The following is a 72,089-nucleotide window of genomic DNA, read 5'->3' as shown; positions in this document are numbered from 1 at the left end:
CGAGCTGCACTTAGTCTACTAGAGAAGGAGCATATAGAGTATGTCAAGCATGTGAAGTGGATCCCGATTAATACTCCCTTTGTCGAGTCCTTATCCAAAATTCCCGAGCATCAGAAATTACTGCAAGATTTGATAGCCACTCGCAAGAAATTAAAGAGGCAATCTAAGGTGGTTCTAAGTGAACAAAGCTCAAAAGCTGTGTTGGGAGAGATACCAGAGAAGATGGGGGATCCTGGACGCCTCACTCTTCCGTGTGAGTTTGGTAATAAATTGAAGGTTAATGCTTTAGCCGATTCTGGGGCTAGCATTAATTTGATGCCTTTTTCATTTTATCAAAAATTGGAAATTCAGAAGATGAAGGCTACAAAAATGACGATTCACATGGCGAACCGTTCAGTGACACAACCCCGGGGCATAGTGGAGGATATTTTAGTAAAAATTGGAAAATTTGTTTTTCCAATAGATTTTGTAGTGTTGGATATAAAGGAAGACCCCGATGTCCCAATTATCCTTGGTCGTCCATTGCTTAACACTGTTGGAGCTCTTGTTGATATTCGTGAGTCTAAGCTCACTTTGAGGGTTGGAGATGAACAAGAAGTTTTTGGAATACAAGATGACGTCCAAGAGGATTATGTTCAAGAAGAGGTGTTCACAATTAATGAAGACAATGAACTAGAAGAACTGGAAAAGCTTATGGAAGAAGAGATCAAGGCAGTTCATCAAGTCAAAAGAACAAAACCGAGGGCATCTGTTCCATATTTGGTTGAAGTCATAGCTTACAAGAGTCCACCTTCTTGGGTGAGCAAAGAAAATGATGAGATGACAAGTGATGAAGAGGGGATTACTTCAAGGGAGACAAAGTCGGTGGTGAAAGAGGAGGAGGATGCTATAGAGTGCAAGGAAGAAACTAAAGGGACCAAACGCAAGCATGAAGAAGAGGTCAAAGCTAAAAAAGAGAATTCAATCTTATAAGAGGAGATTCAAGGAACAAAAGATCTTAGTGGTAGACTCTTTAGAAGATTCAACATAGAAGGCACGGAGTCCAGCTTAAGAATCCAAGAAAAAGAAGCGCTTCTCGGGAGGCAACCCGAGCTTGGTTTGCATTTTCTTTTCTTTTAATATTTGAGTTTTTAATTAGGAAAGATATCAACTCATCATCTAATAATTGATACTTAGTAAAGAATTAGCTGTGGGGAGCTTTGATTAATAAATAAAATGCAAAATAGTTAGTTAAAATGTGTGATTTTACAAAAAAATTTGCGATCAGGCATATGCCACGTCGTGGTTTAAATGTAATTACGGGATCAGATGAAAAATTCAAAGTCCACGACGTGGCCTTTAAAAAAGTCACGGGGGGGGGACCATTTCTTAAAACCCTTTGACCAACATTCCCCATTCCCCATTTACATTCTGCCTCACGAACGGAAACAAGAAGGTCCCCACAGCCGATTTCTTAACTTGTTTTCCAAATCCCTTGCATTTTCTTGTCTTCTAACTCCATTTGGTACGTATTCTATCCATTAATTGTAGTTATTTCTTACAATTTTTACATTTTCATAGTTAGGGTTCATGTGAATAATGAGATTCACGAAATTGGTTGAAACTAGTTTTTGATTCTAGGTTGCATATCCTTTAAATTCCATAGGAACAAACCCCAAGCATTATTTTTGGTTGAAATTGCATATAGAGTAACCGATCCATACCCGTGTCCCGATTGCGGTCCACGACGTGGCGTGCTTGGCCACGTCGTGACTTCTGGGCGAACAGTTTTATTTTTTTTATTAATGTTTTGGGTGTTTGCTGCTTTGGTTTAATTTTATTTGCAGAATGGGACCACGAAGGGCTGTTCCACAGGAGGAAAATTTGATTGATGTGGCGAGTATTCATCCGCTATATTAGTTTCCACAAAACATTCCCCGACTATTGTTAACTACATATGAAAATCGGTTGGGATGGTTGTACAACAGGGAATTTGCGATAGCTCCAATTATCGATTGGGGATGGCTCAGTGGTGTGGGAATGGTTACGGAATTGGAACGCTATTGGACGAAAACATACGAAGGGGATCAATTTTCTTTCACTTGTCACGGGTGGAGGAATTTGTTTGCAATTCAAGAACCCGTGTACCGGGAGTTATCGGTGGAGTTTTTCTCTACCGTTTGCTTCAAGGAACGCACCATTGATTTTACTTACAACCAGGCACTTGTGTTTCGCTTGGGTGGTGTTTATAGGGAATGTAGTCTTCGGGAATTCGCTTGGCGGATGGGGCTTTATACCGAAGTGGAGACTCAATCTCCGTTTTTCATACCATTCCTACTTGGATGTGTTCGGGATTTTAATCCCGGTATTATGGATGTCCAGTTCTGGCGGGGTATTTCCAACCATGAGTATAATACTCGTGACTCGAGTGAGTCACAAATTCCGAATCCTGTTTTCCGATTTTTACATCGCCTTATCACTTTTTCTATAAATCACAAGCACCATGGCGATAAAGTCCCTATTCAGAATTTGTTTTATCTGTGGACTCTTATTACCGCTGGGGTTTGTTGTGATTTACCATATATGTTGGCGAGGTTCATGGGGAAGAAAACGTCTAATTCTAGGCCCGGGAGTCCGATCACAGGGGGACATTTGGTTACTCGCCTTGCTAGGTCATATCATATTTTGACCCATGACTTTGTGAGGAATCTTACCCGATTCCCAGACACTGATTTGACCATTCAAGTCTTGGGAGTTATGCGGGCAGTGGTGAATATCGGGGGCCATTTTATTATACCGCCGATAGATGAGGAGCAAGAGGAGGCGCAGCCAGGGCAGCAACCACCAGCCAGACCGCGGCGTCGAAATGTGCGAGCTAGAGGAGAGATGGAGAGAGAGCGTGCTACTTCACAGCATGTACAGGGAGTGCCCACCGACCCTTTTCTGAGTCGGGTGGGAACTTATTTGGATAACCTCCGGGGGCATGCCATTTATCATACCCAGCTTACTGAGGGTATTTATTCGCATTTGGGTGTGACCCGGCCACCTTCTATGCCACCACATTATCCTTATTTTCCAACATGGGAGGAGCTTTGGCATCCGCAGAATGATGGGGCAGGACCAAGTGGAGCGCAGGACCAAGGAGATGATGATTGATTTTCTTTTCTATTTATTTTGTTTTGTTTTAAGTAGTGTTTTCTTTTATGTTTGAATTTGGTTTGTAATGTAAGACTTTCTTGAACTATGATGTTACTCTTTTATTTCTTTTGGGTTGTTCCATTTTTTTTCAGATTAGCATTGGAATTCTCAGGAGCATATAAGGTTAAGTCTAGAGTCGTGTTTGTCTAGTCAAGTCAAGGTAGCTTAAATTTGTGAGTTGGAACCCACAATTCAAGATAAAGTGTGGGGTACGTCAGCAGGAGAGAGGTTACAGTTGGGAAGTATATTTACATAGAAGAGTCTTAACCCATTTAGACAGTGGTCAAGATGCTAGGATGAATGAAGCAATAAGGCATTCTTGTTGGTGTTCAGTTTCCACGACGTGGGCTCCTCATGCCACGTCGTGGCGCTCATAGAATTTGAAGAATTAATGCAGCCTGTTGTTCGCGTTTTCATCTAATATCACGACATGGTACTCTTTGCCACGACGTGTATAAGTTTATCCTTTCCCACATTCTTCTACTTACTAGCATCCACTTTGAAGAATTGAAGTTTCGAGTCATGTTCGTGGTTTATTTACATATTCATCCAGTTCTACACCAACCTTTTTTTTTGGAGGTCCATCTTCAGGATGCACGTTTTCCACACTTTTGGAGATGTTTACGCCACTATCCCAGGGGAGTCTGTTCCTTTTTCTCCCTTTTCTTTAATTTTGATTTATTTTATGCATACAATGAGGGCATTGTATGAAATAAGTGTGGGGTAGGGGTAGAACAAGTAAATTGCTAGATAATGATAGAATTTGATAGTAAAAATTGAAATTTTGAAAATTGAAATTTTTAATAATTGAATCTAGTAATAATAATTTGATCTGATAGTTGCTAGTGTTATGTGGGATGATCCGATAAAAGCTCAAATGTTTAGTTGAGCCAATACACGTTATAATGCATTTGTGGCTTCCCTTATTTTAGTGAAATCATGGAACAAAAACATAACCCCGCTTGGTTTGAGGTATGCAATATGTTTAGCAGCCTAAACCTGAAATGTATCCAGGAAAATTATTATCATCGACCAATAAAGGTTGAGGTTGAGTGCCTCTGCTTAAGCATGTAGGTTTTGAGTGGAAAAAAAGTGAGGTACGTGTAATATAAAAAAAAAAAGAGAATTACAAGAAAAGTTTGAAGAATTTTGGAGCAAATAAAGTGAAGATCAAAAGATCAAAATTCCAAGAAATTCAAAAAAGTTGAAGATGCTAGAAATCAAATCAATTAAGGTGGTGAATTCAAAGAAATCAAAGATCAAATTATTAAGGAAGTGAAGAATTCCAAAAGAGCTACATAGTGGTATCATAGATTGTAATTCTAGATTATGTATGCTTCGGTTGCTCAACTAAAAATACCTTGAGGATAAGGAGGTTTTCTGCGGATGGATTCGGAAGGTTGCATAAAACGAGCATTGTTCGGAAAAAGTGGGCGAGTGTTTATGAAGATTGTGAGTATTTAAAGTATGGGGGGTACTTTAGGAAAATTTTAGACACAAATGCATGCGTTGAGGTCTTGGCATAATGGCTGAGCTGGAGTCGGATTGTTCTATGTGATGTTAGTAATTAAGGATTATGTTTAAATTGGCTTGAGGGCAAGCAAAGCCTAAGTGTGGGGTATTTTGATATTGCCATATTTATACCTATTTTTAGGCAATATTTAAGTACCTTTTTATTAATAAGTTGATAATATGTTTAGAATAATGGTACTTATGACTTTAAATTGTTATTTTCAGTCAATTAAAAGTATTTTCGAAGAGAGGGACCAAAAGTGACAATATGTAGAACATGGGAGACTTGGAACACAAGAGATGAATAAATCCACGAAAATTACTAAACCCACGACGTGGAAAAGTTAGCCACGACGTGGCATGAGAATTCTAGAAGATAAAGATCGCGTTATGGAGGAATCCTTGCCCGATACGGATAACTTGGAGCCAACGACGTGGCCTGGATAGCCACGACGTGGCACGAGATTTTGGAGGCTATTTAAGCATTCTTAATCATTACGAATGAGGCAACTTTTGGCTGAAGAAAGGAGTTCCAGAAGGCAATTTTGAGCGGAAGAAAGGTTCTGGAAAAAGGTTTTCAACACCAAAAAGAGTAAATGCCTATATTTTACTTAATTAAGAACATGTTTTATATTACTTCAATTTGTGTTAGTTTGTTAGTTGCTATGATGAGCAGCTAAATCTAGCTACTCTTGTTTAGCTAGATGAAGCTTCTAACTTATGAATAGCTCAATTTTTACGGATTTATTTAGTTGGTAAAATTGCTTGTGTTTGATTTGTATAACCTAGCATGCCTATGTTTGTTTCTCTAATTGCTTGATTGCATATTCTGTGTAGCTTAGTGACCATTAACTTCATGAACTTTTTTACCTAATGATTTAGTGAACATTGAATTGTTAGAGCTAGGATTGACCAATCTTAGTTAGTAATTAGAGTGAATAAGCTTAGCTGTGCTAGAGAACGTGTATTGTGACTATAATTGCGTTTTTATAACAAATCTTACATAGCATATTTACATTCATAATTAGTTATGTGTTTAATTATGTGTGAACATACATGGTTTGACATGAATTAGTTAATTATTGGTAAAGTTAGAACTAAATTACTAATACAATTAAAACCAACTATATAATCCATAATCATTAGCTAGCCATAAGGAAGAAGTGGATTCAAACTAGACAAGAGTGTGTTTTTACTTATTGAATTTGATTTACGTTCGTCTGATCTTGTAAAATCAGATAAAACCCCTTTTAAACTTGTTAATAATTAGGTTAATTTAATAGTAAGTAAATTAATTAATAACACCGTTCCTTGTGATCGACACCCGACTTACCTAAGCTATACTGTAATCTAACTAGGTACATTGCCTATAAGTGCATAGTTAGTCTAAGTTTGTTAGGTTATAAATATTAAAATTAGTGGGTACTTTTGTGCACATCATCCCACTTTGTGATTGGGATGCCGAGGATCACAAAGGAGATGTAAACAACCATGCAAATTAGTTTGGTGCTCTCGATGTCATTTATCATCTGAAATTGACGTGTCGGTTAACCACACGCGCTCCATTAATTCAATGATAATTTACGAGACACCCATTGACAACTGTTAGACTAGGTGTCTAAGTTCATAACTATTTCTGGATTGTACTTGAGCCGATTAGCATGGTCCATTTGGGTTGCATGGAATTGCAACATTTAGATAGACTAAATGAGAGAAAGGACACTTAAGGTTTATTAATATATTAAAAGTTCTAATATATTAATAATATTATTTAATTAGTATTGATCAAAGAATTAATTTGGAATTAATTAAGTGATCAAAAAGAGACTAATTGTATATATGGGGTTGATTGTGTAAATCATCTATTCTTATATAGTGGACTAATGATCCATGGTTTGTATTGATTGGGTTAAAACCCATAAGGTGCTCCATGGATAGTTCATGGAGGTTACAAACCCATGGATCATGGAATGTGGAAAGCCATGATATAAACCCATGGTGTAACCCTACTTGTGTCATAACTATATAAAGACCCCTAGACTAGCAAAATCGGACTTGTACAAGCAAGAAAGAGGGCTAGCCGATTTTGAGGTGTTAGTGAACTTCTCTCAAGGTTATTCCAAGTGTTGTGGTGTTGTGTGAGACATTTGAGGCATCACACCTGAGGTGCTAGGCTCACAAGGTTCTCAAGGAATCCAAACAACAAAAGCTATGTTCTTCTTCTAGCATTTATGTTTAAAAGTTCCCCATGCTATGCTAGATAGGTTAGGAACCTTGGAAAAACAATTTTGCGTGTATCATAGTAAAACATAGATCCAAGGTTTCTAGGGTTGCATGTACACCTTAGGAGTGTTAGAATGCTCAAAACCCATCAGTGGTATCAGAGCTTAGGCTTGTTTATTTGATACTTAATGTAATCTTGTTGAAAAAACTCAGTTTTCTGCATTCTGCAGCATGAACTCGCCGAGTCCATGGGGGGACTCGACGAGTCCATGAGTTAATTCATCCTACTCGTCGAGTAGGTTCTTGCACACAACGAGTAGGAGCCCCAGAATGCATATTTTCGAGTTTTGTTGCTATAAATGGACTAGAAACATTACCCTAAACTATTTTGGTCTAATAAAACTTGTTTTAGATTGTGTAATGGTTATGCTTATCCATTTTCAATGGCTATTGTCAAAATTTCAAGTTTTATATGGTTTATTTATGATTCTTGGAATTGTTGATATGCATGTTCATGAACTTATGAGTTTAAAAGATCATAGGAATTATTTGTAACTTGGTTGCTAGTTTAATTCTTGATCATTATGTGTTATAATGGAATCCATAATTTGTCCTCAAGTTATGGATTACCAAAAGTCCTTCTTTTAAATTACATTATGAAACACATAGGTTACATAAAATGAAAAGTCTCTTATTTTAATAAACCATTAACTCATAAGTTATGAAAGATGAAAAGTTTTGAAAGTTACAAAACTTGCCCTCAAGTTTTGGAACATGTAAAGTCACTTTAAAACTTTAGTTCCAACCCCTAGAATTTTAAAAGTTAAAATTCAACCCTTATACTTTATAATATTATAAGTTTAATAATAATTATATATGTATAAGAACAAGTCGTTTTACCGTTAGTAGGCCTCATTTGCGAAGTCGGTCCATAAGGGGGGTATAAGGTTGCTTCCTATAAAATGGCAGTTTAATGGGTGTCCACTCTCACCCACCGCTTCCTTGATCGGTGGAGGATCGTTAGCCGAACGGGTAAGACAAGGACTTTAAATTTTCATTAAAAGTATGATGAATATAAAGTAACTAAATGTTTTTATACATTCCCAATCTTAGTTACTTTAGGAAAATGTGAATAAGGTGCTAACCCATGAAATTACACTTTGCACTTTGATTAAGTCGTTAGTGGAGCGTGTGTGGTTAACCGGCACACTAACCTGGACTTAACAAGGTAGGAAAAGGGTGGCGTAAGGTTTATCATAGGTCGGTGGAGCACGTGTGGTTAACCTGCACATCGATTGAGTGATAAACATTAAGGGTACCAAGTAATTTGCATGGTTACTTCACACCTTGTTTTGTGATCCTCGACATCCCTGTCACAAAACATGAAGGGCACACTCGAGAAAACATGCCATTGAAAATTTCAACGAATCTCAAAGAATCTAGGAGTTTCAAAACAAATTAAAGCCTTATAATTTATTTCATTTTCCATGGTGGAAATTGGTGAATCTTCATTCACCTACCTTCAAATATTTTATAGCTTGGATTATGGCATCCCTCTTCTAAGTTATAAAATATTGTGTTGGGTCCTACCCTTAATATTACATTTAGGTGTCTTATTAAGGACTATCTTTATATCTAATCTAATCTTGTATTTCTTCTTTTTAGATGTCTTCCAACAATGTTGCTTTTGGCTCAAACCTTATCAGCTCCTTCTCTCTCATGAACCTTTGTGGGAGAGTCATCTTTGATGGATTCAACTTTATGGATTGGATCAGGAACATTAGGATGGTCACTTGATATGAGGACAAGGAATATGTCCTCGACAAGGAGCTCAAGGAACTTGAGTCGTCTACTACTCCTGAGGAGATCGCTGAATACCAGGCACATGAGAGAGATGCTACCAAAGTGGCATGTATCATGTTGGCCACAATGACAGGCGAGCTCCAAAAGTCCTATGAGGACTACCATCCTTTTAAGATGCACCAGGATTTGATGGACCGCTACCATCGGAGTGCTTGTCAAGAGCGATATGAAATTATCTCCTCCATGATAACAACCTGAATGAAGGATGGTGAACCCATCACAGGCCACATGCAGAAAATGCAAAGGTATGTGGACCGTTTGCTGAAGCTAAAGGTGAAATTCCCTGAGGAGTGGGCAATTGACATCATTTTGCACTCCCTACCTTCATGTTATGATCAATTCCGTATGACATACCACATGAACAAGGAGGAAGTTACACTTAGCAAACTTCAAGGACTCTTGAAGACCTTAGAAACTGGTCTTAAGAGTAAATTGGTTGTTACTAGTCCTACTCCTACCACGGCCCCTGTCTTGGCAATCGGGTAAGGCAAAGGAAAAAAGAGGAAGAGCCCTTCGAAGTGTACCAAGGGAAAGTCCCTCGATGGCTCCTCTTCAAGTTGAACCAAGAAAGGTTTCGTCACTCCTTCTACTAACCCTAAAGAGGCTGAATGCTTCTATTGCCATGAAAAGTCGCACTAAAAGCGAAACTACCCAAAGTACCTGCAAGATGTGAAGGACGGGAAAGTGAAACCCAACTGTCACACCCCCAAACCAGAATGGCGGAAACATTCGGGGGTGGATGACTTCATGTAGTATCATAACAATTGAATATCGTAAAGAAAGTAATACAACCATCATATATATAATAAAAACATACATTGTTGCGTTATACATGTTGCCAAAAGAATATTACAATATGATGATTTAAAATGTTTGATAATAAATGCCTTAGCGTCCCTTCTTCAAAAGCTGGTAGTTACCTGTATTACTGATTCCCTGAGAAATACAAGTGGTTTCGAAAAAGTGTCAACAATAAAGTTGGTGAGTTCATAAGCGTTTTTTTACTGAAAAGTATGTCTTTTTGGAAGAAAAATAGATGAACGTAGTTTCCAGAAAATCCAATAGTTTCCACATATAGTTTGAAAAGTTCCCAAAGTTGGAGGGCGTTAGTATCTTTTGTACTTAAATGATAAAGATGAATTTTGTACTCAAAATAATGTAAATACTGAATGCATACATGAGTCTCGTAAATCAAGTTTGTCTTTATACTTTCGTGTGAGTCTTATAACCATACTATTAACACAGACTGCCTGTAACAACATTCTTCAGGTGTTGTAGTGTTATGACATTTGTCACCCCAGACGTGCCGGTCTAACTGTAGCTAACAGTTTAGGTGCGGGGTTTTCAATCCCGTATAGATCTATACACAAGTATCACGCTCTTCATTCAAGAGATTATGGCTTATAATACAGGACTTGAAATGCATACTTAAGAGTACGTTGAAGTTAAATATCTCACATCACTTAGTATAAATAGATTTACGATAAGAAAGTCTTTATTTCACTTTAGGTGAAAGTATTTCGTTTTTCAAGATGTATACATAAGAATGTATGAATAACTCACAAACTATACCCATTATAGTCTTTCAGAAAGTATGTTCCATTTGGTGAAAATAACTTGGTGAAATACTAAACTTTATATGTAAAGTAAGATGTTGGTATCGAATAATAATAAGATAGATGTTGTATTTATATTTATATAAAACGATACGTTTTCTTGTATTGTACTTGTATTCCCTCCCTAAAACATGAAAAGACTTGAAAAGTAGGGGTATAAACTCACTTGTTCGGTTTGAAGAGAGTGAGACTAGAGTCGAGCAGAACTTCAACTGCGGAAAGCTGCGTCTTCGAGCTTCTCGGGGATCTTGGTAGCGTAGAACATTCGTCGGGGGCTCGGGTGTGGAATCGAGGGTGTCAGGATGGCCTTTGGTGCTTGCAAGTGTGTGAAAGTGAGTGAGAGTTTGAGAAAAGTGTGCCAAAATCCAGAGTTCATGCCCTCTATTTATAGGGTTGAAGGCGTGAGTACGCTGGGCGTACCACCGGAGTACGCTAGACGTACACGGTACGTTGGGCGTACTTCGGTTACGATGGGTGTAACTTTGCGTCATGGCTTACGACTCGGGTCTAGCTAGGCGTAGAGCTTGCAGCCGATGGGACTTGACTTTGCACCTGAGTACGCTGGGCGTACTCTTGAATTACGCTGGGCGTAATTCCGGCTTCAATCTTCTAAATTCTGTAAATTTCGTGTACGGGCTCCGTTTTTTGTTTTCTTTATATCCACGCGTAGGTAAGACTATGCTCTACAACTTTCATTTAGACTCCGTCGGCTAGTTTCGAATTTATTTTTAATACTATGTTTTTAATAGTCCGGAACTGCTAAAGTCCGTTAAAAATTTATAACTTCTTTATCCGACGTCTGTTTTCGTTTGTCTTTTTATCATCTTACTCCTATTATGGAGACCTTCAACTCTCGTTTAGGTTGCGTTAGCTAAATATCGTTCGATTTTTAATTCAAGTCTTTAGCTCTCTACTGCTGTTACAAAACTTAGAAAATTTGTAACTTCTTTATACGAGGTCCAATTTGGGCAATCTTTTTATGTACGTTTACGGTTTAACGAACTCTACGACTTTTGTTTAGATACTTAAGGCTAAAATACATTTTATTGGAATTTCACTTTGACGTTAGATAATGTTTTACCGGGTGTGTCGTGAATATTTGAGTGGTCATAATTTCTTTATTGTAACCCGGTTTCGAATGTTCTTTATGTTTTTTGAAACCTTGGCATGATATCTAACATTTGATGCATCCCAATTTAGATTTTTGAACACTTTATTTTTTAGGCTAATTTCGTTGATTCCAAATAGTTTCGTTGTATTTGACTTTTGAGTATTACATTGCTTTGGAAAAACATAGGGTTGTCACACCAACCATGCAGGTATATACACTATATTGTATAATAATTCACCGTATTCTAATTCTTGGGTCCTTGATACATGTTGTGGTATTCACATATGTACTGATTTGCAGGGACTAAGAATAAGTGAGAATGTGAAGCATGGGAAGATAAATTTGATCATCGGGAATAGGAAAACTTCACCTGTCACCAAGATTGGAGTTTATTCTTTGTTGCTAAGTAGTAGATTAGTGTTAGATTTGAATAAGTGTTGTTACTCGTCTGAAATGGCGAGAAATAGTATTTCCTTTCATGGTTTGTACAAACAAGGTTTTACCTTTTCATTTGATAATGAATGTGGTTGTATAATGCTTTCTTTAATAATGTTATTTATTTTAAAGCATTACCTTGTGATGGTGTATATGAAACGGTGTCGCTTGTTGATAACCTAGGAAATAATGTATTGTCTATTGATTCTTCCACTAGCTTGGATAAAGCATCATTATGGCATTATCGTCTTGGACATGTAAGAAAGAAACGCATAGGCCAACTCCAAAAGGATGGAGTATTGGAGTCATTTGACCTAAAGTCAGATGATAGTTGTGAATCTTGTTTGCTTGGGAAAATAACAAAGTCACCCTTCACCGGTTCTTGTGCTACGGGTGGGGGTTTGTTGGACCTCATATATACTGATGTGTGTGGACCCTTCAGAACCACCACAAGAGATGTTAACCGATTCTATGTGATGTTTACTGATGATTACAGTAGATATGGATATGTCTACTTAATGAAGCATAAGTCAGAGACCTTTGAAAGATTCAAAGAGTTCAAACATGAAGTGGAGAATCAGTTGCACATGAACATTAAGATGCTTCGATCCGATCGAGGTGGTGAGTATCTTAGTATAGAGTTCCTTGACTATCTTAAGAAATGTGGGATTATCTCACAATTGACAACTCCCAGGACACCACATACTTTGTTGTGTTCTTGCATTTACCTAATTATTAATCTGTTTTCATTGTCGAAATTACTAACATACTTTGTGGTATCTTGGTACCTTTTTAAGTATCTTACACTTTATTACACAAATTCACTTGTTAAATCACTTTAACATTATTTTTGTCCCAAATACACTTATTTTCATTACGAAATAACACACTTTTATTAACCTGTTTTCTGAACTTCGTTATTTTTTACCCAAAATCTTGGGCACAACCAAGATCTTCGACACATTTCTAGATCTTAAGCACTTTACTTTCACTAACATTATTTAAAACAACACACCACACTAACTAATTTGGTTACGAAATTATTTTTTTAATTTTTGATCAAAACACATATTACTTTAGATTACTATAGTTATTAGCATTGAAATGTAATATATTTCTACTTACGATTTTATACAAAAATACGTTCATATATAAATTCATAAAGAACGTATGCATATAAATATCGTAAGTAAACATATATTACTTTTTAATATGAGTAATTTAAACGAAAGTTGTAGTAAACTCATATACGAATGCGTTGATATAAAGATCGCTAAAATTTGAGATCGTATGAAGAAGTTACGATATTCAAACCTAAATCAAACCACAAGACCTAAGCAACCAACCACTGTGATAAAATTACAAGATGAAGTCACGCCAGCCCCCGGACGTTTCCATCGTACTCTTCGGTTTGAGGGTGTGACAGTAAGAATGGATACCCAATGGCGGTCATTTTATAAGTCGCTTCCTTAAACACCTCTTATAGACTAGATTCGTGAATGAGACTTACTAACAATAAGACTGACTTTTCTTATACATATATAATATTAAACTTTTAATTATATGTAGAGTATAAGGGTGTATTTTAAACATTTATAATATTAAACTTTTCTTATACATATATAATATTAAAATTTTAATTATATGTAGAGTATAAGGGTGTATTTTAAACATTTCAAAATACTATGGTTTTTAATCTAATTTAAAATTTTTGAAATTAGTACTTTTTAATTTAAAATCTTAAAATTAAAACATTGATTTAATAATTATCCAAAATTAAACAATTAATTTAAATTATTAAATCTCATAGGATTATCCATTAAATTAAATGAATGATTTAACCTAATCCCTTTATCCCCTAGATTTCGAAAATTTGGGAAGGGATATTTCAAAATCTTTAATTATCCACTTAAACAATTAATAAGATATTTACCAAAGATATATTATTCTAATCCCTAGAATTTTGAAATCTTATCTTGGGAAGAAAGGCATTTTCAAAATCTAGGGTTAGACAACCCTAAAATCGAAAACTTGATGCTAAAGGAAAGGGTTCAAGAAACCCTAACAAATTTCGAAATCTAGGGTTTTGAAACACTAATTTCAAAAATCCAAGTCCTAGGGTTTATTTGCCATAAACCCTAATTTGTCAAATTCAAACTATTGTATCAAATCTAATTGAAAACAACAACCAATAGCTCTGATACCACTGTTGGTTTTTATACAAAACAATCTTATGTGTGCATGCAACTCTAATTTGGATCTATATTTTCTCTATTAAACATACAACAAATGAACACAAAAGAAAACCCTAGCATGCATCTAAAATTTTCAAAATACAAAAATAAAAGATTAGAATACATACCTTTGTTTCTATAGAGTAATAACAACTACTTTCTTGAATTTTCTTTGCTCTTGAGAACAAGTACCACAATTGTAGTACCTCTAATGGCTCACAAACACACTAGGTGAAAGGATGAATATGAGAGAAAGGAAAGAGGGTGGCTTTCTCTAGAAATCGTCACTCTTAGGGTTTCTTGAAGGGTTCGTCGAAAATCTAATGCCTAGGGGCCTTATTTATACTTGAGGCTAGCTAGGGTTTTAGGGTGGAAACCCTAATTCCTTAGCTTAGGGCCTAAGCAAGTCCATGGACCTCCTACCCTTTAGCCTTAGACGAAAATTCCTAGATCCTTCTAGGGATTTTCGGCCCTTCCTTAATAAGGTGGTCCAATGGTCCAAAGCCTCAACTATCAAATAAGTACAATGCAACCCCTGCACTTTTAATTAGTTCCTTTAATCCTAAAGTTAATTCCAAATTAATTTTTAATTAAATACTAATTAATAATACAATTTCTAATTAATATATTATTCTTATAATATATTAATAAATCACATTTAAGCCCCAATTTATTATTCTTTATAATAAATCAGCCTCTCTCCTCAACAGTCATCTTGTCTAGTTACTAGTGTGAATGCAACTCAAAAGAATCATGCTACTATCAAATCAAGTAAATACCAATTATAGTTTTGAGCTTAGATATCTAATCCAACATTTAGCTCATGTGTTCTGGACGTCATAACTTCTTCGTATGATCTTTATATCCATACACTATTTATGAATGTATATATGGATGTTTTTTTATATAAAATCATAAGTAAAAATATATTACATTTTAACAAGAGTAATCTTAACGAAAGTTGTAGTATACTCAAAAAACGATCACGTAGATATAAACATCGTTAAAATCTAATATCATATAAAGAAGTTACGACGATCAGAACACAAGACCTTAGTCAAACCACAAGACCTATGCAACCAAGCAGTCGAGATCGTGATGGACATAAGCATCAACAGCCCCAAACACTTCATCAATGATTGTCCAACATAAGATGTCATGAGAAAAACCTAAAGAAATCATTCATAAGTACTGAATGTAGACTTGATAATTCGAGACACGAATACACGAATATGTGAGAGACGCGACACGGCATGAATACACGACACAAATACATTTTAAAAATTGAGATAAAGCATATTTCTCATCGTCTAATTGTATTGTGTCAAATTCGAGGCTGACGCGTTTTCATGACAAGAATACACAAATTGTCAGGTTTAACTGAATGAGTACAAAAACAAAAATAACGTATTTTGAAACAAAAAAATATATATATTAAGGACTAAATGTCTACAAAAATAATATGGACTAAATGTGTACAAAATGAGAAATATATTACTCCATTAAGTTGTTTTTCCCGGCTAATCTGAAATAACCGATCATAAAGACTGAATGTATATAGTTTAACAAGTTGAAGTGGTAAATATATATAAAAAAACCTCAAGGACACAAATCAAAAAATATATAACCTTTTAAGTCATTATCCCAAAAAAATTAATAATAATTAAAAAAAATAGATAGCAAACTCGCAATTTTAAAAAACAAGACGTAATTTGTTCCCAAATAATATATGTTTGTTTAAAATTTAAACGTGTAAAACTAATTAAGTATGATGATTCTACCCCGTTTATATCTGCAAGAATGTGTAAGATCTTTTCCTTGCAAGTTTCTAGATTCAAAGGGTGTAACTTGGCGCCCGAAAAAGCATAAGAATTCAATACTTTCCTTCCCTTCCATTAAAGAGCAATGAAGCTGTGGACCCTCAATGAACAATCGAATCGAATCGCTTTTTCTATATTCAATTTTAAACATCATCGCCATATCTCCTCCTCACACCAACAAATTCTAGTCATACACAGTCGACAAAAAAATGGGAAGAGCATTTCGTTATGTGATAATTGGTGGAGGCGTCGCCGCTGGTTATGCAGCTCTCGAATTCACGAAGAAAGGTCTCTCTCATGGTGAACTCTGTATCATCTCCGACGAACCTGTAATTTTCCTTCATTAATTTGCTTCATTCTACTTCATCATTTTATAATTTCAGTTCCTAAAGTAAGCATTCCCGATCATGTCGAGTATGCACACCAGGTGTTTGATCTTTTGCTTATTGTCTATGTCTTTGACATTTTTTTTGCAGGTTGCTCCTTACGAGCGACCTGCACTTAGCAAAGGATTTCTACTTCCAGAAGGTCTTTGAGTTGACTCTATTATAAAATATGATGCTATTTTTGGAAAGTTCTGATTTTGTGTAGTTTTGTGATTCTTTGATGAAGCTCCTGCACGGCTCCCTGGCTTTCATACTTGTGTTGGTGCTAATGAAGAAAGGTTAACACCCAACTGGTACAAAAAACATGGTAATTCTTTCTAATAGAGTAATAGTTACCCTGATTATATACAAATTTAGATCAGTTTTTATTGTAAATTATGTCGAAAATATGGTTATCTTTTTTGAATGTTCATCAGGAATTGAATTAATTCTGGGAACCCGAGTTGAGTCTGCGAATGTGAGGCGTAAAACACTATTGACAACAATGGGAGAAACCATTACATACGAATTTCTCATAATTGCAACCGGTTCTCGGGTAATATAACCTACTCTAACACATAGAGTTGTGATTGATATATTTGTTTGGGAGAATAGTCTAAAAAATTTCAACCCAACCAATGAAAAATAAGAAAGAAATTTAATTCTTTCTTTACTTTATTGTTTTAGAGTGTACAAAGGAGTTGAATCTTTGGAGTTGGTAGGTGTAGTAATATGGGGTTGGTTTAAGAGATTAGTTTATGTGATTGTAACAATTTATCATATAGTGAATTTTATCAGTTGTGGGTTTTCTCCGATTTTAGAGTTTCCACATATATTCTTGTGTATAATTTTCTTTAGGCTGGTTGTGTAGAAATGTTTGAGACTATTTTCGGAATATTATTATTACACATTTAGAAAACAAGCTCAATATCTGAAACCGAGCCTCGATGGGTCATGCTTTTAATGAACTGAGACTCGTAGTTCTATTCGTTTACACTCTTATGTGACCAATTTTACTAATTTTTTTTTTGCATGGATTGAGTGTAGGCTGTGAAACTTGAGGAAATTGGTATAAATGGATCGGAAGCTGAAAACGTATGTTATTTGCGTGATTTAGCCGATGCAACAAAGCTTGTGAACGTGATGCAAAAGTGTAGGAATGGAGATGCAATCGTGATTGGAGGTGGCTACATTGGAATGGAATGTGCTGCTTCTTTAGTGATAAATAAGATCAATGTTTCCATGGTGTTCCCAGGGCCATATTGCAGTAAGTACTTTCAATAATTATAAAAAATTTCTTGAGTTTTGTAAATAAGTAATGTATTAAGTATGATTACAAAAACTATGGTAACACAATAATAATATACTTGTTTGTGTCATCGAAGACAATAAATCGACATATGTTGGTTTCTTGTATTTTTTATTTTTGGTTAATTTAGTATTTTTTTTTTCCTATAGTGAGTAGATTATTTACGCCCAAGATTGCGAGTTATTATGAAGATTTTTACAAGTCGAAGGGGGTCAATTTTATCAAAGGCACATCCGTGTCATCACTTGTGTTCAACTCCGAAGGGAAGGTAACTTATTGGGGAAAATTCAATTGTGTCACACTAATTTCTTTTATCTAATGTGTATTTCAATTCATAAATAATTAATATATACTTGAAAATTCTGATTTTTTTTCTAGTAAAACACTTAGGATTGCCTTTTTTTTAGGCTACTTCACATAATGCTCTTGACCACTTATAGATTGCTAGAAGAAAAACCATTTCGCATAAACATTTTCAATATTCTTTGGATGACTTTTAAATTCTTTAGTTAAATTTTTTTTATCATTATTGTTTTAACATATTTTTCATTTAAACAATTAAAATTGCTCCCAGATCACGGGAGCAAATCTAAAGGACGGGCGCCAGCTTCCTGCCGACTTAATTATTGTAGGAATCGGCGCCCGTCCCAACACAAACCTTTTTACGGGCCAACTCACTTTCGAAAAAGGAGGAATAAAAGTAAACAGTCAGTTACAATCAAGCAACCCCTCAGTCTACGCAGTCGGTGACGTTGCATCTTTTCCGGTCAAATTTTACGGCGACTCCAGAAGGGTTGAACATGTTGATGCCGCCAGGCGAACCGCCAGGCATGCAGTGTCTGCAATAATGGACCCAAAAAACACCCCGGGATTCGACTACTTGCCATTTTTTTATTCTCGAGTGTTCTCGTTGTCTTGGCGGTTTTACGGTGATAATGTTGGGGAAGTGGTTCATTTTGGTGATTTTAATGGGACTAAATTTGGTGCTCTGTGGCGGAGTAATGGTTGTTTAGTTGGATGTTTTCTTGAAGGTGGAGGAGATGATGATTATGTGGCAATAGCTAAGGCTGTTAGAGATAAAGCGACGGTGGCGGATTTGGGTGAGCTTGAGACGGCGGGGTTGGGTTTTGCGGTGGAGGTGAACCGGAAACCGCCACTATCGCCGCCAGTTTGTGGAGGTGGTTTAAAGAAACCGGTGTATGTATTGTGTGCTACTTCTGCTTTTGTTGTTGCTGTGTTTGCATATTGGTATGGAAGTAGGTTGTTGTAGAAGGTATACATGGGTGTGGATTGTGTATATATACGAAATAAAACTGTTGTATTTTAATGAATAAGTTTGGATATTAAACATGTGGGCATTTGGTCTAGTGGTATGATTCTCGCTTTGGGTGCGAGAGGTCCCGAGTTCGATTCTCGGAATGCCCCCTTTTTTTTGTGTTATATCGTATTTGTGTTATATCGTAGTTGCAAACAGTGAATTTCCAAGTGGGGTTAATTTAATTTCGTGACTTAGACAACTCTATTACACATCAATGGATAAATAAATAATTGAATGCCTTTGTTTAGCAATTATATTAAATGTATATATGTTATTATCGTAACGAAATAATGAATTTATATTAAATTAAAAAAAATTGTTTTATATTAAATTAATAAAATTGTTATTAAACAGTGTTAGTATCGTAAATCTTATACTAAAATAGATGTCTAATAGAAGGCATGAAAGAATTGTAATAGTTATTATAATCTCTCCTTATTCTAATCCCCTACTCTAATAATAAAGGAGTATTCAAATACCACGTGTCATTTCGTCGCCCCCTCCCAAATATCCCGCTCAATTTTTGAATTTGAATTTCCTTAAATGTCTTTCATCAATTATATACTTCATGCCCATTTATTTCGAGCTCTGCAATTAAATTACTTTCATAATAAGAGTCCTTGAAATCAACTCCCAAATAATCGGGATTCTCATGATAATTAGCTATATTGGTGTTAATTTGGTATGTTTCCCCATTCATTTTCTTTTTCTGGTTAATCATAACAATCTTCTCTTTCTGAAATTGTTTTTTTATTCGTTGTGTTTTCAATTAAAACTCTATCCTTCTCCTCAATTTGCTACAATTTCTTACAAGATATGTCAATGTAACTCCACATGTATTCTCTTTGGTTTCGTTTTCTAATGTGTAATTTATTGCCAAAGGAAAAATACAATTTCTTATTTAACTTTTTGTGAGTTTTTTTCAATCGATTTTTTGGTTATTTGTTGGAAGAAATCGATTTGTTACATCGTTCTTCAAATAACTCGACATCAACATTAATTTATTGTTATATGTTCTTGATATTCGGAGATTCATTCTTAATGTTAATAATTTGACTAAGGACATAATATGGAATCTTGTTCTTGAAGCCGATTTACACACATAAGGTGTTTGGTCAAATGCTCAACAATAAGAGACCAAGTGAAATCGAAGTTGTTATCGCCACTAGTGTGCATACTTTTTCGAAAAAGTTTCACATGTTGTCATCAGCACCAACCAAGTCGGCCATTGCCAAAAAGTTCTTACAACAATCTATGGATAAGAATTTAATCAAGGTGTTTGCTAAAGGTTTCGAAATTTCAAAGTATAATGAATGAATAAGAAAACATTTCAAAACTGTATTGTTATTTCTTGCATTATTACTTACAATGGGTAATGGTGGAAGTATGATAAAAATTTGCAAGAAGTCCTTGAAAATCAAAATATAATGTTAGTGGTCCATGGTAATTTGTTGGATTGTTGTCTCTTTTCGACCCCCCAAGGCATGACAGTGTTGAGACTATTTAGAGAGCTCTTAATCCTGGTGTAAACATCAAGATGATCACTGGTAATTACTACACACATATCTCCTTATTATTAAAAAATGAAATTTTTTTAACTTTTATATATATATATATATATATATATATATATATATATATATATATATATATATATATATATATAAATCAATTTATTATTATTAACTTACAGTGATCAACTTGCCATTGCTAAAGAACTGGTAGACGTCTTGGAATGGGTACAAACATGTGCTCTTCTTCTTCATTGATTGATGGCCACAAGGATGCAACTATTTCAGCACTCCCCATTGAAGAGTTGATTGAAAAAGCCAATGGATTTGCTCGAGTTTTCCTCAATTTGTTTTTTTTTCTTTTTATTTTGATGGACTTGGAATTCGATATTCCGATTCCTTTCATGTCTTCCCTTCATTTAAAAAACATTATATACGAACCAAACAACCCCTAAGATACAGTTTTTATGTTACCGAATATAAGTATAAAATTGTGAATACGTTACAAGAAAGAAAGCATATATGTGGAATGACCGAAGATTGTGTGAATGATGTCATGGCTTTGAAAAAGGTTGGCATCAGAATTGTTGTTGTCGATTTTATAAATGCTGCAAGAGGTGCTTCTGATATTGTGCTTACCGAGCCCAAACTCAGTATTGTCATCAGTGTAGTGATCACCAGTCAAGCAATTTTCCAAAGAATGAAGAATTACACTGTTAGTCCCTCTATTCCCCTCCAATTATCAATATTAGTCCTTGAAAAAAAAAATGCTAACATATCTTCCTTTTCATTTTCCAAATCTATCATGTGTCTATCATCATTCACATTATGGTAAGTTACTTATTAGTTACATCTGATTGAAACATTACATAACATTACATAATTTTAATACCGAATTTAATTATATATGTATTAAGTTATGACACAATTTTTTTGTAGTTTGGATTCATGTCTATCGCAATGATATGGAAGTTTGATTTTTTTTTCCCTTCACGATTCTGATTATTGCAATCCTTAACAATGATTAAAGAGATTTCACTTCAAGTCTTGTACTATTTATTCTCTTAATAATTTTACTAATTTTGATTTTTTTTAAATTTGTTTTGTTTCATAGGAACAATCATGACAATCTCAAATGATCTTGTGAAACCATCTACATTTTTTTTTTGCAAAGCTTGACCAAATTTACCATTTTTTATTCACATGCCGATGGATTTGTGTTTTTATAAGATATGATAATCATCTCTCTACCTAAGGAGTATTTTCGACATTTGCATCAAGATTATATAAAAGTAGGATGTTATAATAAGCAAATTAATGGAAGTACATTGTTATTTCATGAAGGCTATAGGTTTCATTTAAGAAGTTGAAAAAAGGAAACATCCATGTGTCATGGGTGGATGCAAAAAACGGTCATGTGTGTTATATGTGATCAAATGTGTAACACCGTAAAAATTTAAAACAATTTTTCGCATTTTCAAACACATTTTTACAAACTCATTCATTCATAAAATGTCATAGTATCATGTCTTTGTTTCATAAAACATCTCCTAAGATCGAAATACACAAAATCTCATGTGTGTGTATGAATCAAGCCGGCGCCTTCCCGCGGTCATCACTGGTACCTAAAACACATAACACGTAACACTGTAAGCATAAGCTTAGTGAGTTCCCCAAAATACCACATAAACACATATCAGCCACTCAAGGCTGTAACTCTGTTGACCCTCTGGTCGAATATCTCTGTGGGACCCTCTTGGTCCCATAACTCTGTGAACCCACTGGTCCTAACTCTGTAAACTCTGAATCATGCAATCACATATCACAATAAATCACAGCACGTAGTATCATACAAACAAACTGGCATATAGCTCTAGAATACTCTGTCACACAACTCTGTTACCACACTAGGTAAAGTATAGTGACAAGACTCACCTCAGGCGTCTCGGTAAATCTCTGACTCGGTAGAAATATTGCCTAGCCTCCGCCTAATCACATAAAGTAAATAATCTTATAAATATAACTCTCGAGACTAGACTCAACCTGCCATTGGCACCCTCAGAAGGGTAAAAGACTATTTTACCCCCCTCTTGACACAAGTACTCCATTGTTGACCAAACCCTAAAAGTCAACAAAAGTCAACGGTCACACTTTGACCCTACTCGCCGAGTGAACTCTGGTGACTCGACGAGTTCACACATGTTCTCTAACACTTTGTCCCGCTTGGCACGCCGAGTCCCTCCCTATGCTTGATGAGTCATACCAGGCATGAATCACGGGGCCACCCCGACTCAACTCGCCGAGTCTCAAGAACAACTCGGCGAGTACCGCCTTGAACTCCACTCCTCTAACCCCCTTCTGACTCACTGAGTCATCCCCCAACTCGGCAAGTCTAGTCACTGAGCAATTTACGTGAAACCCTAACCCTACTCGCCGAGTCTCAAGAACAACTCGGCGAGTTCATGCCATGCACAAACTCTACTGACCTCCTGAGGTCAGATCTGTTTCCCTAAACCATAGATCTGGCCTCCCCAAGCATGAATGTCACGTAAAGTCCGAAACTTGATGCTTGTATAACAACAACAAGGCATCAAAAGGAGATTTAGTCCAAAAAATGGCAACCTAAGTCCAATAACCCCAAACTGATCCATAAAGCTCCAAGGGTTAAGGTCTCTGGACCTCTTTGAGTCCAGATCCAAGGTACAAACTCAAAGAGTGACCATTTGCTCCACATAATCACTCTCCAAAGGGGTTAGAAAACCCTAACTCTAATGATCAACACCAAAACTGAAGGAGGTTCGAACTATTACCTCAAAATGAAGTCTCTGAACTCTGGAACTGCTAGAATCGCACCTCCTCTTTGCTCTTGGTCACCTCCTTCTTGCTAAACCAAAGGTACAAGGATCAAAAGTGACTTCTTCTTCCTCACAACGATTTGGCTCACTTAGGGTTCTCTCAAGGGACTGGTATCCGCAATCGGAGGCTATAAGTGCCCTTAAATAGGCTCCAAACCCGGGGGATTAGGGTTTCATTAAACAGCGTGGACTCGCCGAGTCCGGACGTGAACCCGGATGAACATCCGCGACCCTACTCGGCGAGTCTTGGCTCCAACTCGCCGAGTTCCTCCACAAACTCCAAAATAATTAAATAAAATAATATACCTGGGAATCCGGATGTTATAATTCTCCCCCACTTGAATCAGACTTCGCCCTCGAAGTCTCATTCTGGAAACAACTTCGGATGCTGCTCACGCGTCTCCGACTCTGACTCCCAAGTCATCTCCGACCCCTTCCGATGTTTCCATTGAACCAAAACCAGAGGCACTTCCTTGTTCCTCAAAACCTTGATCTTCCGATCCCTAATCGCCACTGGTCTCTCAGCATAATTCAGGCTCGCATCCACCTAAATATCCTCTAATGACACCACTGCCGACTCATCAGCTATACATTTCCGCAACCGCGACACGTGGAAAGTGTCATGAAACTGCCCCAACTCCTCAGGTAGCTCCAAACGATATGCTACCCTGCCCACCCTTGCGATCAATCTCCGACCTGAAACTCAATCTCGGACCGACGCCTATCCGCATAACTCTTCTGGCGACTCTGAGCGGTCAACAACCTCTGTCTGACCTGCTGAATCTGCTCCGTCGTCTGAAGTACTATCTCCGTACTACCCATCAGATGTTGCCCTACCTCTCCCCAGCAGATGGGAGTCCGACACCTCCTCCCATACAACAGCTCAAAAGGCGGCATACTGATGCTCGAATGATGGCTGTTGTTATAGGAAAATTCTGCCAAAGGTAGGTACGTGTCCCAACTCCCTCCGAAGTCCAATACACATGCCCGAAGCATGTCCTCGAGCGTATGAATCGTCCGCTCGCTCTGCCCGTCAGTCTGTGGGTGGTATGCAGTACTAAAATGCAGCCTCGTACCCAATTCCTCATGAAATTTCTTCCAGAATCTGGAAGTGAAACGCACATCTCGATCTGAGACGATCGAGATCGGTACTCCATGCCGCGATACCACCTCTCTCACGTACAACTTTGCCAACCTCTCAGCGGAAGAGCTCTCACTGATAGCAAGGAAGTGGGCACTCTTCGTCAACCTGTCAACAATCACCCAAATTGCATCGACTCCCCTAGTAGTCCTCGGCAATTTGGTGATAAAATCCATGGTAATCTATTCCCACTTCCACTCGGGAACCTCCAACGGCTGCAACTTACCATGCGGTCTCTGGTGCTCGGCCTTAAACTTACGACAGGTTAAGCACCTCTCAACAAACCACGCAACATCCCTCTTCATACAGGGCCACCAATACTCTCTCTTTAGGTCCAAATACATCTTAGTGGCCCCAGGATGGATCGAGAACTTCGATCGATGAGCCTCTTCCATCAAAATGGTAAGTGTCCCGCCCACAAACGGTACCCAGATACGACCCTGGAATGTCATAAGCCCCCGGCTATCGGTAACGAACTCCGATACCAAACTGACAACTCGTTCTCTCTTCTGGTTTTCTGATCTCACGGCCTCAGTCTGGGCCCCACGAATGGTGTCCAACACCGGAGTCATCACTGTCAACCTCAAACGAACATCTCGCATCGGGGCGCTCTCCGCCCTTCGGCTCAGTGCATCGGCTACAACATTAGCCTTACCCGGGTGGTACATGATCTCGCAGTCATAATCCTTTACCACATCCAACCATCTCCTCTGTCGCATATTCAGTTTGGGCTGATCCATCAAGTACTTAAAGCTCTTGTGGTCCGTGTATATGGTACACCGAACCCCATACAGATAATGACGCCAGATCTTGAGGGCGAACACCACTGCCCCCAACTCTAGATCGTGGGTGGGATACCTCGTCTCATGAGGCTTCAGCTGCCTCGATGTGTATGCTATCACATGCCCTCTCTGCATCAGTACCACTCCCAACCCTGATATCGACGCATCACAATACACCACAAAGTCCTCCACCCCCTCCGGAAGGACTAAAAATGGGGCTTCGCACAGTCTCTGGCAAAGTTTCTCGAAGGAGGCCTGCTGCTCTGGGCCCTATGAAAAAGCGACACCCTTCCGGGTCAACCTGGTGAGTGGCACGACGATCTTGGAGAAATCGCTGATAAATCTCCGATAATAGCCTGCCAGCCACAAGAAACTCCTGATCTCGGTAGGTGACCTCGGCACCTCCCAACTCATCACTGCCTCAATCTTAGCCGGGTCGACCAATATCCCTTTCTGGTTAACGAGGTGCCCTAGGAACTGGACCTCTCGCAACCAGAAATCACACTTGGAGAATTTGGCATAAAGCCTCTCCGATCTCAGAACTCCGAGGATCTCCCTCAAATGCTTCTCATGCTGCTCTCTGGATCTCGAATACACCAAAATATCATCGATGAACACGATCACCGAGCGATCCAACATCGGCATGCACACTCTGTTCATGAGATCCATGAACACCTCTGGTGCATTGGTGAGTCCGAAAGGCATCACCACAAACTCGTAATGCCCATAACGAGTCCTAAACGTTGTCTTCTGGATGTCCTCATCTCGCACCCTCACCTGATGATACCCAGACCTCAAATCGATCTTGGAGAACCAAGATGCTCCCTGCCACTGATCGAACAAGTCGTCAATCCTCCACAACGGGTAACGGTTCTTGACCGTCAGCTTGTTCAACTCCCGGTTATCAATGCACATCCGGTGTGAACCATCCTTTTTCTTGACAAAAAGGATAGGCGCTCCCCACGGCGAGCTGCTCGGCCGAATAAACCCCTTCCCCAGCAACTCCTGAAGTTGCGAGGATAACTCCTGCATCTCTGGAGGCGCAAGGCGATAGGGCACCTTGGTGATAGGCGCGACCCTGGAACCAAATCGATACTGAACTCCACCTGCCTCCGGAAGGCACACCCGGCAACTCCTTCGGAAATACGCCCGGGAACTCACGCACTATCGGAACCTCATCAACTGACCTCAGTCTCTCTGAGTCAACCCTCGTATCCATCACATACGCTACAAAGCCCCTACAGCCCTGCTGTATACACCGTCTCGCTCTAGCGGCCGAACAAAATGTTGACCCAGAACGTGTACCCTCGCCGTACACCGTAAGAACTCCCCCACTAGGGTCTCGTATGGTCACCAGCTGTCGTTCGCAGTCGATAACCACTCCGAATCTGCTCAACCAGTCCATGCCCACGATGACACAGACATCCCCCATCGCAATAGGAACTAAATCAATCGAGAATTCAACACCGAAAATCTCGAGTACACACCCTCGGATCACCTCTGTGGCATACACCGCCCTCTCGTCAGCTATGGAAACTCTCAGAGGTCGACTCAACGCCTCACGACTAACACTGATGTGCTGACTAAAAGCCAAAGATACAAAAGACCGACTCGCACCCGAGTCAAATAACACCAAGGAAGGTACAGAACTCACAAGAAAAGTACCTACGCATAACATAATATAAGCACAATATATCAACATCAAAATAAATACACGAAGGAATACATACCAGCCACGACATCGGGCGCTGCGCGGACCTCCTCCACGGTCAACTAAAAGGCTCTCCCTCGTGCCTTCGGTGCCTCGGCCTTCACTGGTCGGCTCTCAGTAGCTCTGATAGCAGCGGGGGCAGATCCCTGAGATGCTCCCTGTGCTGATCCCCGCAGCTGTGGACACTCTGCCTTCCGGTGTCCAGTCTGGTTGCAGTGAAAACATACTACAAACCCCTTGGGGTAATCCTTGGCCATATGCCCCTCCTTGCCACATTTGTAGCAAGACCCTGCTCTACACACCCCATCGTGGCTCTTGCCGCACTTGCCACAAGTGTGGCCCCTCTGACTCCTTAGCCTCGAATCAGCGGGCTTGGCCCGCTTGGCTACCATCTGAGACTGCACCGGTCGCCGATCCCTCCCCTGAGACTTAGCCTCTTCCCTAGCCTGGGTCTCCAGCTCCATCTCCCTCTTCTGGGCATTTGCCTGAAGCTCGGCAAATGTTTTGTTCGTCGAGTTCGCCACGAACTCTCGTATGTCCCTCCTCAAAATGCTCAGATATCGTCTCATACGTGCCTGCTCGGAGGACACATGCTCTGGGCAAAACATTGCCTGCTCATGAAACATCCTCGTAATCACTATAACAGATTCAGTACCCTGCTTGAGGGTCAGAAACTCCTGGGCCAAACGCTCCCTCTCCACCTGGGGAATGTACTCATCTCGGAACATAGAAGTGAACCTCTCCCAGGTCACTGCAGCAAGCTCAGCAGGCGTATAGTGTGCCGTCACAAACTTCCACCAATCCTTCGCTCCCAAGCGAAGCTGGTTCAGCGCGAACCAAACTCTCAAATGCTCTAGAGATGAGCAAGTAAAGAAACACCCCTCTATGTCTGAAATACACCTCATCGCCGCAATCGGATCCTGGGTCCCGTCAAACTCTGATGGTTTTGTGTTTCTGAACTCTCGGTACAACAACACATCACCACCCTGCGGCCTAGTCGCAGCTATAGCTGCAGTGGCTGCAGCAACAGCAGCCTCAGAAAGAGCAGCGTACTTCTCATCAAATGTCTCTATCAGCGTGGTCTTGATAGTCCCAAACATCTCTGGTATCTCTGCCCTGATGGCCGCAGCCACCTCCTCCTGGATGATCCTACGGATCTCCTCATCACTCGTACCGCAGCCCCCTGGTGTGTGGCGCGTCCCAACCATGATCTCCCTCTCTCTGAAAATACAACACAAGAATAAATATCAGGGACTCGCTCGAGTATGCTCACACTCGAATAATCCACCCTACTTGTCCCTTGGTACTCCAAGGATTCTTACATGAGTTGTGCACTGACCCGGTGTCTTCAGTAGTACGGGCCCAATACTACCGTTAACACCGCATCAGCATTCACCCCAAGTCCTCCTCCCAGAGTCCCAAATCCCAAGTACTCTATTCTCTCTAATCATATGATACTCGCTAGCAGATCTCTCATAATCTCCTTGTTGCTACCTAAACATTCTGAAGTATCCCTAGCAGCGAGACTCCTAGACTTAGGCATCACATATCAGGCCACTCTAGTCCTAATAACAATACCTAGTCTACTCTAGCATGCATAGAATAGCTCATCAGATAACATATCATATCATATCTCATAACACTTATTGTAATGGTATTTTGGGAAATCACCGTTCGAGCGCTGGCTGTTCGTACACACGACTCTGCTCTGTTTGTCTCGAACGTTCTTCTTTTGAAAACTTATTTTATTACCGAAATTTCCTCAAATCCTCAGTTTGAGTTCAGATACGCCCGAAGGTGCACCTGAATCCCTCAAACCAAGGCTCTGATACCAACTTGTAACACCGTAAAAATTTAAAACAAATTTTCGCATTTGCAAACACATTTTTACAAACTCATTCATTCATAAAATGTCATAGTATCATGTCTTTGTTTCACAAAACATCTCACAAGATCGAAATACATAAAATCCCATGTGTGTGTGTACGAATCAAGCCGGCGCCTTCCCGCGGTCATCACTGGTACCTGAAACACATAACACGTAACACTGTAAGCATAAGCTTAGTGAGTTCCCCAAAATACCACATAACCACATATCAGCCACTCAAGGATGTAACTCTGTTGACCCTCTGGTCGAATATCTCTGTGGGACCCTCTTGGTCCCATAACTCTGTGAACCCACTGGTCCTAACTCTGTAAACTCTGAATCATGCAATCACATATCGCAACAAATCACAACACGTAGTATCATACAAACACACTGGCATATAGCTCTAGAATACTCTGTCACCTAACTCTATTACCACACTAGGTAAAGTATAGTGAGAAGACTCACCTCAGGCGTCTCGGTAAATCTCTGACTCGATAGAAATATTGCCTAGCCTCCGCCTATTCACATAAAGTAAATACTCTTATAAATATAACTCTCGAGACTAGACTCAACCTGCGATTGGCACCCTCAGAAGGGTAAAAGACTATTTTACCCCCCTCTTGACACAAATACTCCATTGTTGACCAAACCCTAAAAGTCAACAAAAGTCAACGGTCACACTTTGACCCTACTCGCCGAGTGAACTCTGGTGACTCGACGAGTTCACACATGTTCTCTAACACTTTGTCCCGCTTGGCACGCCGAGTCCCTCCCTATGCTCGACGAGTCATACCAGGCATGAATCACGGGGCCACCCCGACTCAACTCGCCGAGTCTCAAGAACAACTCGGCGAGTACCGCCTTGAACTCCACTCCTCTAACCCCCTTCTGACTCACTGAGTCATCCCCCAACTCGGCAAGTCTAGTCACTGAGCAATTTACGTGAAACCCTAACCCTACTCGCCGAGTCTCAAGAACAACTCGGCGAGTTCATGCCATGCACAAACTCTACTGACCTCCTGAGGTCAGATCGGTTTCCCTAAACCATAGATCTGGCCTCCCCAAGCATGAATGTCACGTAAAGTCCGAAACTTGATGCTTGTATAACAACAACAAGGCATCAAAAGGATATTTAGTCCCAAAAATGGCAACCTAAGTCCAATAACCCCAAACTGATCCATAAAGCTCCAAGGGTTAAGGTGTCTGGACCTCTTTGAGTCCAGATGCAAGGCACAAACTCGAAGAGGGACCATTTGCTCCACATAATCACTCTCCAAAGGGGTTAGAAAACCCTAACTCTAATGATCAACACCAAAACTGAAGGAGGTTCGAACTATTACCTCAAAATGAAGTCTCTGAACTCTGGAACTGCTAGAATCGCACCTCCTCTTTGCTCTTGGTCACCTCCTTCTTGCTAAACCAAAGGTACAAGGATCAAAAGTGACTTCTTCTTCCTCACAACGATTTGGCTCACTTAGGGTTCTCTCAAGGGACTGGTAGCCGCAATGGGAGGCTATAAGTGCTCTTAAATAGGCTCCAAACCCGGGGGATTAGGGTTTCATTAAACAGCATGGACTCGCCGAGTCCGGACGTGAACCCGAATGAAGATCTGCGACCCTACTCGGCGAGTCTTGGCTCCAACTCGCCGAGTTCCTCCACAAACTCCAAAATAATTAAATAAAATAATATACTTGGGAATCCGGATGTTACAAAATGGTGTATGGTTTTTAAATTTAAAACGTTTTGATGCTGTAATGCTGCCAAGGATACAATGTTTATTTGTGTGACGTTGCTAATAAATTAAAGAAAGTTGCTAATTTTGGAGTTTTGTTATAAATTATAATCAGATCATGTATTACATATTTAAAGTAAAGTTTTTGTTTTTTACAGTTTCATTTGACACATGTTTGGTCTATTATTCATCATCTGCTCACTATTTTGTTTAGAAGAAATCATTTGTTTTTACACATGTTTTACATTTAAGACATACTTCTATTGTGCTCACTTGAAACTCAGAGTCTGAACTCTGGCAGTTAATTAGTTAAGTAGTTATGGATTGTATACTAGTTGTATTTGTGATGCTTGCATGGCAGACCAGGAGGTGGCTCCTAGAACTTGTCTGTAAGACCCACGGTTTTGGCCCTCGGCCTGGCAAGGTAGACCATGATACGGCTCGTGGCATAATGGCAAGACTATAGTTGGCACATAACACTTTTATTGATTGTTGGATATGTACGGTATGTGGTATTTGGATAACTCACTAAGTTTTGTGCTTACAGTTTGTGGGTTATGTATTCAGGTACTTCCGGTTCGAAAGGGAAGGGCCCTGCTTGATCGCAACGCATACACCCGTGTTTTTCTGCAATTTGTGATTTTGGGATTTTACTCTGATAATTGTTTTACTATGGAATACTTTAAATGTTTGAATAAGGATAAATGAATTTTTGATTATATATATTAAAAATGAAATTTTTACCCTTAATTTTCAGAATGTTACAAGTTGGTATCAGAGCCTTGGTTTGAGGGATTCGGGCATACTCTTGTCCGTGCCTGAAATCAAACCGAGGGTTTGGTGAAAATTTTTATAAAATAAACATTTAAAAGAAATTTTAATCGAAGAAAGGGGTGTGATGCGTGAAATCGGCCGAGCTCAAGCAAGTGGTTCCCAGAATATCAATAAATATGTATTATTATATTTGATATGAATATGAGAATTGCATGCTAGATTAGGGCTAACGGTCTGCTTAGTATTATATGATAGGATAGATGCCTTTATATGGCTGATTGTATGAGCTTTAGAATTGCATGCTAGTATGGATTCCAAATAAGTGGATAGAATGGATTGAGTAGTGTATGTTGGTTAGATTTTCCGTTACCTGAATGTTGCTTGCTTTTTGCTTTGTGGGACTTTTAGTGATGTGAATTAACTGCTAAGTGAATATTCTAAGTCACATGTGGCACATGTTAAATAATCATAAAGTGATGGATTTGACCCTATTGCGCAACTCTTGTTTAAATCCAACCGTTCTAGGGTTAAGTCTTTTACCTGAAGTATTATCTTATCTATGTTTCATGTAACTATATTCAAGAGGAAGCTAGTTGACATTGGTGGGATTCCTTCAGTAGCTGAGGGTTGGGTGCGGTAGGGAACCTAGGAGAGCCTAGGATATGTTTCAGTGGGTTTGTGGTGCGGTTTAGTGAGTTTTGGGTGAATTTGGTTTGAGAAGGTGACTTGGAGGATTCAAGATGATCCTTGCGAAAGGTATGGATAGGTGTGGAAGGTAGTATTGGGCCTGTACTACTGAAAGCACATGATCCATACTTGAATCAAGGAGAGTCATGGAGAATCTAAGAAGCTTGGGGAAGGAGGATTTTTCGGTATGTATTGATCTATGGCATGTTGTATTTTAGTTTGGAGATAAGCACTCAGGGAGGTGGTTCTGGTTCTGGTTCAGGTTCTGGATCAGGTGCAGGTAATGAGTTGATTAGCGAGCAGGTGCGAGAGTTCATCTCATCAAATATTAATCACATTATTTTTGAGTAAACTCCTTGTTCGGTCAAGGAAGGGATATTGGAGATCTTGGATGAGCGCCTGGGTGCATTCTCTGCGGAGGTTATGGCTATCATCAGAGCTCACACTCTTTCTTTATGTGAGTTCCATCCGTGCGGAGCTCCTACATTCCATGGGGAGAAGGACCCCATTACCAGTAGGAGGTGGTTAGCAGATATGGCTAACGCGTTAAGGACGAGTTACTGCCCCGAGGAGGCAAAGGTCAGATATGCTTCCTACCTATTAAAGGACAGGGCTCGGGATTGGTAGGAAGAGGTTGATAGTGAGATGGGTAATGATGTTGTTGATGCTATGTCATGGGATGACTTCTCGACCAGGTTCTGAGCTGAGTTTGCACTGGTGATTGAGCTGCAGTAGTTGGCGTGAGAGTTTCTGGATCTCTGCCAGACTACTGAGGCTGTGGTAGAGATCACTGCCAAGTTTCGAGAGAGGACTTTATTGGTTCCACAGTAGGCAACAAATGAGGAAATAAAGAAGGTGAGGTGTCATGATATGATGCAGGATGATATCAGGGAGTTTTTTTTAGCATTTCAGGGTGCAAGACCCTGAATGATATGATTTCTAGAGCTCGAGATCGGGAGATCAATTTAGAGCACCTTGGGAAGAGGGGACCAGATCAGGTGCATCTAGTGGAGGATCCCGAGAAGATACCCAATACTTCTGATCAACATTTGAGGGGCCAGCAGGGCCGGAGTCAGTGCAACACGTAAGGGAAACTACACGATGGTGTTTTTCGTTCTGTGGGTATGGGATACTACAAGTGTGGCAGGGTTGGTCATGTCAGCAAGGATTTTCCTCAGTGGGAGAGCTCGTTATATTTTCACTATGACCAGGTGGGCCACAAGAAGGCCGACTATCTGATATTGAGGGGAGGAGCAATGAGCGCACCTGCCCTGGCTACTTTGAGGATCACCAATAGACGAGAGGGTAGGGCAGGAGCCCCAACACAGAGGAGCCAGGTATTACAGTGTCATACATGGGAGGTTAGGACTCCAACAGCCGACATTGTGGGTATGTTATATTTTGCTTTCTTCGCAATTTTTATCAGTATTTATGTTGTTTGGGATCTTGCATCGGTTTGGGTAAATGTATATTTGGTTTAATTCTCTGTTTATGTTTGGGTTATATTTCAAGAATTGTTATATGGCATTTCCATGCCATGAATCATTAATGGTTTAGTGAGAGGTTGTTTCTCTTATAGCGGGTCCCAAGTGTTCGGTTTTTATTCTGGTTCTCGATCGATATCGGCTTAGCGGCATTGTGTGGAAGGTTATTGGCCAGGATTCAACGGGCTAGTTCTCCAGTATCGTCAGGATTCGATGGTTTTAGCAATTGTGGTTGGTTGGCTTTTGGGGGTGCCAAGGGAAGTGGTCTAGTGTTGATGTTTTGGTCCGAGCATCTGTTCTTTGGACTTCAAGATTTGAGTGTGGTATCATTTTAAAGCATCTGGGGTTATCAGTTTTGTTGGGATTCGAGAAGTGGTCATTTTCACTTAAAGGGTTATGCGGTGATTTGGGTGTGGCTAGTAATGGGTCACTAGCATTAGTAAGCACAGGTTGTCAGCAGTTCGATTATTGGAGGGTAAGAGGGATTGGGAATCCTTCAAATCTTGTGTGTTGTAAGAGCTGGGTCGAATCAAAGTGAGGGAGAACCGTTTAGGTATTCGGGAATAGAATCAGGAGTGAAACTAGGATGAGTTTCGCATCCTCGTTAGGGGAAGGAGACGGACCAAGTGGCGGTCTATATTCAGGATTGTGTGAGTTGGGAGTTCGGGAAACTTCCCAATGGTTTGCGCCTTCTTGGTTCCAGATAGCATATCTGAGTGGACCCAGGTTGGGGTTCCAGTCATGACTTGAGTTCAGCATGGGTGTTTAATCGAATGTATGCTCGACTTTGGATGTGTTCGGAATGATAGATTAGCCATAAGACCATGGGCGACATTTGTGGCAAAGTGAAGTGTTGTAAGACTGAGGGGTAGCCCGTAGCATTCACCAATCCCTGTGTAGTGGTGAGATTGTGGCAAATCCATCACTTTCTTACGAATTCTTCAGATGGTTTAGGCTAGGGTGGGTCTATTCGCAAGGCTGTGGGAGGGCCACATCATGTTTGGAATCAAGAAATGGTAGTTCGTGGGAGACCGGGTAGGATGTCAGACTACAGTAGGTCTTGTAGCATTCAGTTTAGCATTGGGTTTGGTGACAATATGGTTCAGGTAATTATTGCCAGTGGAGGTTTTCTTTCAGAAGTTGCATGGGGCGACTGTGTGCGTGTCTTTTGGCTTAGCAACCGGACAAGAATCCGGTATTTCAAATAGTTGGCAGAAAAGTTGGGACCAGGGAGGTCTCGGCTGCTTTCGAAAAGCAGCTAGGAGGTAGCATGATGTTTTGAGCAGTATTAGTAATTTGGGATTCGGGTGTGTAAAGTAGCGTGTTGTTCAGTAAATGCTAAATCATTTGCATTTTAGATTAAATAATATCAGCGTAATTGATTTGACCCTGGCGCATCTCTTGTTTGAGTCTAACCATTGCTAGGTTGAATCTTCTACTCGAAGGATTATCTGAGCCTTCTTGTAACGCCTGGTTCCTGGTACACATTTTATTATAATTTATTCATTTTTGTAGACCAACTGGATGAGTTGGGAGCCCCAAACTCGTCTAGTAGAAACAAGAATTGACGTGGGGTTTTAAGTTACCTAGTCGACGAGTTGAGAGCCTTGACTCGACAAGTAGGGCTGCCAGGATGAAACCCTAATTTCGGGGTCTTGCACCCTATTTAAGCATCCTAATCCCCACTTACTGGTCTCATTTCCAGCCTCCAAGTCCCAAACTCTAAATCACGAAACCATAATCGTGACTATGACTAGCCATGGAACTCGGCGAGTCAAGGCGATGACTCGACGAGTTGGATCGCGATTTCAGGGTTTTTCATTTATAGAACTTGGCGATTTGATGGGTCAACTCATTGAGTTGAGTCAACCCAGAACGTTGACTTTGACCAGAATGTTGACTTTGACCAGGGGTAAAATGGTCATTTTACCTTAAGAAGGATTATCAGATTTTGACTAAGTGTTATTGTGATAATGATAGTCGGGTAGTCGTTGGAGCAGTCGTCAAAGATTTCTCACACGAGATTTCACAGTTAGCTTACGAGGTGAGTTTTCTCCTGTAGGAACGGGTCCAATGCACCAAGGTCGGCCCGTTTATGTATGTTACTGTGTTCCGGACTAAGGTCGAATGTCGAGAGCGGCCCGATGTAGGTTTATATGTTTTTTTTCCGGGTTTCGACCCGATGTCGGGGAGGTACCCGAAGAATGTTAGTATGCTTGATGTCTTTGTGATTCTTGCATGTGTTTGTATTTGTATGTTTTCGGACTACGGTCCGATGCTGGGGCGGTTCCCGAGGAATGTTTGTATGCTTACGGATTTCCGTCCGATGTTGGGCGGGGCCCGAGGAATGTTTATGTGTCTATAATCAGGTGAGTATGCCCATGTTATGTGTATTAGTAGTCATGCTCATATGTATGTTGAGCTTTGCTCGATGCCGAGTGGGGCCTGATGCCGGATCCAATCTGATATGGGGGGGTCGATGTCGGGTAGGGCCCGATGCCGGATAAGGCCGATGTTGTGCAGTACCCGATGTAGCAGGGCGGGGCCCAATGTATGTTATATGTGTTTATGTGTATGGTATATGGTAGTTTGGGGAGACTTACTAAGCTTCGTGCTTACAGTTTTTAGTATTGGTTTCAGGTACTTCCGCTAGTAAGGGGAAGAGCTCGGGATAAATGCATCGCACACACCACAACGTTTAGCCTGGGATGATTTACTCTGATATTTAGACATGTGATCTTTGATATAGTATTTTGACATGATGTTTTGAGATATTATCACTTATGTTTTTATGAGATGATTTGGATTACTATGGTTTTAGTTATAAATTAAAATGAAATTTTTGGACTGTTTTTTTTTGGGATGTTTCAAGTTGGTATCAGAGCCTTGTTTTGATGGATTCGGGCACACTCTTGGGTGTGTCAGGACTCAAACTGAGGACTTGGTATAAAAAATTTCAAAAGAAAAATCATTTTTATAAAAAGAACTTTTAAAAGAGAAAATAATTTTGAAAAGAGAAAGGAATTTTGGAAAAAGAAAAGGGTGTGGTGCATGCAATCAGCCGAGCTCTACTAAGTACTCCTAAATTACCCATACAAGTTTATGTTATGATATGTTTATGAGAACTGCATGCTAGATTAGGACTAAAGATCTAGGAAGAATGCCTTATGTGACTGTTATATGTATATAAGCTTTATGAACTGCATGCTAGTGCAGATTAGTCAGTGATATAATGGCCTGATTAGGATATGCTTGATTATGTGTACTCAATGCTCGAATGTTGATTGCTTTGTGCTTTTGAGGAGTTCTAGATATCTTTAACTAACTAGTGAACGGATATGTTAAGTTACATATTGCGAGGACTAAATAATTTCAGAAGGTTAGGTTTAGCTCTATTTTGCAGCTCTTGTTTGAGTCCAATCGTTGTAGGGTAGAACCTCTCATTCGAAGAATTATCTAGTCTTAGTGATATGTAATGGTATTTGCGAGCTACTTAGGGGGAGATAGCAGGGACTTCCTATGTAGGTGATGGCGGAGAGTGGGTTGGTTATTTCCTTAGGGCCAGCCGAGGATGGGATTAGCATGAGAACAACAGTAGCAGTAGAAGGGAATAGGTGGAGTCAAGGCAGTCCTTGAGGAAAGTACGGATAGATGTGGAAGGTAGTATGGGCTCGTACTACTGAAAGGAGAGGATCCGTACTCGAATCAAGGTAGGCGGAGATGAATCCAGGGAACTTGTAGTGTGTATGATCCCCCAATGTATGATGAGTATTCTGATGTTTGTTATGGTGTATTTTCAGTATGGTGACGCTACACACTAGACCAATTGGCACTTCAGGCGCTGGTGAGGGATCAGGCTCGGGCTCTAGAGCCGGGCAGTTAGACAAGCAGACAGGAGAGTTCATCTCATCTGAGGTCACGCACAACATTTTAGACCAGACTCATGTGATCTTCAGTACGATTAAGGAGGGTATCTTGGAGCTTTTGGATGAGAGACCAAGTGCATTCCGCACTGAGGTGGCGGATATGATGGGGTTGCGCATGCTGACGTTCAGGGAGTTCAGAGGTTGTGGAGCTCCCGACTATCATGGGGCTCGAGACCCCATTGCTAGCAACGGGTGGTTGGCTGATGCTGCCAATGCCTTTTGTACGAATCGATGTCCCGAGGGGACAAGGTCCGACTTGCCTCTTGTCTTCTGAAGGACAGAGCACGAGATTGGTGAGACGATGTTGGTAGAGCTATTGGAGATGATGCCGCTATTGATGCGATGACTTGGAGTGATTTTTCGGCCAAGTTTACACCTGTGATTGAGGTGCAACAACTTGCGAGGGAGTTCTAGGAACTCCAACAGAATACGGAGACCGTGGCTGAGATCACTTCTATGTTTAGGGAGAGGGCCCTTCTCATTCCACAGAACATGGCAGACAAGGAGATGAAAAAGGCCCGATATCATGAGATGTTGCGGAGTGATATCTTCTAGTTTGTTAGTCGATCCAGCTACAAGACGCTGGAGGATATGATTGTTAGGGCTCGGGAAAGGGATCTGGATTTAGAGATGGAAAGGAAGAGGAAACCAGATGAGGTTCAGAAAGGTAGTTTGGGCAAAAAGCCCAAGGTATAAGACCACTGATCGAGGAGCCAGCAGGGTCAAAGCCGGTGTGGCAAGTTCGGCAAGATGCATGAGAGGGCGTGCAGGGCGGGGAGTTTAGGCTGCTTCCAGTGCGGTCGGACTGGTCATATGAGCAGGGATTGTACTACTACTACCACCACCACAATAGTTTCAGATCTGATTTGCTTTCAGTGCAATAAGAGGGGCCACAAAAGGGCCCAGTGTGTGGGTTTAGCAGCAACTGGACAGGTGGCAGCACCCGCTCCTGCTACATTGAGGATTACAGATGGCCATCAGTGCCGGTCAGAGGCGCCTACGTCGAGGAGCAGGGCTTTTCAGCTTACTACAGAGGAGGCACGTGCATCTCCCGATGTTGTGATGGATATGTATTCTCTCCTTATCTCTTTACTTATATTTATTATTGCTTATGTTTATGCCTTTCATTATAGGATCGTTCCTTATGAACGGTATATCTGCCCTGGTGTTGTTTGATTCGGGGGCTACTCGATCTTTTGTGTTACTGACGCTCAGCAAGCGGTTCGTAGGGGATCCGGGGGAGCTGGATTACCCACTTGATGTGGAGATAGAAGATGATAGGACCGTTAGGGTTGAGAGGGTTCACCGAGGATGTACACTGTAGTTGTTTGATGAGCACTTTTTTGTGGATCTAGTCCCTATTCCCCTGCGAGGGAAAAAGGTTATAGTTGGTATGAACTGGTTGAGCCCCAATGGGGCAGTGATCAATTGCGAGCAACAGCTAGTGAGAGTTCGGACTCCTAGTGGGGGAGGGTTAGTGATTCAAGGCGAGAGGCCGCAGGGTGGACCAACTCTATGTTCAGCAGTGAGAGCGAGGCGCTACCTTTAGCAGGATTGTGCAGGTTATGTCTCATATGTTATGGATACCTGGGATAAGGGTAAGGCGACAGTGGACGATGTATCGATCGTGCGAGAGTACCCAGACGTTTACCCAGAGAATTTGCCTGGGATACCTCAGGAGAGATAGGTTGAGTTCAGGATTGACCTAGTCCGTGGTGCGGCTCCAATAGCCAAGGCACCATATCGGTTGGCTCCTCCCGAGATGCAGGAGTTGTCTACACAGCTGCAAGAGCTATTAGCCAAGGGATTTATCAAGCCGAGCAGTTCGCCATGGGGAGCCCCGATCCTGTTTGTGAAGAAGAAGGACGGGTCACATCGGATGTTCATAAACTACCGGGAGCTGAATAAGGTAACGGTGAAGAACTGTTATCCCCTCCTGAGGATCGATGATTTGTTTGACAATCTACAGGGTGCATCTTGGTTCTCCAAGATTGATCTGTGAACGGGTTACCACCAAATGCGATTCAGGGACGACGATGTGCCAAAGATAGCCTTCAGACTCGCTATCGTCCCTATGAGTTCGTGGTGATGCCGCTTGGGCTCACCAATGCTCCAGCCATGTTCATGGATCTCATGAACCGCGTGTGCAGGCCGATGCTGGACCGGTCTGTGATAGTCTTCATTGATGACATCTTGGTTTATTCCAAGACTCAGGAGTAGCATGAGGAGCACCTAAGGGAGGTGATGGAGACACTGAGGAGGGAGAGACTTTTTGCAACGTTCTCCAAGTGTGAGTTCTGGTTGCGTGAGGTGCAGTTTCTGGAGCACCTTGTCAACCATACTGAAGACCCTTCGGATGATGATAAATCCGAACTCGAAGAATGAGAATGTACCCCCGGTAGCTCCAAATCCAAACCCTAACCCTCGTCTAGCTCTTCGTGGCCCGATGCCTCCTTAGGAAGAATACTTGGAAACATGGAGCAAAGAGCAAGATCGACCTATGTCGTTTAAAGGAGACCGAAGCTGCTACAACTTAAGCGAAGGGAGCTCAGCAGACAAAGTTCTAACAATCCTGATCCGCAGAGTTGGTTGAAACGAAATTCAAGGCAGGACAACTCTCCATTATATCAAAGAGGATAAATACCAACGCGAGAATGCACACCATCTACACCAATCATCTTGAAAACACTCGTGAGAGATCTGAGAGTTCACCAGAAGGATGACCTCCGCCAGAAAGGAAAGGCTTTATTTCCCTACCTTGTTTAAATAAATTTTTCTGTCTATGCCCGATGCAGCATTTTCTAAAGAAATTACCTTGTACTGGATGTACTGTTAGTTGGGCCTTTATGCGGCCAAAACCTTTCTACTCTGGATAAGATGTAAGACCTTCTTCAAGGACAAATTTTCCTAAAACTTATTACATCGTAAAGCATCGATGATATTGGCAGTCGGCTAACTCCCGTGTCACCTTTTGTTCAAAAAAAAAAAAGAAAAAAAACCCTCATCATGCCTTCGTTAATATGCTTTAGTCAAGTCATTGGACTATAGTAATTTAACTCTGGAGGCATTTCCATGTCTCTTCTAGTGGTTGGATCATGTTATCCACCAACCAACGATACCTCAGCTTGAACGACAAACGTCTTGAAAGACCATTCTACAAACATACTTCTACTCTATACTATGATTGCATCATAGGGATGTAGATCAAACCATCATGAACATACTTCCAATCCGTACTAGGACTGCATCATAGGGATGTAGGTCAAACTTGCGAGAACATACTTTTACTCTTTACTTAAAGAAATCAAAGTACATCTAGAGTCAACCAGAATCGCCCACAAAAATCTTTATCTTACGAGTTACAGAATCATGTCGTCATCCGGAAACGATCAGCCGAACAATGAAAACCCTATCCTCCATATCGACGCCGATTCATTACAAGCTGCAATAGCAGCTGCGGTGACAAATTTCCTTACCCACATCAACTCAGGCAACACAAGCAAGACCGACAAGGAAGTCGAGAGTTCCGATGGTAATGCTAAACCGGGAAAGCAACAAATGGCAACTCCTGCAGAACATTTTAGAAAGTAGTTTCCAAGGTGGTGTAATGAGGAAGGCACTCGTGTCCACATAACTCTGGCTAAACACCTCACTTCCGCAACCAAGGCTAGTACTAGCCAGTCAGGCCACCAATGCGGGAAATAGGGCATCTTAAGAAGGACTGTCCTATAACAAAGAACTCTGGCACAGATGGTAGGATTCTCAGGATCACAGCTGCAAGAGAACCTACTACGAACCCACGATAATGTAATTTAGGCGTTTCATCGTAACAGACCTATAAACCACCCAAAACTAGCAAAATCAGAGTCTTATCCTTTGCGGGATCCCGTCAGTATAGGGATGCTCGTACTGTGTATACTTGCCTTTTATAGTATACCTTATTCATGGCAATAGACTTGTAGTAGTCTAAAGTACTGTAACTCTGTTGATGGTTGCATGGTTGTGTTTTGTCTGTAAACGTTTCATATTCAAATATAATGTCTTTAAGTTTCCTTATGACTCCAACATTATCTTACGACTTGATTCAATTTGATCCTCACAAAAACAACTTCGTACGTACATCTCCTTCTCCGAAAACACCTTTCTAGCGAAACCATCATTCTAGAACACCGAAGTACTCATGCATGGAGTACCTCATGTTTCTTATTCTTTCCAAAGAAAACTCAGCAAACCTCCCCGAAGTATCACTCGTACAGTACGTCGAGTTCAAATCTAAAGACCCATACGGTCGATCTATCGCTGAAGAATGTATACATAGGGGTGGTATATAATCAAGGTTCTACAGGTTTAGAATTGATGGTTCCACTTTAACTTCTTTTCCTCGTTGGTATGTGGACTTAAAGAAGAATCATTTATTCGACTACCTTTTCAATCTTAATTATAAACGACTCGTATACCCGAGACTGTGATAGATGAACCAGGTATGAGTTCTACTATGAACTTCAGGATGGAGACTGCCCAAGACTGCAAGTGATCGTGCGTCCGTAAGAATAAACTTAGAAATACCTATCCTTTTCCCCTAATTCATGAGTAGTCATACTTCTTTTAGATATTCACGACAGCTAAAGGTTTCAACATCATGATCAGTAAGAGTTGGTTAAGTCTACATTGAACCGACATCAGGTGATTTGGTAAAGCAAGTTCGTCCTAACCTTCCTAAAACAACGAAGCTCTAGTTATTTACCGCGACAAACCAAGGACGAACCCTCTCATCTTTTCGTGTATGCATACTCAGAAATGCTTACGAAAGGAATATCATGTATTCTTTGCACACATCGCCGAAACGTGCCAAAAAGTGAAGGACATTCAGAACATCCAAGAAGTATGTGGCTTTTCCCGACACCTTTCCGAAAGGACAACCGAGACTACCAACACGGCGTCAAGTCAAATTCAGAATCGACTTAGATCTAGTAGCCAAATCACCTTATTGTCTAGCTCCAACCGAGGTGCGAGAACTTCCTAGCGAGCTTAACAAACCCCTCAGAAAGGGATTCTTTGGGACAAGTTTCTCACTTGGAAGAGCACCAGATTTGTTTGTAAACAAGAAAGAGCGTTCCAAACGCTAAAATAAGTCCGATGCATCGCACAAATATTATCCCTCCCAAAAAGGAAACAGAATATTGCATGGTGTAATGCGATACATCTAACCAAGGGCTTGGTTGTGTTCTTATGCAAGAGTAAAGATCACTACCTATACCTCAAGACAGCTTAAGACACAAGAATTTGACTGTTCAACACATGACCCTAATTCAGGAGCAGCGGGGATTGCTCTGAAGATCTAGAGACACTATTTGTAGAGTACAAGGTATACCATGTTCACGGACCACAAAAACATTCATCATAAATTCAACCAAGAAGAGTTATCACCCCAGAAAAGTCAAACGACAGAAGCAAAGTCGTGTCCCGATAGTAAAAGGTTCGCTGGAATGCCAAGCGAGGACCAGAGTTCACCCAAGAACATGAGAAGAAAATAAAACTCTTGTCCGTAGTATGATTGATAATACTACTTGAAACTCGAATTTCGGGACGAAATTCCCTCTAACAGGGGGATGATGTGACAACCCGATATTTTGAGACAATAGAATGAAACACCTCTCAAATATAGGCGAAAATTTAATTGTCCTAAAATCATATTTGGGTTAAATAAAGTGGTAGGACTTGTATCAATATTTCCGTACATATAAAGAACGCTAAAATCTGAGTTATAACGAAGAAGTTATGACCAATCGAAGATTCGCGGCAAAAACCGGCAACGTTGATAGACATAAAACGCAAAATTTCGATACAATAAATTTTAGCCTTAGGTATCTAAACGAAAGTCGTAGATTTCGTTAAACCGTGATCATGCATAAAAAGAACGCCCAAATCTGACTTCGTATGAGGAAGTTATGATTTTTCGAAGTTTTTGACCTAGCAGTAGACAACTAAAAACTCGAAATAGAGATCGAGCGATCTATAGCCGACACAACCTAAAAAAAAGTTGTGGAACCCGACAATAGGAGTATAACGATAAAAAGTCTGACGAAATCGGACGTCGGATGAAGAAATTGCGGATTTTTAACGAGAATATCGTGTCCCGGCCTATTAATTAAAATATAATTAAAAATAAAGTCAAAATTAGCCGATGGAGTCTAAATGAAAGTTATAGAGTATTTTCTCACCTTCGCGTGGATATAAAGAACGTCAAAAATGGAGCTCGTATGCGAAAGTTACGGGTTTTAGAAGTTCTTGGCACGCACTTCAAAGTCTTATCCGAAGGAGTACACCCTGCGTACCCTCGTACGCCCCGCGTACTCGGATACAAGGCTCCATATCAACCACGTCGACAAACCCTTCGCACGAGGATGCGGTAAGCAGTGACGCAAACGAACGCCCCGCGTACGAAGAACGCCCAGCGTAAGTCCGAAGTACGCCCTGCGTACCGAGGACCTCCAGCCCCTATAAATAGATTGCGAGGGTGTCGGCTGTTTTCACACAAATGCTTCAATTCTCTCTCATTTTCGCCTCGTTTTTCGTGCCGACAACATCCCGACTTCCCGGTTTCATATCCAAGCCCCGACGAAAGTCCGAAGCCCCGAGATTCCCGAAAATCTCATCACTTTCCGGTCGAGGTGCCGCCCGGGAAAATCTCGTTTTCTTCAAATCACGCGCCTTCATCGGTGAGTTCATACCCCTGTAATCTACATTTTAAATGTGTTATCAATATTGTTTTAATATACACCTTTAAGGGGGGGAATACAAGTAAACACACGATTTTTATCGTGTGTAACTCAAAGTTTCACTAAATACTCATTTTTATCAAGTAAATCATATGTGATTCATAACCATTATATGGAATCTTTCGTACAGAAAACATAACACGATATCATCTGAAATATATTGAAATTAAATATGTTGTTATACGTATACAAATCAAACAGTTTATTTATACTTTGAGTACAGGTGTTCATTTATGTCACTACAAAAAGTTACACATTTCATAACAAGTGAGCATTACACTAGGGTTACTATCCAAACGAAACGAACTTTTGGAAAAACTATAATAGTTTACGACAAACATTTTTACATGTTAAAAACTTTTTATCAAACTGTCTTACATACTTTATGTTTCCTTTCAAACCCCGTTAGAATCGTATTTCAAACAAAGGTCTTCCAATACTTAAAATTTGTTCTTGTCAAAACAAACTATTTTCAATCTGTTTTATAAACTAACATCAAGTCATCACTTTTTATTAATTAAACTTCTCAAAGGTTATATAAAACTTCTTTTATATTTGAATTGTCAAATGCACGCCTATAACAATTTTCTATCCAGTTGGTTCAGTACCTTTGGGTAGCAAAGGCATACTTCGATTATACACACACATTAGCAGTAACTATAATGGGTATAGTTAAGACGTACTGTTTACCATTCCAAGTGCCAGGAATCATACAAGATTTAGTCTATTCATAAGTCAATACAAATACATTACATACTATGCGAAGAGGTACAATTACATACAATTACGAAAGCATACAACTTCAACACATACCATTTCAAGGAATACAATTACATGAGATAGTATACTAGATATTCATAACGTTTTATATACTACAAGTACCATATCAAGAAGGTATTTTCATATAAAAACAAATGGACATTTTCATACGTAAATCTGTTTATACTAGGTTGTGACACAGCTTCACGTACGTTCGAGTATGCATTATTAAGTCCTGTATTATATACCATAATCCCTTGTAGGGGGAGCGTGATACTTGTGTATACATCTACACGGGATTGACAATCCCGCACCTAAACTGTTAGCTACAGTTAGACCGGCAGGTCTGGGGTGACAAATGTCATAACATTCCAACGCCTGAAGAACGTTGTTACAGGCCATCAATGTCAATAGCATGGTTATAAAACTCACATGGAGTATTAAAAACACGTTGATTTACGGAGTTTTCATATACCTTAGCAATTATAACTGTACACAAATCTACTATTTTAGACATGAAAAACATCATGGTAGTTTCATTTTGGGACTTTTAATGTACCATCTACTTATGAACAAATATTGGATTTCTGAAACAAACATTCAAAACAGTCGAGCCTTGGTAGAAGGCTACATTTTATACTAGTAGAAAATATGGGATTTTCTAGGAGTTTCAAATGTTTATAATTACTTACAAACATATTCGTTGGTACAGACTTTCTTTCAAACGATTACATGTCTTTCTTTACAACTTTACAAATCAAAGTCACATAAATACTTATGAACTCACCAGCATCATTGCTGATACTCGCTTTCAAAATAACTTGTATTCCCAGGATACGGATAGACAGGTACGACTACCGGGTTCTGTGAAGACGGAGCGATCAAGACTCGTCTTTTATTTTTGAATATTCATTTTTGTAGAATTATACTATGAAAGAACTCAAATGTAATTACAATTATACTATTAATGCAATGGATGATCTTGTTGCTTGTTTACTACTTTGCATTGTTGTGATACATTACATGACGTCCTCCATCCCAGAACGTTTCCACCGTTCTCGGTTTTGGGGTGTGACACGGCGTGGTCCATTTTGGTTGCACTTCACCGACACAATTTATATAGATAGTCTTTCGAGAATAGTATATTTATGATTTATATTAATATATTATAAGTTTTAATATATTAATATGGAATCATATTATTTAATTAGTATTGATCAAGACTTAATTTAGAATTAATTAAGTGATCGAAATGAACTAATTAAATATGAACTCTTATATATATGGAATGGGCCAAGTTCATTTAGGTTGCGCTAAGCTTTCATGGATAGTCCATGGAGTGTTTAACCCATGGATCATATGAAATGAAAAGTTATGGGTTTAACCCTAGTCTCCATATTATATAAAGATGTCCTTGGTTGGTGAAATGGGCACTAGTGTGAGTACACTAAGAGGGCTAGCCGATTTCACTAGAGAGAACCAAAGTATTCTTATTCTCAAAGTCTTCCAAGGTGTTTTGGTGATTTGTGATTCCACTTGAGGCTTCCACACTATTGGGGCTAAGCTCTTCAAGCTTGAAGACATCAAGCTACACCAAAAGGTATGTCATCTAACTAGTCTTTGTAGTATAGTTGCCTCATATCATTCTAGTTAGGATTAAAGCCTTGGAAAGTTCTTATTTGCATGTATAATAGAGAAAACATAGATCCAAGGTTTATAGGGTTGCATGTACACCATAGGAGTGTTAGAATGCTCAGAACCCAACAGTGGTATCAGAGCCTAGGCTTGTTCTTGTTATACTTGCAAAATTGGCTGAAAAATTGAGTTTTTATGCTGTCTACACAGCAGATTCGCCGAGTCCACTGATGGACTCGCCGAGTCCAAGACAAAATGCATCCAACTCGCCGAGTTGGTTCGTGCACTCGATGATTTGGATCCCCAGACAACATATATTCGATTGTTTTGGCTGGAATTGGACTAGGAACATTACCCTAAGATGTTTTTGGACTTATAAACCTACTTTTGATGTGGTAATGTTCATGCTAATCCAATTTTAAAGATAATTGTCAATAGATTCATGTTTTGATTTAGTTTAAGAGTATTGCTAATTACATGGAAAAGTTTGATGTGAATTATCTTAGTTCATATGAGTTTCTTAGATTAATAGAAAAGTTAATTGAATAGTTGTTTTCAATCCATTTTAATCTAAAAGTTGATTCTAAAATGTGTTTGTGTAAGTTGTCCTCAAGTTACATGAAAAGTTACATTTAAGTTTCTTAAAACTCATGAAAGTTGTCATAGGTTACAAAATGAAGAGTCTTGTTCTCATTAAATGGTTTTATGACTCCATAACTTGTCCTCAAGTTGTGGAGGTTCAAGAGTCTCTTCATTAAATAAAATATGTGTAACCTTAGTTAAACTCATAAAGCTTCCATAAGTTATGAATTATGAAGGGTCACTCTCTTAATCAGTTTAAAGTCTTCTATAACTTGATCTATAACTTGTCCTCAAGTTATGGAACATGAAGAGGTTTATAATTAAAACTACTTTAAACACATAAGTTATGGAATTAATTAGTTTTGAATAGTTTCAAAACTTGCCCTCAAGTTTTGGAATTTGAAAAGTTTTCACTTATGAATACTTTAATTCCAAGTTAGCCCTTAGAATTTTAAAAGTTAAAATTCAACCCTTATACTTTATATTATTATAAGTTAATAATATATATCTGTATAAGAGCAAGTCAGTCTTACCGTTACTAGGCCTCATTCACGAAGCCGATCTATAAGGGGGGTATAAGGTTACTGCCTATAAAATGGCAGTTTAATAGGTGTCCACTCTCACCCACCGCTTCCTTGACTGGTGGAGGGTCGTTAGCCAAACGGGTAGGACAAAGACTATAAATTCTTTCTTCATTAAAAGTATTAATGATAAATACTAAGTAACTAAACCTTTTATAAATACCCAATCTTAGTTACTTAGGAAAATGTGAATAAGGTGCTAATCCATGAAATTACACTTTGCACTTTGTTTAAGTCGGTTAATGGAGCGTGTGTGGTTAACTGGCACACTAACTCGTATTTAACAAGGTATGCAAAGGGTAACTTAATGTTTATCATAGTATCGATGGAGCGTGCGTGGTTAACCGGCACATCAATTGAGGGGTAAACACTTAAGGGTACCAAGTAATTTGCATGGTTACTTCACACCTTGTTTTGTGATCCTCGACATCCAAGTCACAAAACCTGAAGGGCACACTCGAGATTGAAACATGCCATTGAACAGTTCAATGAATCTCAAAAGAATCTAGGAGTTTCAAAAACCAATTAAAACCTAATAATACATTTTGTTTATCTTGGTGGAAATTGGTGAATCGTCATTCACCTACCTTCAAATATTTTATAGCTTGGATTACGGCGTCCTCTTCTGAGTTATAAAATAGTTTGTAGGGTCCTAGCCATAATATTTCATATTGGGTGTTATATTGAGGACTTTAGATCAACTATCTTGAATATCTCCCAAAAGATGTCTAGTTCAGACATCTATGATCCTCCCAGATCTCTTAGAACTTCACTTCCTCCACCTCCTCCAATTATTCTCCCTATGCCACAAGTTCAAGGTCACTCAAGCCCTATTGGCAAGGCAAGGTCTAGGTGTGCTCACATCTTGGAGATGAAGTCACATACTAACAAGCCGGGAGAGTTGGGTGTCAAAGTCTTGAGAAAGTTGGTGGTTCAATCACTTTCTGAGTCACATAGTGAGTTTCTTTAGGACTCCTATGAAACAGACTATGACAAGACCATTAATGATCTTATCTATTTGCTAAGATCAACTTCCAAAAACTTTATGGACATTGAAAATGGTGACACTGGAAATCCAGATAAAGCATTCTCTTCCCAATGGAAAGGGATCGGCCATAGTCAACTCGGTTGACTAAAATGGTAAAGAGAAAGGCTAAGTCTGATATTATCCCATGTACCATGCCCAAAGGATCCATATGGTTCTATTGCAAAAAAGGAAAGGGCATTGGTTGCTAAGCTGCCAAATTTACCTGAAAGATCATAAGGCTGGTAAAGTCAATAAGTTTGACTCTACTTCAGGTAAAGTCCACTATCAAACTCTATTAAGTTTCTTTACTAAGACTCTTATTACATGATGTGACTGGGTCACATGTTGATGTTTTTAGAATCAAAGAAAAAATGAAGGAAACTTAAAGAAAGATTATGCTGAATCTGACCGCGAAGATGGATTTCTATCGCTTGGTTGAAGATCAGATTTCTTGAGCTACTTCTTAGGAGTTATGATAGATTGCTAGGAAACATGTAATAACATAGTTTTCATTTCAAGTTACATTGTAAGGAAAAAGTTTTTTACGCATTTTTAAAATAAATAAAAGTTTGTTTTACTTTATTTTTATCTCCTTACAATGACATTCATGAAAACTTGATGTTTGTATGTATATAACAATATTGGAAATATGAATTTGATTATTTCATTTGTGGTAGTGTCTAAATTTACCAAATAAGGAAATATTACAAAACCCAAGTTTCAGTTGGACCGAAACTTGGAATCATACAAGGTGTTGAGTTTGATGTTTGAGAATTTTCAACTTTGGAAAATTAAGACTAGTTCCGTGTTCACATGTATATGTGACTCAAGAGAAGGACTAAGGGATCAAGTACACTTTCTTGTGCACTTGTCAAAGTCCACCACAAAAGATGGATAAGACTATTCGTCGTGATTTACTAAGGTTTAGTAAATATGATTATACTTACAAGCTTAAGTATAATTCTGAGACATTAGAAAAGTTTCTATGTATGACAGAACGAATAAGAAGAATCAAATAGGCAGAAGGATAAAAAGTTTCTCAAATATGAAAACATGGGATAGTACTTTAGTATCATGTTTTAAGAGCATCTTAATGATTTTGAAACCTTATGACAATTCATCCTCTAAGTGCATTATGATAGTTAAGAACAGGAGTTATGAATTGTTGAAGTGGTTAAATCAAGAAGATGATTCATACTTTGTTCCAAAAACAAGTCTTAGAGTTATACTCCAAGACTGTAAGTTGAGTGACATATCTTTAAGAAAGGTTTAAAACACTTGTCAAATGTAAGAGTAAAAGTGTCCTACTCTTGTACATTTGAAAATGGTAAGTTGTGATGTTTTGGATAAAACAAAGACCAACTTAGGCCAATTGTGTGAAGTGTATGTCTTGATTTGAATCCTCACTGTCTCTTGAATATTTGGCAAGAAAGTCTTATAAGTCAAGGAGACAGTGGGAGTCTAAAAGATCCTGAAAGGGTTTCAAGAAGTAATCAAGAATAAAACTTGTATTTCATCACTTGCACACAGCTAGAGGTTTATAACCTATCGTGTTGAGATTTCTGTGCCCATTCCAGTTAAGTTGGCTATACATTTGAGTTCTACATATTCTCAATTGTTTGCATAGCTACTTGGAAGCAATAGCAGGCCCTTGAGCTGTCAGGTGGCAAGAAGTTAAGATTGCACAAGTTCAATCCATATGAGTTAGGATTTGTCACTAACCTAGTCTTGTTATTATCGTTTTGACAAATTCACATGGATAGGAACACTTAAACCATAAAATCTAAGTGTCATAAGGTTTCTCTCCGATTCATGAAAATGATGGTGAGGAAATTCTTTCACTAAGTATATTTTAAGTAGATAGCAATTGTGATATTTGCAGTTCTCAAAGTCGTTAGTGGAGCGTGTGTGGTTAACCGGCACACTAACATTGACTTATGAGACAAGGCAAAAGGTCTAAACAATTGAGACTATGATTACGACATCCCTTTTCATAGTTCTGAAATTGTTTAGACACACTTGTGAGCTATCTAAGATAAGGTGCATAATTTTGATAAACCCTTATCAAAGCAATCTAGTATCAGAAATCTGAACTTTGGTAAGACTGTCAATAAAGTATTGACTTCTAAAGGTCCAACTGTTTTATGGATACATCTCAAAGCTAGTGGGAGCATAAGTGTTATGCTAATAATCATCATGTTAGTGGAGCATGATAATTATGGTAAGTATTGCAAGTTAGCAATGTTAATTATAGAAAAACAAAAGTTTCAATTCGTGAGGTTGCAGGGGTTGAAAAAGTTGTTTTTTCTATAATTAAGGGAGAGAAAATTATACTTCATTTCAATTCTAAAAAGCTTAGATTGAGTTTATAATCATTCTAAAGAGATTATATTGAGGTTTTAAACACCTTTAGTCAAGAATATATATATATATATATATATATATATATATATATATATATATATATATATATATATATATGGATTTCATGTTGGATTGGTTCAACTTAAGAAAATTCTATATATTGCGTTCTCAAAATTCGATTATGATTACGACATCCCTTTTCATAGTCAAATTTTGAAAATATGGCAAACAAAAATTATTATGGCAAAAACTGGTCTAGAACCATGTCTTTATGTGAAACATCATGAATCATGTCCCCATTTACTTTGGGTACAAAATCGATTACATGTGCTATAATATTTATCCTTTCTGGATTTTCCAAATGCCTTGGGGCATTAAGGAGGAAAATTTCTAGAATTGGATATGACTAAAGTGATTAAGCAATTGTTGAGGACAATCTAAGGTTTACCAAAGATTGGTTGCTCAAGGACAGTTGGAAGTATACTGTTGATATTGGAAGGACCATATTGACATATTCTGAAAAGAGGCAACTCTTGTTCAGAAGTGATAGTCAAAAGGGGAATATGGAAATGATCCCAAAGGTGGAAGTTGTTCAATAAATCTATGTAAGATTAGGAAACTTAATGCAAGAAGGATATTTCCAAGGAGTTGATCTCCTTTGGGATGCTATGTAATGTTTGTTGTCAAGTCTTTGTGACTTTGTGCATAATCATTACAAGAGGATCAATGCATATCAGTTTAGAATCTAACAGGTTTCAGTAAATGGCATGAGTTTGGAATTCTTGCATTTGCAGCAAGGAATTGGGAGTGTGAAATTAGAATCATTGGAATTATGTTCAATTGGTTTATTTCACAAAGTAAAGATCATAGACAAACATAGTATGCATACTTGGTGTATGGCATGACTAGTGTTTAAAAAACATAGTGTACATGCTTGGAGCATGGGACACCTAGTGTTTTAATTCAAGTATAAAGTTGATAAAACCGAAACAATGAATAATGAGTAATCGGTATGGTGACAAATAGAAAGTGTTTTATTTATATTCATAGGTTTTGATACCATATTAGATTCATTTATTCTTGTGTTTCACTTTGCATGTTTTGACTTCCATAATAACTAGGTTATTCTTTCGGAATGACTAAGTTATTCAAACCATCTACAGTCGGTCATATGTTGGAAGTAGATATGAATCAAGACTGTCACGTGTTGGCTTGTAGAGGTCCAAGTTGGTGGACAAAGTTGTGCTACAACACTCATGAGTGCTCATAAGTTCTGAGTATTGGATTCAACCCGCGCTCATTTGAATCGCTTCATGGATTTTATCACGAGTGATCATGAGATGATAATATCTTATATTCTTCAAACCTAGAGATATGAGTTGTTACTATGAGTTGATGGTACATTGATTGCACGAAAACGCATTGGTAACTCGATGTTATAAAATGTGCCTTTGTGTATGATTCAACAAGTAGCAGAACAAGCCATATGAGTCTAAGTTTATCCATTCCTTTTACCTTCGGGATAAAAGCGATATATGTGGGCCCCTCGATGATTTAATGATGATACATGTGAGTGCTTGGCCAAGCCAGGACTGATTTGATTTGTTCAATCAGTCAGTCGTCATGAATCGGAAATCGGGAAACAACAAATGGACAGAGAGAATGATTATAATCCATGTCTCAGTCCATATGATATCTAGAATGGAAGAATATATGATCCCTTATCTAATGGACAAGTCATTTACAAGGTCAGAGTTTAACAGCGGCTTTAAGAGCTATGATTTCCAGTTAGGTTTTGAAGTCATACTCAATAATAGTTTTAGACTTATCCAAGTGGGAAACTGTTGGATTAATGTCTAAGTCCATAACTATATTTGGTATGTACTTGACTAGACCGGGCATGGTCCATTTGGGTTGCACTTCACGGACACAATTTATATGGATAGTCTTCTGAGAATAGTATATTTATGATTTATATTAATATATTATAAGTTCTAGTATATTAATATGGAATCATATTATTTAATTAGTATTGATCAAGATTTAGTTTAGAATTAATTAAGTGATCAAAATGAACTAATTAAATATGGACTCTTATATATATATATATATATATATATATATATATATATATATATATGGAATGGGCCAAGTTCATTTAGGTTGGGCTAAGCTTTCATGGATAGTCCATGGAGTGTTTAATTCATGGATCATATGAAATGAAAGGTCATGGGTTTAACCCTAGTCTCCATACTATATAAAGATGTCCTTGGTTGGTGAAATGGGCACTAGTGTGAGTACACTAAGAAGGCTAGCCGATTTCACTAGAGAGAACCAAAGTATTCTTATTCTCAAAGTCTTCCAAGTTGTTTTGGTGATTTGTGATTCCACTTGAGGCTTCCACACTATTGGGGCTAAGCTATTAAAGCTTGAAGACATCAAGCTACACCAAAAGGTATGCCATCTAACTAGTCTTTGTAGTATAGTTGCCTCCTATCATGCTAGTTAGGATTAAAGCCTTGGAAAGTTCTTATTTGCATGTATAATAGAGAAAACATAGATCCAAGGTTTATAGGGTTGCATGTACACCATAGGAGTGTTCAAATGCTCAAAACCCAACATGACCAGCAGGCAGCCTTCAAGAATCTCAGACAACGATTTTGTGAGGCATCGATTTTGACTTTGCCGGAGGGATTTGATGACTTTGTTGTTTACTGTGACGCTTCGATCACGAGCATGGGTGCGATATTGATGAAGCGGGGTCACGTGATAGCTTATGCTTCGAGGCAATTGAAACCTCACAAAGCAAACTATTCAACGCATGATTTAGAGCTGGGGGCTATGGTTTTCGCCCTCAAGATTTGGTGGCATTACCTCTATGGGGTCCGTTGTACCATTTACACGGACCACAAGAGTTTGAGGTACCTCATGGATCAACCAAATCTAAATATGAGTCAACGTCGGTGGTTAGATGTAGTGAAGGATTACGACTGTAAGATCCTTTACCACCCAAGCAAGACCAATGTGGTTGCTGATACTCTTATCCGCAAGGCAGTGGAGGCTCCGATTTGAGATATATGTCTGAGGATGATAGTGATTACTCCGTTGTTGGAGCAGATCCGAGAGGCGCAAGTCGAGGGTATAAAGGAGGAGCGTCGGAAGTGTGAGTGGATCATAGGCCAGGTGGCCTCATTTGATTATGACAGCTATGGGTTGTTGACCCTACATGGGAGGGTCTGGGTTCTGTACTGGTGTGGAGTATGACAGGTTCTGATGGATGAGGCCCACAAGTCAAGGTTCTCCATCCATCCCAGGGTGACGAAGATGTATCGGGATCTTCGCCCTGATTACTGGTGTCCCTGCATGAAGTGCGACGTAGCATGGTATGTAGAGCGATGCTTGACCTACAAGAAGGTCAATGCCGAGCACCAGCGACCACACGACAAGATGAAGCCATTAGACATTCTTGTGTGGAAATGGGAGGACATCACCCTGGTTTTCATCACCAAGCTTCCCAGGACCGCATGTGGAGTAGATTCGATATGGGTCATAATGTATCGGTTGACCAAGAGTGCATATTTTATCCCGATCCAAGAGAGTATATCGGCTGAGAAGCTAGCCAAGATCTACGTTCGTGAGGTAGTGGCACGTCATGGAGTGTGCGTTTTGGTGGTGTCAGACCGGGATGTTCGTTTCTCTTCCAGATTTTGGAAGCGGTTTTACGATGAGATGGGTACATGTCTCCTCTTCAGCACCAATTTCCACCCTAAGACGGATGGACAGATCGAGAGGACGATACAAACTCTCGAGGACATGTTGCGCGCATGTGTTTGGGATTTCGGTGGAAGTTGGGATATGTATCTTCCGTTAGCGAAATTTTCGTATAACAACAGTTACCACACCAGCATAGACTGACCTCCCTTCGAGATGATCTACGGGAGGAAGTGTAGGACCCTAATCTGTTGGGGCAAGGTCAGTCAAAGGTTCATGGGAGTACGAAGGTAGTACTTAAGACAACTGAGAGGATCCAGCAAGTTCGGAGCAGGCTCCAGACTGCTCAGAGTCGGAAGAAAATCTATGCCGACAAGTGCTATTCAGACTTTGAGTTTCAGGTGGGCGGCATGGTCCTCCTGAAGGTGTAACCTTGGAAAGGCGTCATCTGGTTCAAGAAGTTGGGCAAGTTGGGCCCAGATACATCGGTCTGTTCAGGGTGTTAGCTTGGTTGGGCCGAGTTGCTTAACGTTTGGATCTTCCAGTAGAGGTCCGCCAGATCCACAACACTTTCCATGTTTCTCATATGCGAAAGTGCTTAGTGGATGACTCAGCGGTTGTGCCTCTAGAGGATATTCATGTAACATCTTGTTTCGGATTGTCCGTGAATAAGGTTCATGGACTGCAAACTGGGCTTGAGGAGGTCTCGGGGTTGCGACAAGTTGCTAGAAGCATAAGGCATCTCGTCACCTTTCCATGGCTTTGAGTTTCATCGGAATTGGGGTTATATCGAGGAAGCGATGGAAGTTTGAAGTTGTGGTGGGATAAGTCCCTTATTTGAGAAATGTGGCAGCTGAGTACGTTGGGCGTACACATGTGTACGTTTACCATACTCATGTGCGTTTTTTTTAAGCAGAGCCACCTAGTACGTTCGGCGTACCGGAGGGTATGTTGGGCGTACTACGCACATAGTGGAAACACTAACTTTGGATGTGTCCCTATATAAAAAATGACATGGCCTCATTCCTGGCCACCATCCTTAGTCAATAAACCCTCTAAAACCCTAATCCTTCATTCATGGAGCTTGTGAGTGCATTTGAGAGCCTTGAGTGATTTCGGTGTGTTCTTGGAGTAAAGAAGGAGCTTTGGAGAAGAAGAAGTGAGAAGTCCAGGTCTTAGATCTGCGCATATCTGAGTTGGAAGCTTCATATAGAGGTATAAAGCTTCAATCTTTCTCACTTTTTGTTTTGAGCATCATATTAGAGTATTTTTAGGGTTTTTGTCTCAAAAGGTGGAGACTTTATGAGATATTGAGCTCCAGAGACTACGATCAACCCCTTTGAGTATGATTAGTAGTTTAATGTCATAAAAATCCAATCTTGGTCGTTGGAATCAAGCCATGCATGAGTTATGAGCTTTTTTCGATAAGGAGTGGGTATTTTGGGTGTTTGTGACCTTTGCAGCCATGCAAAGTCTTAAAGTCACTGATTTTATGGAGTAAGAGCCATTAAGGAGTCTAGATCTAGGATTTGAGTTAATGTCTTACCTGATTAAGGCCAAATGAGTAGAAAGAGTGAATCTAGGGAGTACGCTGCGCGTAATTCCTATACGCCCCGTGTACTGCCCCAGTCTCCCCGATGGCCAATCTGGATTGTGAGTATGTTGAGCGTACCAAGGGAGGTACGCCCCGTGTAACCTCACTGTGGACTTTTGGGCTAAGTCACATTTTGGACCTTGAGTGTTGGGCCTGGAGTTTGGGCGTGTTGCAATAGAGTATTGGACCAGAGGAATATATATATATATATATATATATTCGTGCTTAGGCCCTTGAGTAGGGCTTTCCATTTAGTTTTTAGAGTAGGCCTTGGGAGAGCCCATTTATTATTGGGCCTTGGTGGGCCTAATAGGTTTTAGGCTATTAATGGGCTGGTTGGTGGTCTTCCTTGAGACCTAATGAGTGAGAGTCTGGACTTAGTTCCTAATTGGGTTAATTGTGGTTTTTGGCTCAGAGTTAGAGGTTGGTGCGTAGCAACAACTAATAGGGGTTGTCCATCATATGAGGTGAGTCTTCTCACTATACTTTACCTAGAGTGGTACTTATGTGTGACCGGAGGGTCTTATGTGCTTACATTGAGTATTATGTTATCCTGACTTATGTTGTATGTTGTGCATTATGTCTTTGTGATTTATGTTATGCGAAGCTTTACAGACCGGACCAGAGGGTCCATCGAACCGTGGGACTGGAGGGTCCCACTGAGACACATTGATCGTAGGGTCTTAAAGTGATATATCCTCGAGTGGCTAATGAGCTATGTGTGTGGTATTTTGAGGAACATGCTAAGCTTCGTGCTTACTGTGTTATGTGTTATGTGTTTCGGGTTTTTCTTAGGATCGCGGGAAGGCACCGGCTCTATTGTACACACCAGAGAAAGAGTTATGTTTTGAGGATCTTGGATTATTAATCAAACAATTATGGAGATGCGTTTTGTAAACTAAATAAATGAGAATCTGTGAAATGCATTATGAGAATTATATTATTTTAAAATGAAAAATCTATTTGGAAATTTACGGTGTTACAAATTGGTATCAGAGCCTTGGTTTGAGGGATTCGGATGCACCTTCGGGTATCTGAAATCAAATTGTGGATTTGAGAAAAGTTTTCAAAATTAATGATTTTTCTAAAACGAGCAAGAGTTTCTAAGAGAAAAATGAGAAGGAGCAGTGTGTACAATAGGTCAGAGCCCGAACGGTGATTTCTTAAAATACCCTTACTTAATTGTGTTATGAGTTAGTAATGAGATATTAGTGATGCTTGCTAAAAGATAGGCTAGGTGTTTCATATTTTAGGGCTAGAGTTGCCTGATTTGTGATGCCTTAGCCTAGGATTGTTGCTATCTATGTTGTGCTTTGAGTGTGTGCGGAGTACGAGTATCCAACAGGAATCTTTTAGAGAGAGAGCTTTTGAGTAGAGGAGTAATCTAGGTGAGATACCTAGATGAGTATTGGAGGGACCTACTGAGAGAGTAGTTAAATATCCGCGAGAGGGTAGAGTTGCTTGAGTTCGGTGATACCTTTGAGTGTAAGTAGAGTGGTAACCTAGAGTGGTTTTATGTGTTGTAGAGATTATTCGACGCCCGAATGTTGCTTGCTTCGTGCTTTGTGGAACTCTTGATGATGGGAGTCAGCTACTAAGTGAATATGACGATATCCAAGAGGTAGATGATTGGCATCATAAGGAGTTCTTCAGCAGCTGATGGCGGAGAAGTGAGGGGACCTAGGAAAAGCCTAGGAAGTCGCCTTAGTTAGATGAGTATGCTGATAGATGAGAGTATTCACTGGGAAGCGACCAGGTTTATCAGGATTGGTGATCGAGAGGGTTGAGGAGCTACTTAGGAATTCAGGGACGATCCGTGTGGAAAGTACGGGTAGATGTGGCAGGTAGTATGGACCCGTACTACTGAAAGCAGAGGACCCATACTCGAAAGAGGGAGAATACCAGAGGTTCTAAGTAGAAGATTGAGAGGAGATAACATGGTTCGGGTACCATGATTCATGGCAAATTGAGAGGTGATCACATGGTTCGAGTAGCATGATTTGTGGCGGTTAATGCTTCTGGTTTTACCATTTGTCCCGTGGTGGTTGACTAGTCTGAGATCAGGTGATAGAGTGTGGGGCCAGAGGGCCATGTCGAGCAAGTTTTAATGGGGTATACCTAAAAAGGGAAATCAAGTTCATTTCCGAGGAATTTTATTGGTGAGATGTTAGTTGGAGTCGCAAGGCTCAGGGATTAGTAAAGATGATGCTTATTGGAGGATCGAGGTCTAAGTCAAGCTATCGGCTGATGGATGAGATGTCACCTTCTGTGGAAAGAGTTGTGTTGTTCTCGTTTCTAGGAGAAGCGAAGGAGATATCGAGTTTTCGGTTTCAGAGTTTGGAGGTAAACCCCGTGGGGTAGCATTGGTGGTGACCTTTTCATCAAAGTATGTGGGCACTTTGTCTGCTGAGAGTTATTTCTGGTACCATGGAGTCATTAGTGGAGGCTGAGATGGAAGAGACCCAAGGTGCCTTTATGAGTGTGGCATGCTTTTAGCAGCAGTTTCAAGTGGTTAAGAGGAATATATCGGGGCGGTGGCCCTTGTTGTTATGTTGTGTATTGATTGTCAGAATGAGGTTCCGTGCTTTGATGATGATTCATGTGTTGGGAGGCTGGTCGAGGAGTCAGAGACATGGTGCGTGATAGGGCATTATTTCCGGACTGAGGGTCAGGATTTTCAGAACAGTTGAGGCGTACGCCGGAATATAGGTATGAGATTTCGAGATGACTAGAGGCAGTCGCGCTGGGAGGATTTTGAGATTTTGACTGAGATACAGGATATTTGGAGTTGCTTGGTTTCCTTCGGGAAGATCATTGAGAATTTTCATGGTACGTTCCAAGAGTCAATTGTGATGTACCTGGTGAAACAGTCCATGGTGTAAATTATTGGTATGTCGACTGGTGATGGTTCGGATCCTGAGTGGGGGAGAACTAGGTATTCAATCGAGAAGATCAGCAATTCATTCAAGTACGGTTAGAGAGCTGGTTATAGAGGACCGTGGTGCAGACACATGAAACCTGGGATATTGGTGGATGTAGCAAGGTGTGAGGTGGGATGATGTATGAGTACGTGCTTAAGGGAGGATGAGTGAATCCACGGCAGGTGGCCGTTGGTCAGAGGATTTATTATGGCTATAAATTTTCGGGTTTGCAAATGCTGAGTTCGAGGTGGATGGTTCGTTGAGTTCAGGGTGCAATAGTTGAGATTTGCAGGTATAGGTATAGATTGTAACCTATACTCCAGAAGAGGGCAACATTTGGTTTGTTGACCAATTTTAGATTCAGTATCAGTAATTCCTTTGGGCGGTGAACAGTAGAGGGCGGAGCTTCAGATTTTCATCAACGTGTATTCAATCGTTGACGATTCCTCCATGTTTCAATTTGGGAGATGGGAGTATTTCGAGGTTTCGAGTTGTGTAAGTGAAAGATCAGTGGTAAAGGAAAGTCCGCGTAAGACGCTGTGATGGTGTACCGAGGTACCCAAGTATGATGTCCTAAATTTTGGTCATGATAGGACTCAAGTTTTGAGATGGTGAGTGGAGTACCGAGTGATATTGTTCCAGTGGGAACCCACCGGTTAATTATCGCCAGAGTGAGACTGTCTAAGGGTGTATCTGTGCTGAGACTAGTGCCTGGCCTGTGAGAACTTACATCAGGAGTAGTGGTGCATAAGCTGGGTGGGTGTAAGCCCCTATCTAAGTTGAGCTGCGGATCATGAGCTAGTGAACTCAGTGTGGCGACGCGTGATGATGAGGTTATGGGGTGATAAAAAAGCAAGTGAATCCGGGTGGGAGTATTCACTTGGGATTATCAGGAGAAACCAGGAGTGATCCCATGGTGAGTCAGTGAGCAAGAGAGTGTTTTAAGACTTCGGGGAGCCGTAGCATCCTTGACTCAGCGAAAGAGAGTGTCATGATACTATGGGGAGCCGCAGTATTCACTAGTTAGAGAGAGAGAGAGTATTGTGATACTATGGGGATCCGTAGTATTCACTGGATAGTGAGAAAGGGTTGTGATACTGCGGGGAGCCGTGGTATTCATTAGTCAGCGAGAGAGTGTCGTCATACTTCAGGGAGCCATAGTATTCACCGGTTAGAGAGAGTGTTGTGATACTTCGGGGAGCCCTAGCATTCACAAGTCAGTGATAGAGTATCGCAAGACTATAGGGGAGGTCGTAGCACTCAGTAGTCGATAAGGGTGAATATTGTTCAGCCAGGAGTTGTAGTATTCCCTAGTCAGAGTATGGCGCAAAGGAGTTCTTAGGCTTCGGTAGCCTTACCACTTGAGTCTTCGGGAACCTGGTTGCCGAACCAGGGGCGAGACGGGGGTTTCCGTGTTAGTCAGGAATTGTTATATCACAGGTTGAGTGGGGAATATACTAATCGGAAGGAATTGGAGAGATATTGTGTGCATAATCCATGAATTTTGGGTCATGAGTTGAGTACCAGATTGGAAATGAGTGGTTCCAGTTCTGCCGTTGAATCAGACTCTCGAGCTCAAATCTGGATCCATTCGTGTATTGAATAGGCGTGATGATGTTTTGGATTCGTAGGTGGGTTTCATTTTGAGGGGGGGGGGGTATTGACCTCCATCTGATATCTTAGGCCGGAGTGGATCAGTTTTGTTGGTATGAGAAGTACCACAAGATGCAGGGAACCAATAGGTGGTAGACGACAGTGGTCGGAAGTGAGACGATTTCAGGTGGGGTTGTAGTATTCGCTTGGGTTAAAGCGAACATTATGACTTGTGTGTCGCGATGAGTCGTGATAGTTATTGTGAGAAGGAAGCCAGTGAGACGATTTCGGTATGCGATGAGTAACCTTTGGAGGTTCATCTTTTGGGTCGGGAGCTGACCTGATGCTCAGTGTTGAAGGGGATGTTTGATAGGGAGTTGAGGCTTATGTCTATAGATGTCAGAGGATACTTCCAAGCGAGCATGATCTTTTCTTGTGTTTGAGTTTTTGGGGTTCTTTCCTTCCGATGAGTTCTGATGGTTGTTCAGGCGGTGGGTCCTTAGGGGATTATGACCTTTCTGTTCCTTTTGAGTTGCGATTGGGATAGTTTAGAGAATCAGAGTTAGAAGAGTGTTCTTAGAGTCTGTTAGTTGATGGGCGATTAAAGTGATATTTTTGCGAGGGTGGTCTAGCAAGAAGACAGACCACTAGAGTTTTCATGTTCTGGAGAGTCAGATCGAGTACCGAAGCGGTAGTTGGGTATGTCCTTCTTCAGGGTCGGGAGTCCCTGGCGGGTTCATGTGCTTTTGGATAAGATTGTTGTAGTATGTGAGGTCCTTTTTGTGGTGTTTCTTTGGTTTGGGTTCAATCTATGTGTTGATAAGGAGCGATTTCGAGGGCGAAATCTAAGTCAAGTGGGGCAGAATTGTAACATCACGTTTTGGATCGTCTGTGATTAGGGTTCGTGGACTACAAACCGGGCTTGAGGAGGTGTCGGGGTTGCGACGAGTTGCTAGAAGCATAGGGCATCTCGTCACCTTTCCGTAGGTTTGAGGTTCATGGGAATCGGGGTTATATCGAGGATGCAATGGAAGTTTGAAGTTGTGGCAGGATAAGTCCCTTATTTGAGAAAGGTGGCAGCTGAGTATGCTAGGCGTACATATGTGTATGCTTAGCGTACTCATGCGCGTGATTTTTAAGCGTAGCCACCTAGTACACTGGGCGTACCACAGGGTATGCTAGGCGTACTAGGCACCGAGTGGATACCCTAACTTTGGATGTGTCCCGATATAAAGAATGGTCTCATTCCTGGCCACCATCCTCGGTCAATAAACCATCTAAAACCCTAATCCTTCGTTCATGGAGCTTGTGAGTTCATTTGAGAGCCTTGAGTGATTTTGGTGTGTTCTTGGAGTAAAGAAGGAGCTTTGGAGAAGGAGTGAGAAGTCCAGGCCTTGGACCTGAGCATATCTGAGTTGGAAGCTTCATATAGAGGTATAAATCTTCAATCTTTCTCACTCTTTTGTTTTGAGCATCATATTAGAGTATTTTTGGGTTTTTGTCCCAAAAGGTGGAGACTTTATGAGATAGTGAGCTCCAGAGACTATGATCAACCCCTTTGAGTATGATTAGTAGTGTAATGTCATAAAAATCCAATCTTGGTCGTTGGAATCAATCCATACATGTCACACCCCCGAACCAGACGGCGGAAACGTCCAAGGGCTCGTGTGACTAACAATTGAATTATCATCACAATGAATATACATGCAACATAACACATTCATCACCAACATTACATATAACAACCATCATTGTTCACATCAAGTACATTGTTATAAATTACATAAATTCAAAGTATTAATAGTACGATGAGTGATGTTACACAAAATAAATCCTTACACACTTGAAAATCTTCCTACTTAACAATTACCTGAGAATACAAGTTATTTTGAAAACGGTCAACATATATAATGTTGGTGAGTTCATAAGTATGTTTGATAAAAGTCTTTGTATCTTTTGTAAAACACAGAAAATTCGATATTTTCTACAAAATGTCTGAAAATGACGTGAAAATCAAGTATAAATGCATGTGTGAATTTCATAGCAGTAACATATATGATTGCAGTTTAAATTTCTTTGTATTGTAAGTAAGTGATAATTGAATAATAGTATTTCCCCAGAAAATCCGATATTTTCTGATTTATGATAATGTCGAGGTTCTTGTATCATTAATTAAGTTGTTTCGTATTGACACAATCGAAGGGTTAATCTTCGATATGTTAAATTGGTATTGCATCTCTATATGAGCCGTTTTAACCATGCATGATAATGACTAGGTTGTCTGTCTTGGCATTTTCCAAACGCCGATATTTGCTCAAGGTTTTGTCGCCCTAGATTGGCCTAGTCTAGCTGTAGCGAACAACTAAGGCGTGGGGGGTTACCCCGTATAGATCTATACACAAACTCCCGCTCTCCTTCCAGGAAACTCTGGTTATAACTACAGGCTACGATTGTACACTCAAAGGTGTCAACCGACATGTCTCACTAGATTCTCAACCTTTCATGTTTGTTATGTTTTTCACCAAGTTTAATGTTTACGTGTATGTTGTAGATTTTCAAATCCAAAGGTATGTATATAACTATACGAAGTTCAATAATTATGTAAGGGTATAGTTACGATCTACTAAGCATGTGAATTTCAGTCCAAGCCCAATTAGCAAGTAAATGGACCACTAAGGTCCAATAACATGTAAGAGGGTAATTGAGGTCCAATAGGCATGTAAATGGACCACCAAGGCCCAACAAACATGTGACCCATAGCTCAAGCCCAAATTAACATGTAAATGGGTCGCAAGGCCCAATAAACATGTCACGGAAAATATTGGGATCAATATACATTTGAATGGGTCCTTAAGGCCCATTGGCCATGTAATGTGAATATTAGGCCCAATAAAATTGTTATCGATGTATTTCATCCATTCGTTATTGTTTCGTTGTTTGTTTTAGCTCGAGGTTTACCAAATTGATTATAAACAATCCTCTTTTTGTAAAAACGACGTTCTTGGCCAATAATCCTCAAATTTTCAATTAAGGCCCAAAGTTTTGTAAAAATAACACTTTAGTCCATAATTTATAAAAAAATTGTAATTTCGTCCCAAAAGTGTTGGAATTTCACGGATTTAGTCCAAGAACTTATATTTTGACATTTATGGCCCAGTTTTGCAGAAAATTACATTTTCAGCCCCTTGTTTGTAAAATTGACACTTTCGGCCCAATTTTGATAAAAGTTACATTTTTGGTCCAATTTAGAAATAAATGTTATTTTCACCCTAAATTTGGTTTATTTACATTTATGACTCAAACTTTGGTCAAATGGCATTTTTAATCCCAAAACTTTCATTTTTCGCAAATTTGGGCCCAAAACCGAAAGGCCCAAATATTAGGCCCATTAAGCTAAAATTTACATTTTTGGCCCTTTTGAAAAGCATGTTTATCATAAAAATTCATTTTTATACAAGTAGGACATGTTTGATCCTTATGAAACCGTAAATGTCACTTTTTTCCTTTATCTTTTGTTTTCTTGACAGTTATGACCCTTAACAAGATTTTTGCTTTAAATTTTTATATCTTAAACATATGAACACTTTTAACTTGATAATATAATGCATACGATGTCTTAGTTCATGGATTTTTACTTAATGTTGCTTAAGAGGTTGAGATATGTTAAGATCTAACATATTTTTACAAAATAAACTAAGAAATCACACATGACATGGATATAACACATAGATCTACACATTTTACTTGTAATCTCCCCCAAAAATCATATGAAAATCGAAAAAAGGGGTTATGAACTTACATTTGCTTTTATGTTTCGGTTTTGAAGAAGAGATGAAGAGATTTTTGGTCCTAGCAAGCTTTCTTGGGTGGATCTCGAACTTAGGAGGTTTCTAGGAGTATGATAACCAAAAATTTGCTTAGAAGGAGTGATATAACATGAGAATGAAGTTATATAACTTGGATATGTAAGGACTTACCAAGAAAATGATCATTTTTGATGGAAATCTTCTTGAACAACCCTAGATCTTCGAAAATTTGAGAGGAAAGGAAGGAGTGTTCTTGTGAGTGTTTGAGAGAGTTTGATGTTGTGTGTGTATGCTTACCTTTAGCCAAGAGGAAGAAAAAGAGAGGGGAGAGAGATAAAGATGTGATATTTGCATAGATGTATGGGACTTGGTATTTGCTTAGGGGATAATTTGCATGAATTACCTCCGTGTATTAGTGAGGTGGCACCATAATATTTTCCTTTGTTTTCCTTTTTTTATCATGGGCTGAGAATTGGGCTTAAGATGGATGAAATTGAGTTAGCTTGGCCCACTCTTGGTTATGCTCGAGTTGTGAAGCCCAATAAATGGTTTTTGGCCCATTGGGCCCTTATTGATGGTTCACGGCCCAAATAGTATAAAAGGATGGGTTTATGGTCTATTAGGGTTAATTGGAGTTGTTATGGCCTAATAAGGCCCATTAGAGTTAGAATGAATTATTCTAGGCCCAAATTGTCCAAAATGTTATAGATTTATGAATTGGGTCCATTTAGAATCCAAATAGGGTTTCTAAGCCCAATATAGTTGAATTGAATGCTTATTGGTCCATTAGGCCCAATAAAGAAATCCTAGTCTAACATGGACTTAAACCGGGATTCTTAGGGTTTTCAGACTCTTTCTTGAACATGAAAGGTGCATTTAAATGAGAATTGGGTGATATTTACTTAGCGTACATGTTTTACAATAGTTGAATGATTACACAGGAATAGAATTTCCTATCTAAAACGCTAGTTGTGACAATGCATGAGCTATGAGCTTTTTGAGATAAGGAGTGGGTGTTTTAGGTGTTTGTGACCTTTCCAGCCATGCAAAGGCTTAAAGTCACTGACTTTATGGAGTGAAATCCATTAAGGAGTCCATATCAAGGATTTGAGTTAATGTCTTAACTGATTAAGACCAAATGAGTAGAAAGAGTGAATCTGGGGAGTACGCTGAGCGTAATTCCTATACGTCCCGCGTATTGCCCCAGTGTCTCGGATGGCCAATCTGGATTGTGAGTATGCTGAGCGTACCAAGGGACGCCCCGTGTAACCTCACTGTGGACTTTTGGGCTAAGTCGCATTTTGGGCCTTGAGTGTTGGGCCTGGAGTTTAGGCTTGTTGCGATAGAGTATTGGACCAAAGGAATATATATATATATATATATATATATATATATATATATATATTCGTGCTTGGGCCCTTGAGTTGGGCTTGCCATTTAGTTTTGAGAGTGGGCCTTGGGAGAGCCCATTTATTATTGGGCCTTGGTAGGCCCAATGGGTTTTAGGCTATTAATGGGCTAGTTGGTGGTCTTCCGTTAGACCTAATGAGTGAGAGTCTGGACTTAGTTCCTAATTGGGTTAATTGTGGTTTTTGGCTCAGAGTTAGAGGCTGGTGCGTAGCAACAGCTAATAGGGGTTGTCCATCATCCTAGGTGAGTCTTCTCACTATACTTTAACTAGAGTGGTACTTATGTGTGACCGGAGGGTCTTATGTTCTTACATTGAGTATTACGTTTGTAACACCAAGAATTTAAAATAATTTTTTCGCATTTTATAAAGGCAAAATTCATTTAGTATTCACAAAAAACATCATTGTTTGTAACTCATTTCATAACATATAAAAACCCCAAGATCACATAATATAAAAATCCCGCGTGTGTGCACTGATCAGGCCGGCGCCTTCCCGCGATCCTCACTAGTACCTGAAACAAATAACACCAAAACTGTAAGCACAAAGCTTAGTGAGTTCCCCAAAATACCACATAACACATATTAGCCACTCGAGGCTATAACTCTGTGGGTCCGTGCACCCATACTCTGTGAACCCTCAGGTTCTAACTCTGTAAACAAGCATAGCATAAATCACATAGAAGAATGCAGTGCAATACATAACATACATAGCATACAAATACTCTATCACATAACTCTGGTTACCTACTCAAGGTAAAGTATAGTGAGAAGACTCACCTCGCGTGTCTCGATATCTCACAATCCTGGGAATCCCTCGTGCTCGATTCTTCAAGCTCTAATCCTCCTATAACATCATATGTCCCTAGTTAACACTTTATATCTCTAATGTTGACTATCCCTAAGAAGTCAACACAGGTCCACTCTGGTCAACGGTCAACGGTCAACTTTGACCGGACTCGGCGAGCGCTAGGGCGACTCGGCGAGTCTAGACGTTCTCATCAACTCTCTAAGATACACGTCGAGTATCCCCCCTCCCCCCCGACTCGACGAGTTCCACCTGGAAGAATCGCGGGGCCACCCCGACTCAACTCGCCGAGTCTGAAGAACAACTCGGCGAGTCCCAGTTCGACTCAGACCACCTGTTAACCCTCTCTAACTCGCCCTGACTCACCGATCCAACCCATAACCCGGACAGGACCATTCTAAGGAAATCTTCAAGCTACTCGCCGAGTCTGTTCATCGGACTCGGCGAGTCCATGCCATGCAACCGCTCAAACTGGTTTCTAAGGTCAGATCTGCTCCGACAATTCATAGATCTGGCCTTCCTAGACTGGTTCATCACGTAAAGTCCTTATTTCGGTGTTCATAACACACCCCATGACTCATAATTGACATTTTGACCTAAGGCATAAGGATTCCAATCCAAAACCTCCATTGATTCCCGAAAAGCTCAGGCAAGGGACACTCTGGACTTCCAAGGGTCCCGATATAGGGTTCCAATCGCTTGGGGGACTAAGGGAGCACTCGATTTAGCCACAAAAGGGTTCAATAAACCCTAAATCAATATACACATCAACATAGAAGGGAACAACTCGAAAATATTACCTGAATAACGTTGCTCTGTGCCCCCAACTCTCAGAATATAGCTTCTCCTGTTGTTCCCTTAACCAAGTCTCCTCCTCCTTGCAAAATAACACTTCCAAGATCAATAATGGTCTTCTACCTTGCTCCAGATGCTCACACTCGAATTAGGGTTTCGCTCAAAGGACTGGGGTGAACAATGACGGCCATAAGGCCCCTTTATATATGTCCCAAACCTGGAAAGTTAGGGTTTTGTTAAACAGCGCGGACTCGCCGAGTCCATATCCGGACTCGCTGAGTCCAGTCGCGAACCCGCGACCAGATCCGTGATCCTACTCGGCGAGTCTGAGCTCCAACTCGCCGAGTCCCCTCTCAAAACACCAAAATCATAAATGTAACGATACCTGAAATTTCGGGCTGTTACAACGTTATCCTGCCTTATGTTGTATGTTGTGCATTATGTCTTTGTGATTTATGTTATGCGGAGCTTTACAGATCGGACCAGAGGGTTAGACCACCTGTGGGACTGGAGGGTCCCACTGAGACACATTGACTGGAGGGTATTAAAGTGATATAGCATCGAGTGGCTAATGAGCTATGTGTGTGGTACTTTGGGGAACTCGTTAAGCTTTGTGCTTACCGTGTTATGTGTTATGTGTTTCAGGTTTTTATAAAGATCACGGGAAGGCACCGGCTCGATTGTACACACCATAGAAAGAGTTATGTTTTGAGGATCCTGGATTATTAATCAAACAATTATGGAGATGCGTTTTGTAAACTAAATAAATGAGAATTTGTGAAATGCGTTATGAGAATTTTATGATTTTAAAATCAAATTTTTGTTTGAAAATATACGGTGTTACAATTCAGGTTGATGACAACTTGAATTACATCGAGAGACCGGTAGCTATTCTTGACAAGAAGATGAAAGAGCTGAGGAACAAAATGGTGGAACTAGTGAAGGTGCAGTGGCAACACCGCAAGGGTTTGGAGTGGACTTGGCAGCTTGAGGAGGAGATGAGGGAGCACTACCCGGAGTTGTATCCCTACGCAGCAGACTTCGAGGATGAAGTCAAAGACAAGTGGGCTATAATTTTAATGCCCGGTTCCTAGTACCCATTTAATTATAATTTATTCATTTTTGTAGAGCAACTCGAGGAGTTGGGAGCCCTAAACTCGTTGAGTAGAAACCATAATTGATACGGGGTTTTAACTCACCTAGGTCTGGCAATTGGGTTGGGTTCGGGTTGGCGGGTCACGGGTTGGTAGGTTGGCGGGTCACAGGTTGGGGGGTTGGAAACCTCAACCCAACCCAACCCAGATAACCCGTTTAAGTATATGGGTTCGTGGGTTCACAAGTTAATGGGTCAAACCCAACCCATATAACCCGTTTAATAAATAAAAAATAAATTTTAAAAAATGAGGTTTTTTCAACATAAATTCATAAAATGATTAAAGTAATTAACATAAAAAAGGTTTTCAACATAAATCCATAAAGTCAATAACATCCAAATAAAAATGAAAAATGAAAACATTCGTAGAAAGTGGATGTGTTCTTCGTTCGTGACTCGTGAAATAACGACATGTATTTTTTTCTTTTTCTGATTAACAAACCGCAAATGCAGATTAGTCACATACGAATACGGAAGGAATACAATGATAAGGAATATTACGAATACGGATGGAAATCAAATTTAATCAATATATATATATATATATATATATATATATATGTATATATATATATGTATATATATATATATATGTATATATATATATATATATATGTATATGTATATATATATATATGTATATATATATACGGGTTGGCGAGTTGACCTGCGAACCCAAACAGATAACCCAGCCCAACCCATAAAATAAACTGGTTGGTGGGCTGACGGGTTGGCGGGTCAAAAATCTCAACCCAAATCCGTCTATTTTCGGGTTGGGTCAATGTCGGGTTACGGGTTGGTTCAAGAGTTGCCACCCTTAAACTCACCTACTCGATGAGTTGAGAGTCTCGACTCGATGAGTAGGGCTGCTAGGATGAAACCCTAATTTCGGGGTTTTGCACCCTATTTAAGCATCCTAATCCCTAGTTGCTGGCCTCATTTCCAGCCTCCATGTCCCAAACCCTAAATCACGAAACCCTAATACTTTGTGTGAGCTTGTGAGTCATTTTTGAGTGAACCTTGTGCTTTTGAAGCTTGTGAAAGAAGAGGAAGCTAGAGGAATCAAGTGGAAGAGAGTAGATCCAGAAACTTCACTTTTGTTTGCAGTATTTTCGGGTAAGCAAGTCTCAAACTTGCTCAATGATTTCTTAGATCTCTTTATTTCACTTTTTATAGGGGTTTCAGGTCCAAGAATGTTAGCTTTTGGGAAATGGACGATCCAAGTGGATATTCTCCCAGATCTAAGACCTTGAAGGGCTGTTATGGCATAAAGGTGCAAACTTTATGGCCATTAGAGCCTCCATGCAATCTCTAACATGTCATTTTGGCCTTTTAAGCCCCAAAAGGCCATGCATGGAGGTAAAGGCAAAAAGTTTAAGTGTTCAAATGATGTCTAGGGCCTAGATCTCTGTTTGTATGCTTTAGTTTGGAGTATGGATGACTTGTGGACCAAGATCTAAGTCCTAAAGATTTAGGGTTTGAGCTAAACCCGTAAAACGAGGGTATTAGTGGGTAAAGTTGGAAACTTTACCCTTAAAAGGACATTGCAGTGTTATGAGAAACAAGAAGCTTAGATATGAAGAATAGGCATTTAATCCTTTAAGATGGCCCAAACAGACTGAGGAACTCGGCGAGTCTAGAGTGGGGCTCGACGAGTTGTGTCGATTTGTCCCGATTATGTAGAAGGTAGAACTCGACGAGTCTGTGAAGGGACTCGACGAGTTGACTCGCTTAATCATGAATATGAGTAGACAAGGAACTCAGCGGGTCAGGGGGATGACTCAACGAGTTGTATCGCGACTTCAGGGTTTTTGATTTATAGAAATCGACGAGTTAATGGATCAACACGGTGAGTTAAGTCAACCCATAACGTTGAATTTTACCAGAATGTTCACTTTGACCAGGGGTAAAATGGTCATTTTACCCTAAGAAGGATTATCAGATTTTGACTAAGTGTTATTGTAATAATGATAGTCGGGGAGTCGTTGCAGCAGCTATCAGAGATTCCTCACACGATATTTCATAGTTAGCTTACGAGGTGAGTTTTCTCCTGTAGGAACAGGTCCAAGGCACCAAGGCCGGCCCATTTATGTATGTTAGAATGTTCAGGACTAAGTTCTGATGTCGGGTGGGGCCTGATATAGGTTTATATGTTTTTTTTCCGGGTTTCGACCCGATGTCGGGGTAGTACCCGAAGAATGTTAGTATGCTTGATGTCTTTGTGATTCTTGAATGTGTTTATATTTTTAAGTTGTCGGACTACGGTCCGATGTCGAGACGGTTCCTAAGGAATGTTCGTATGCTTCCGGATTTCGGTCTGATGTAGGGCGGGGTCAGATTAATGTTTATGTGTCTATAATTAGGTGACTATGCTCATGTTATGTGTATTGGTAGTCATGCTCATATGTATGCCGAGATTTTCTCAATGTCGTGCGGGGCCCGATGTCGGATGCAGTCTGATGTCGGGTGGGGCCAATGCCAGACAAGGCCGATGTCGAGCAGTACCCGATGTAGCAGGGCGGGGCCCAATGTATCTTATATGTGTTTATGTGTATGGTATGTGGTAGTTTGGGGAGACTCACTAAGCTTCATGCTTACAGTTTTCATTTTTGGTTTCAGGTACTTCCACTAGTAAGGGGAAGAGCTCGGGATGACTGCATCACACACACCACAACATTTAGCCTGGGATGATTTACTCTGATATTTGGACATGTGATTTTGATAAAGTATTTTGATATGATGTTTTGAGTATTATCATTTATGTTTTTATGAGATGATTTGGATTACTATGGTTTTAGTTATAAATTAAAATGAATTTTTTGGATTGTATTTTTGGGATGTTTCACTCCTGTCAAGCATAACTATTATGTAGTTGTTTATAGTCAGTGACTTTGTTTCCATTGGTCTCATCAAGATAATCAGGGTTGGAAGTGTTTTGGTTAGTCTATTATTTGATGAGGATTTGGCATGGTAATAATTCAGTGTAGGCGGTTTGTCGGGGAGTCAAACCAATGTAGAGTTCAGGTTTCGGAAAGTAAAAGTCGTTTTTTGCAGGGGCTAAGGGTTTATTCTTCTTTGGGTTGGAAGTTTCTGTTTGGGTTCAGTTGTGTTGGGAAG

General features: G+C 39.9%; 1 protein-coding gene, 1 non-coding gene and 1 pseudogene across 2 annotated transcripts; all 3 read left to right on the top strand.

Annotated features, from left to right (window-relative positions):
• Nucleotides 1–15,987: 15,987 nt before the first annotated feature.
• On the top strand, nt 15,988–19,018 carry LOC145093432 (monodehydroascorbate reductase 4, peroxisomal-like). Its single transcript, XM_079031557.1, has 7 exons — nt 15,988–16,320; nt 16,468–16,519; nt 16,604–16,684; nt 16,794–16,912; nt 17,404–17,623; nt 17,815–17,933; nt 18,240–19,018. The coding sequence occupies exons 1-7, from the start codon at nt 16,201–16,203 to the stop codon at nt 18,933–18,935; spliced, it is 1,407 nt and encodes a 468-aa protein (XP_078887683.1). The 5' UTR covers nt 15,988–16,200; the 3' UTR covers nt 18,936–19,018.
• TRNAP-UGG (transfer RNA proline (anticodon UGG)) lies at nt 19,019–19,090 on the top strand. Its single transcript has one exon. It is a non-coding gene; the product is annotated as a tRNA-Pro (tRNA).
• Nucleotides 19,091–20,397: 1,307 nt separating this feature from the next.
• LOC145095923 (plasma membrane ATPase 2-like) lies at nt 20,398–68,913 on the top strand (annotated as a pseudogene).
• Nucleotides 68,914–72,089: the final 3,176 nt, after the last annotated feature.

This window comes from Lactuca serriola, chromosome 3 (genome assembly GCF_051521515.1).
Source record: "Lactuca serriola cultivar US96UC23 chromosome 3, Lser_US96UC23_V15, whole genome shotgun sequence".
Taxonomy (NCBI): domain Eukaryota; kingdom Viridiplantae; phylum Streptophyta; class Magnoliopsida; order Asterales; family Asteraceae; genus Lactuca; species Lactuca serriola.
The sequence above is the reverse complement of the archived record's forward strand: the minus strand, read 5'-3'. Positions and strand labels throughout refer to the sequence as shown.

What these genes read in the sequence shown, in the direction of transcription:
- LOC145093432 (XM_079031557.1), top strand. Translation starts at nt 16,201, where the DNA reads ATGGGAAGAGCATTTCGTTATGTGATAATTGGTGGAGGCGTCGCCGCT. An exon ending in AGGATTTCTACTTCCAGAAG is followed by an intron (nt 16,520 to 16,603) that starts GTCTTTGAGTTG and finishes TCTTTGATGAAG; the next exon opens with CTCCTGCACGGCTCCCTGGC. An exon ending in GTTCCCAGGGCCATATTGCA is followed by an intron (nt 17,624 to 17,814) that starts GTAAGTACTTTC and finishes TTTTTCCTATAG; the next exon opens with TGAGTAGATTATTTACGCCC.